This window comes from Brassica napus, chromosome C6 (genome assembly GCF_020379485.1).
Source record: "Brassica napus cultivar Da-Ae chromosome C6, Da-Ae, whole genome shotgun sequence".
NCBI lineage: Eukaryota > Viridiplantae > Streptophyta > Magnoliopsida > Brassicales > Brassicaceae > Brassica > Brassica napus.
In genome coordinates, this window is record NC_063449.1 from 21,627,294 (window position 1) to 21,698,611 (window position 71,318).

The 71,318-nt window shown below is 33.7% G+C and overlaps 5 protein-coding genes, 1 long non-coding RNA gene and 1 pseudogene across 26 annotated transcripts; 5 read left to right on the plus strand and 2 right to left on the minus strand.

Annotated features, from left to right (window-relative positions):
• The first annotated feature begins 16,582 nt into the window (after positions 1-16,582).
• LOC106430290 (dynamin-related protein 4C-like) lies at positions 16,583-20,119 on the plus strand. Of its 13 annotated transcripts, none has more exons than XM_048760616.1 (12): positions 16,657-17,366; positions 17,566-17,629; positions 17,704-17,845; positions 17,969-18,030; positions 18,116-18,189; positions 18,269-18,339; positions 18,525-18,575; positions 18,675-18,749; positions 18,862-18,910; positions 19,250-19,318; positions 19,422-19,486; positions 19,634-20,119. In XM_048760616.1, the coding sequence occupies exons 6-12, from the start codon at positions 18,315-18,317 to the stop codon at positions 19,717-19,719; spliced, it is 420 nt and encodes a 139-aa protein (XP_048616573.1). In that variant the 5' UTR covers positions 16,657-17,366; positions 17,566-17,629; positions 17,704-17,845; positions 17,969-18,030; positions 18,116-18,189; positions 18,269-18,314; the 3' UTR covers positions 19,720-20,119. The 13 variants fall into 13 exon arrangements, 8 of the variants coding, with proteins under 8 accessions (XP_048616573.1, XP_048616567.1, XP_048616568.1 ...); XM_048760610.1 differs by lacking the exon at positions 19,422-19,486 and adding an exon at positions 19,487-19,550 and having other exon boundaries at positions 16,669-17,366; positions 17,704-17,866; XM_048760611.1 differs by lacking the exon at positions 19,422-19,486 and adding an exon at positions 19,487-19,550 and having other exon boundaries at positions 16,669-17,366; positions 17,938-18,030.
• An 807-nt stretch (positions 20,120-20,926) lies between these two features.
• On the plus strand, positions 20,927-22,080 carry LOC125588794. The gene is made up of 2 exons (XR_007324947.1): positions 20,927-21,527; positions 21,606-22,080. It is a non-coding gene; the product is annotated as an uncharacterized LOC125588794 (long non-coding RNA).
• Positions 22,081-23,578: 1,498 nt separating this feature from the next.
• On the minus strand, positions 23,579-27,354 carry LOC106350331. 2 transcript variants are annotated; one of them, XR_007324946.1, is made up of 6 exons: positions 25,827-27,353; positions 25,521-25,594; positions 25,040-25,421; positions 24,439-24,708; positions 24,255-24,363; positions 23,579-24,042 (listed from the first exon to the last, which is right to left on the minus strand). XR_007324946.1 is itself a non-coding variant. In XM_048760617.1 (6 exons), the coding sequence occupies exons 4-6, from the start codon at positions 24,603-24,605 to the stop codon at positions 23,796-23,798; spliced, it is 477 nt and encodes a 158-aa protein (XP_048616574.1). In that variant the 5' UTR covers positions 24,606-24,708; positions 25,040-25,421; positions 25,521-25,594; positions 25,827-27,354; the 3' UTR covers positions 23,579-23,795. The 2 variants fall into 2 exon arrangements, 1 of the variants encoding a protein (XP_048616574.1); XM_048760617.1 differs by having other exon boundaries at positions 23,579-23,996; positions 25,827-27,354.
• A 13,441-nt stretch (positions 27,355-40,795) lies between these two features.
• LOC106351782 (AIG2-like protein A) lies at positions 40,796-42,156 on the plus strand. The gene is made up of 5 exons (XM_013791525.3): positions 40,796-41,188; positions 41,274-41,346; positions 41,459-41,551; positions 41,627-41,710; positions 41,788-42,156. Exons 1-5 carry the CDS (start codon positions 41,067-41,069, stop codon positions 41,926-41,928), a joined length of 513 nt encoding a protein of 170 aa, XP_013646979.1. The 5' UTR covers positions 40,796-41,066; the 3' UTR covers positions 41,929-42,156.
• Positions 42,157-50,985: 8,829 nt separating this feature from the next.
• On the plus strand, positions 50,986-53,518 carry LOC106347744. Of its 8 annotated transcripts, XR_007324949.1 has the most exons (5): positions 50,986-52,204; positions 52,291-52,398; positions 52,507-52,583; positions 52,715-52,840; positions 52,927-53,518. XR_007324949.1 is itself a non-coding variant. In XM_048760618.1 (4 exons), the coding sequence occupies exons 2-4, from the start codon at positions 52,444-52,446 to the stop codon at positions 53,057-53,059; spliced, it is 399 nt and encodes a 132-aa protein (XP_048616575.1). In that variant the 5' UTR covers positions 51,039-52,204; positions 52,291-52,443; the 3' UTR covers positions 53,060-53,518. The 8 variants fall into 8 exon arrangements, 5 of the variants coding, with proteins under 5 accessions (XP_013642790.1, XP_013642789.1, XP_048616575.1 ...); XR_007324948.1 differs by having other exon boundaries at positions 50,993-52,398; positions 52,933-53,518; XR_001270803.3 differs by having other exon boundaries at positions 51,031-52,398.
• A 9,954-nt stretch (positions 53,519-63,472) lies between these two features.
• LOC106350329 (putative NAC domain-containing protein 94) lies at positions 63,473-65,907 on the minus strand. The gene is made up of 3 exons (XM_048760619.1): positions 65,213-65,907; positions 64,783-65,120; positions 63,473-64,670 (listed from the first exon to the last, which is right to left on the minus strand). Exons 1-3 carry the CDS (start codon positions 65,397-65,399, stop codon positions 64,188-64,190), a joined length of 1,008 nt encoding a protein of 335 aa, XP_048616576.1. The 5' UTR covers positions 65,400-65,907; the 3' UTR covers positions 63,473-64,187.
• Positions 65,908-70,979: 5,072 nt separating this feature from the next.
• LOC125589389 lies at positions 70,980-71,075 on the plus strand (annotated as a pseudogene).
• The last annotated feature ends 243 nt before the right edge of the window (positions 71,076-71,318 follow it).

Here is a 71,318-nt window from a genome sequence, read left to right on the forward strand (position 1 = left end):
AACTCAACTCTAAACCCTAAACAATCAATCCTAAACCCAATATTTTTTTTTGAAATACGAGCTCTAAACTCTAAAGCATCAATCCTAAACACTAATTTTTTTTTGAAATACGAACCCTAAATCATGAAACCCTGAAACATCAACTCTAAATCATAAACCCTGAAACATCAACTCTAAACCCTAAACCCTAAACCTTCAACTCTAAACTCTAAAACATCAACTCTAAACCCTAAACCCTAAATTTCAACTCTAAACCCTAAACCATCAACACTAAACCCTAAACAATCAACACTGAACCCTAAACCCTAAAACCTAAAACCTAAAACCCTAGAGTTGATGTTTTAGGGTCTTGATTTGAAGGTTTAGGGTTTTAGGCTTTAGGCTTTACGTTTAGGGTTTAGAGTTGATGTTTTAGGGTTTAGATTTGAAGGTTTAGGGTTTTAGGCTTTAGGCTTTACGTTTAGGGTTTAGAGTTGATGTTTTAGGGTTTAGATTTGAAGGTTTAGGGTTTTAGGGTTTATGGTTCGAATTTCCAAAAATATAGGGTTTAGGGTTTACGGTTGGGGTTTAGAGTTGATGTTTTAGGGTTTATATTCGAAGGTTTAGTGTTTAGGGTTTAGAGTTGATGTTTCGGGGTTTAGGGTTTAAAGTTGATGTTTCATGGTTTAGGGTTTAGAGTTGATATTTTAAGTTTAGATTTGGGGTTTAGGGTTTAGATTTGATGTTTTAGGGTTTAGATTTGAAGGTTTAAGGTTTAGGATTTAGGGTTGATGTTTCGAGGTTTAAGGTTTAAGGTTTAGAATTGATGTTTCATAGTTTAGGGTTTAGAGTTGATGTTTTAAGTTTAGATTAGTTAACCATATATATTTTTTTGTCAAAGTTAATCAAAGGGTTATAAATGTCTTTTACCCTTCATTAGAGATGAGTGTAAAAATGGTTAGCGTAAACATGAAAAGTGGTACTTGAAAATGATATTTTTGGCAATTTACCTTTAGTTTATAATAAGTTACAAAGCTCTGTTAGAAATAAGTGATGGTAACAATAATTTACTTATGTAAGAAATATACTTTTAAACATGTCGTTTATCTATATTTTTTCAAATCATTTATCTATGTGTTCTCAAGCTGTTTTTATCAATAAATGAATAAACATATTTATTTAGTAATCAACAATTAAAATTTAATAAATTTTGACATATATGTTCTTAAGAAAATCATTATAAAAATATTCATTAAACTAATCAAATATGTTTTTAAGAAAAAAACTCTAAATATTCCATAATCAATAAGTTTTTTTAAATATGGTCATTAAAAATTATGCAAACTATATGGTGACTTTTTATAAGTCTTTAGTGTAATTCACCGATAAAATTTATAGGACATATGCTTATGAAACATTATTAAAGCAATTAACATAACATATAAAACTAAAAATGATCTCACACGAGTTCTATCAATGAAAGGTATTTGAAACAAAATATTATTAATATATATGACAACATAAAAAAATCAAAGAGGCTAAAAATTAAAATAAATTAGTTGAAAATTCAAATAAAATTTAAAAATAATATTGACTTTAGGGTATACTCTCAGGCTCTCGACAACAGAAAATAAAGATATGAAAAATATTCATTATACATTCGTCAGTTGGAAAATATGTTATCTAAGTTTATGAAATATGACGTGAACTAATAAAACATCGTAATCACACCATTAATTAATATTGTGACTAGATCAAGTAGAAGATGTATCTAATATTTTTTATTTAAATGTGTTTACTTTAATAAATAAAAAATTATTTAACATTATTTCAAAGTTGTATATATATTTATTTCTCTTTTTATTATATCTAAAATAAAACTACTATTTAAATTTCATAAAAATATTTATTATTATATAACTCTAAATAAATTACTAACACATATGCATTTAAGCGACTTCAGTATGAGTATTTCAAATACAGATATTCAGAAAAATATATAATACTTTTACTTTATTTGTAAAAAATTGGTAAATACAAGTAAAGCTAGATATTGTGCATATGCATTAATTTTCTTATGTTTTTTCAAATAGAAGTAAAGCTAGATATTGTTTATATGCATTAATTTTCTTATGTTTTTTAAAATAGAAAGATAGATAAAAATATAAAATTAAAAATAATTATAAAGTGTACTATTTTTTATTATGAATAGAATGATCAATCATTCTTTTAAAAAAATAAGATTAATAAATAATATAAACACGATTATAAATGCACTTACACATTTACATATACAAAAAAAATATCTAAATATTAGTTTTTTAAAGAGTATAATTGTATAAAAATCGAAATAGAAAAAATAATAAAGCATACTTTGAATAAAACTTCATATAAAAATGTATATAAACCAATTATACTTCATTATCTTTAAATTAATATAAAATTATACAAATTATAAAAATAAACTCGCGCATAGCGCGAGTTGAAAATCTAGTATATTATATAAAAGTTGAGACTATAAGCCATCGAATGCGTCCACATAGGATTTAAAACGACCAATTGTAATATAAAAAATAGGATTTTCAATTTATTATTTGTAAAAATGTCAATATTAACAAAAAAAACGTTTATTTCAAAATAAAACATAAATCAATATTCGAATAAGGTAAATTTACAAAAGTAAAGCATTATAAAAAAAGTTAACTTAATATATATAATATTTTTGAAATTTAATATAAAAAATGTAAATACAAAATAATAATTAATTTAAAAAAATGCAAGACTTTCAAAAAATTATAAGTAAATAAATTTAACTCATGATTTTCATATTTTAGGCTATATGCTAATAAAAATATTAAGAAATAACCTATACTATGTATAAGTTGAAAGTATAAATAATTGAGAATGTTCACATAATGTTTTTCAATACTATATAAAAGTTGATACTATAAGCTATCGAGGACGTCGACGTAGGTTTTAAAATGACCAATCGTGTTATGACAAATCAGATTTTTAATTTATTATTTATAAAAATGTCAATATTATCAAAAAATGTTTATTTCAAAATAAAACATAAATCAATATCAAATAAGGTAAATTTACAAATGCAAAGCATTATAAAAAAGTTAACTTAAAATATATAATACTTTTGAAATTTAACATAAAATGTAAATACACAATAATAATTAATTTAAAAAATACAAGACTTCCAAAAAATTATAAGTAAATAAATTTAACTCATGATTTTCATATTTTAGGCTATATGCTAATAAAAATATTCAGAAATAACCTATACTATGTATAAATTGAAAGTATAAATAATTGAGAATGTTCACATAATGATTTTCAAAACACCAAAAATATAATAAATCATCATTTTATTTCTATATAAATCTGAGGCTAAAAGCCATTGAAAATATACACATAATATTATAAGCAACCAATCAAAATATAAGAATCATAATTTTAGTTTACTATTTTTTAATGTTTTTTAAATTTCCAAAATTGATTATTTGAACACAAAATGGAATTCAATATCAAAAAGACAAACTAGTAAATAAAAAAATTAAAATGAAATTAACTCATATACATATATACTAAGTATTTGGAAATTTAACATAAATTTATAATATATAAAAGTTTAGGGGATATTATAAATTCTTTTTGAGGCTATGAGTACTGAAGGTCTCCACACAGTATTTAAAACAACCAGTTATACTACGACAAATCATTATTTTTAATTTTTATTCAAAAATGTTAATATCCCCAAAACAATTTTCATTTTAAAATAAAATAGAAACTAATATCAAACTAAGTATTTTAACAAAAGTAAAAAAAAATATAAATAAGTTCACTTAATATCTTATTATATAAAGTTTGGTTCTTCAAAGTTGCTAATTAACATGATTGCGACATGTGTCAATTAATTTATTAAGATTGTGACATGCGTCAAAAATATGTTACAATTCTCTTTTATAAGAATTTAAAAGGATTTAGAAAAAGAAAATTATTATTACATTTTTTTGACACTAGAAAAGGAAAACTATTACAAAAATATAGTTCATTATTCTTTTTAGGACTTAAGAAAATAAAAATTACTATTACATAGCTTTTTACAATTATATTTGTATGGCTCTTTTTATAATATTTTAAGAATATTTGATAGTAAATTTAATTTTTGAAAAATCTATAAACAAAGAATAATTGTAAAAAGCTATTTGAAAGTATTTTTTTTCTTTTTAAAATATTTTGTATATTTTCATCTTTAAAGATACTAAAGAAATATATTATAAGATAAAATATTAAGTTTTTAAAAAGACAAAAATAGCACTAAATCAAGTTTTTGTTCTCAAACTAGCACTCAAGGTCAAAAGTCACAAAAATAGCACTTAATGTTTTATCAAAAGTCACAAACTTAGGGTTTAGAGTTAAAGGGTGGAGTTTAGAATTTAGGGTTTAGGGTTTAGAGTTTAGGGTTTAGGGTTTAGAGTTTAGGGTTTAGGGTTTAGGGTTTAGGGTTTAGAGTTTAGGGTTTAGGGTTTAGGGTTTAGGGTTTAGAGTTTAGGGTTTAGGGTTTAGAGTTTAGGGTTTAGGGTTTAGAGTGGAGAAATGAGGTTTTGGGGATAAGATTTCAAATTTTGAAAAACAAAAAAATTAAAATTTTCAAAAGATAAAATGCTATTTTGGTCATTTTAGTTTTTGAGTGCTATTTTTGTGATATAAACTTAGAAAGGTGTTATTTTGGAGATTTGACCTTATAAATACCTACAAGAACAAGAAATTATATAATAAAAATCAAATAGAAAAACTAACTATAAAATAAGTGATATTCCTTTTTTTTAAACCTAAGTAAAAAAAATGTAAAAGTACTCTTATTATTTTTATATAAATAACTAACATTCCTTTTTAACCGATAAATGTATGCTACAAAAATATAAACCAAAATAAATATTATTTTCACATCTATATTTAGGTTTAAAGTTCCTCATATTATTTTCACAAAAAATAGTATTGACAATAAAAATATTATCTGAGTATTTTCTTTTAATTTCTCTAAACAACTCAATTTTTTTATCATCGTTTTTACATCTTATGACGCTAACACAAGTTTTTTTATTATTATGTTTTTATCGTACATAAGTATATGTAAATATGAGAAATATATGATTGTATCTATAAGACATAATATAATTAACTAAATTTTTTTTTTTTGTTGAAAATATATTAGTTGTATAAAATTTTTAAAAAACAAGAACAAATTATAGTTGGAATTTTCCTTTTTAAAAAAAAAATTAAAGTAACTCATTTCTTATAAATAACTAACTTTTCTTTTTAATAGATAATTATGTGTTAAAAATTATAAACCAAAAATAATTTCAAATATTTTACCCGATATGATTGTAACATTTGTACAAAAAAAACATTGTGTATGTATTAATAAAATTCTATCATTATGTGAAAATAATTTTTTTTCCTAAAATCCTAAATAAAAGAAATATGAAAAATAACTTTTTCCTCTTTTAATCTTAACCAAATAAGATTTTTTTCTTTTTAAATCCTGACCAAATAGAATTGTAAAAGTAATTTTTACTTTTTAAATTTAATGATAAATATGATACTGAAATACCTAATTAAAATATTAGTGATATTTAGAAAACGAATTTTGAAAATAATATGATACTGAAAATATTTAATTTAAAATATTAGTGATATTGAGAAAACGAATTTTGAAAATAGCAACTTTTAAAAATAGTTAATATTTGCTGGAAATAATTATTTGATAGTATTTTTATTTTCTAAATCCTAGAAAAAAATAATTATAAAATATTATGTAGTTTTAATTTTCTTTTCTAACACCCTAAAACTGTAAAAATATATTTGATAGTTCTTTTCCTTTAAAAAGAAAACTAGAATTTTCACCCGCACATCCGTGCGGGTAGATTTCATTTTATAAATATATAACGGATACCATCGCAAAACTTTAAAAGATATTTACATTTTAGAGTTATATATGTGTAAACCTATAATGTTATTGGTTATGTTTCTTATTCGATATTATTAATGTATAATGATTTGTTTTACATATTTTACTTTATTATTAATTGTTATTATATATTAATATATTTTCGAGTTTGGTAAAATAAATTCATAGTATGAAATAAAAAAAATTGAGAATCTTCTTCATTTTTTCTAATTTTTACAGACTGAATACAATACATTTTAAAATTTTATTTAGTTTTACTATAAAACTGATATTTTCTTAGCATAATTTATATTTCTATGTTATTTATTTTAGTATATTGTGGGATTTTTTAAGTAAATAAATTATAATAATACTATATTATTAATTATGAAATCAATCGCTGCATTAATTTAAAAATATTTTAAAATTTTATTAAGATTTTGTTAGGTTTTTTAACATATTTGTTATAAGTAAAAATAAAATTTAAATTTACAGTTAAAATTTATTTATTAATATCTATATAATTTATAAGATTTCTTAGAAATGTTATATATCAAATAGATTAACTTAAATAGTCAAATAGATGTAATTTATGAAATAGACCTAGTATGATTTTTTATGGTATTTCTTTTAATAAAGAAGATATAGAATATAATTATAAATTTTGAAAAATAGCATACACTTTTATTTTATTTTGTTTTATAATAAAATTTTATTTAATTTAATGTATAATAGTATATATTATTAATTACGAAATTAATCAATGGTATTAATTTAAATAAAATATTTTAAATTTTTAGAAAGATTTTGTTAGATTTTTCTCAACATTTTGTTATAACTAAAAATAAAATTTAAATTTACAGTTAAAATTGGTTTATTATTAATATCTTTATATATTGAATAAATTAATATAAATAATTTAATAAATGTAATTAATGAAATTGACCTAATAAGGCTAGTATGACTTTTTTATGGTAGATAAAAATGGTACTTCTCTTTTAATAGAGAAGATTCTAAACAAAAGAGATTTGTATCATATTTTTTAATTTCTAACCATAAGAGAATTGTAAGAAGTTATTTGATAGTATAGAAAATTTGATGATGAACATGATACTAAAAATTATTTAATTAAAAATGAAGTGTAAAAATAATATTAATATGAACCGTAAAAATAATAATTTAAAATTATTTAATAATAACTAGAAATAATTATTTGATAGCAATAACATTTTTCGGAAATTAAAAACATAAGATAATTGTAAAAGTTTATATAATAAAACTCTTCCTTTTCTATAATCCTAAACAAAAATATAAAAAAGTATTTGATAGTTTTTCTTTTTTTTTAATTTTAAATAAAAACAAGATTTAGAAAATATTTTTTTTCCTTTTTAAAAAATCCTAACAAAATTAAAAATACCTACTCAATAGTATTTTAAAAAAAAAGATTTTGATAACGAGTATGATGCTAAAGCTATTAAATTTTTAAAAAAATCAAAACTTAGGATGTTGTCGTGATTGGTATTTATGTGTTTGGTTATACGAAAATCAAACACATGTTTTTATATGCATTAGTTTATAATTCATTTAAATTAAAATGTTATTAAGAAAATATATCATTAATAAATAATGAATCAAGAAAATTATTTAACATCAGATAAGTTTAATAAAACATTAAATTAGTACATAAGAAAGTGTATAATGTTGTCATTGCTTCTTGGCCTTATTTAACTTCTAAATTCCTTTTTATTTCATTATAATTATTATTTTGGGTTGGATCCGGTTTAAATTTTTACGTTTGAATGTTTTTCTAGCTCTAACAAATATTAACTGAAATTTATGTGTGTAAACGAGTTCTTAATTATAAAATAAATTTCACATAACATATGAAAAAACAATTTAAAAAAAAATAATTCTTTTAATATTTTTTATTGAATTAAAATATCAAATAAAGCCCGTTGCAACGCACGTGTCCAAATCTAGTACTATATGAAAGTTGAAGCTATAAGCTATTGAGAGCGACGTAAGATTTAAAACCACAAATCAAAACATGAAAAATCAACATTTTAGTTTGCTATTTTTGAAAATGTCAACATTTCCAAAAATTGTTTATTTCAAAACAAAATAGAAACCAATATTAAATAAGGTAAGTTAAAAAAGTAAAACATTATTAATAAATTAACTTAATATATATAATATTTTACGAATTTTAGTATAAAAATAAAATACGAAATTAAATTAATTAAAAATGAAAGACTTTCAAAAAACTATAAGTAAATTAATTTTACTCATGATTTTCAAAGTTTAAGCTGTATGCTAATGAAAATATTCACAAATAACATGTACTATATATAAGTTGAAGGCATAAATCATATAACTTAAAACAACCAATCACAAAATGAAAAATTAGCATTTTAGTTTGCTAATTTTTAAAATGTCAATATTTCCAAAAATATTATTTTTTAAAACTAAATTAATATAACGTAAGCGAAAAAAATGAATTTAACATATGACACCTAACTTAAAAATGCTAATTATTAAATTAAAATGGAAAATCAAAAACAATTTAGTAATATTTACAAAAGAAATACGTAAAAACAGGAAATAAAGTAAAGTAACAAAAGAGAAAACCTATTATTAATTAACTTAATCTTTATAATTATAAAAAATGTCAATATCTCAAGTTTTTCGAAAGAAACATCCAGGAGAAGATGAAGGGCTACTCTACACTCTTAAACACCTACACGAGATGTTACCAAAACGTTAACAAAGCAGAGGCTATCTTCGAGAAGATGGGAGAGCTAGGTATCCTCTTCAAACTTTGCCTATTTAAGTCAATGGGTAATTGATGTCAAAACTGCTAACATAAAAACTTTGAAAAATAGATATAAAGTTAAAAATCATCTAAACTGATAATATATCACAAAAATTCCAAAACTAGCTAAACTAATACCTGGTTTTAATTCTTTTCTTTCTTAAACCACTTTATTATTTTCATTGAGTTTACAACTTTTTTTATCAAACAGTTACTGACAAGAGGAATCCATTTATATGAAATACATATTGTTAAAAGATAACTTCTTTATGAGTTTCAAACGGTTTCTTTTCAATCACAAGACAGCAAAAATTGTTTAATAATCAGCAGTTAAATTTTTTATCAACACTATATTTTATGTTTAGATACAAATTTTATAAGATAATACAAACATAACCCTTATAGAAGCTAATCAAAATATGCTTTTTAAAAATTATACATTAATAATAAAGCAAACTAAATGGTTTTTCATCTCATTAAAAATATTGAATCCAAGTTTATATTAAATTTCGTTAAAAATTCCAATAAAATTGCTACGGCATATCAATAATAAATTATAATCTGAACGATAAACTTAAAAAAATGATAAGAAAATTAGTCAATTTGCATTCATCAACACGGTAATGCAAAATATAAAAATACAAATCAACAAAACAAAAACAATGAAATATTACACAAGATTACAAGAAACATTCTATGTAAAAGGTAAACTATTTTTTTATTAGAAGTTACAAACTACAAAATCAATTGTCAAATTATGTAACAGGTTACAAAAGGTGTTACAAATCTTCATGTAGAACTACAAAACAAGCAAACGTTTATCTTACCATCAACACTAATATGTGATATACTTTCAGAGAGTAAAACCATATCTATTTAATTTCATCATACATTCATATAAAGTTCACTACTATATATCATAGTTATTTAAATCAAGTAGAAGATAAATCTAATATGGTAGATTCTTTATATTATATCTCAATATACAAAATATTACTTAAATTAGTCAAAATTAGTTATATTTGTATTCTTTTTTCTATTATCTAACAAAAACTATTAATATTATTTATGTTCAGAAAAATATTTATTGTGATTAAGTTTTATATTTAAATATTATACTATCACATATATACATTTTTAAAAAAATAAATAAAATTATTTCCAATACATTTTTGCTCATAATAGATTAATCTCTTATGCCATTCAAATAAAAAAGATAGGTAAAATGTATAATAAAAATATTTACAATAGTATATTTGTGATTTATATGTATTGAGAAACCTATCTAATAATTAAAAAGTAATAATTTGATTAAATAATATAATTATGTGTAAACACAAATTAAAATATAAATATAAATAGATATACTAAATGGTAAGAAAACTAAAGAAAATAATTTTATAGACAAACATAAGTAAAATAAAAATAAAAAAAACATCATAGTTTAAACATTTTCATAGAAATAAAGTTTATATAAATTATTATATTTTTTTTCATTTAAAATTTAAACTAAAATATTAAAATAGATTTGCGCATAGCACGAATATAAAATCTGTATATAATAATTTGGGGAATTGCCACTAATGCCACTTTTCTAACAGCACTTTTCGATTTTAAGCTGAACATAAACGCGATTCCTACTAGATTCGACGATTCCAGCAAGAAAATGAGAGAGATCCTCCACATCCAAGGCGGCCAATGTGGAAATCAGATCGGAGCCAAGTTCTGGGAAGTAATCTGCGACGAGCACGGCATTGACCACACCGGGCAATACGTCGGCGACGCTCCCCTCAAGCTCGAACGTATCGATGTCTGCTTCAACGAAGCGAGCGGCGGAAAGTACGTCCCTCGCACCGTCCTCATGGATCTGGAGCCTGGCACCATGGATTCCCTCAGATCTGGACCCTACGGTCAGATTTTCCGTCCCGATAACTTCGTCTTTGGCCAGTCCGGCGCTGGGAATAACTGGGCGAAAGGCCACTACACGGAGGGAGCCAAGTTGATCGATTCCGTGTTCTCGATGTTGTGAGGAAGGAAGCTGAGAACAGCGATTGCCTACAAGGTGAGAGGATAACTGATTTTGTTTTTGAATCTCGATCTGTTTTATCGTCGTGCGTGATTTGATTTGAGATCTCTGTGAGGTATTTGATATAGGTTTCGTTGATGCTGTTATCGCTGTGATACATTTGGTTTTGATCTCTGTGTAGGTTTCCAAGTTTGTCATTCGTTGGGAGGAGGAACTGGATCTGGGATGGGAACGCTTTTGATCTCTAAGATTAGGGAGGAGTATCCAGATCGTATGATGATGACCTTCTCTGTGTTTCCTTCTCCTAAGTGTTAGTTAGGATATGATAATATCCAACTGTTAGAGAATAAGTATATTCCTCTATAGATAAGTATATACGGTTACGGATACGTTGTATATAATCTCACCTATGTGATCAATGTAATCCATCAAGTATTATACACTTTCATGGTATCAGAAGCTTACACGATCCTAGCTTCCTAAATACTCGCTTCTGCGAATTCTTTCTCCGTCTTTCCTCTCCCACCTCTCTCCTCTTCATTCTCCTCTGATTCTTTTCTTTGTTTCATTACCATGGCTGCCACACCGTTTTTGAATTCCTCCGAGAAACCTTTCGGTATCAGTCAGATCAGAGCTTACATTCCCATTGTGCTCAATCTTGACAAAATGAATTACGATGTGTGGAGAGAGATCTTTGAAACCCATTGCCTTTCTTTTGGAGTTCTGGATCACCTTGATGGCTCCTCTGTCTCTACGCCTGAAACAGAGAAAACTTGGAAAGAGCGGGATGGTCTCGTTAAGATGTGGATCTACGGGACAATCACCGACTCTCTCGTTGAAACCATTCTCACTCCAAAAAGCACGGCACGCGATCTTTGGTGTGCTCTGGAAAATCTGTTCCGTGACAACAAAGAAAACCGCGCCCTGCAACTAGAGAACGAGCTCAGAACTATCACCATTGGAGATCTATCAGTGCAAGAATACTGTCGCAAATTGAAATCTCTATCCGATCTTCTAGCTAACGTCGACTCACCAGTCACTGACCGTCAACTGGTTATGCATTGCTTGAATGGACTAAATGACAAGTTCGATGGGATCCATAATGTTATCCGTCATCGTAGTCCCTTCCCAAGCTTTCATACTGCACGTTCGATGCTCCTTGCTGAAGAAGAGAGACTCACCAAACAACCCAAGCCGGCTGTGTCTCACACCGAGACAACCTCATCTCCAAACGCCCTATTTGCTGACAGCAACACCGCCGACTCCCAGTCACGCAACTACACCAGCAACAACAACAACAACAAGGGAAACAACAATCGCAACAATCGAAACAACAACCGTGGTGGAGGACGAGGCAATCGTGGTCGTGGACGGAATAATAATTCTGGCTTCCAGAACTATGGGTACCCACCGTGGTCTTTTGGTCAACCACAGTGGCCGTATTCCTACTTCCCAGGCGCGCCACAGATGATGCAGTTTCCAGCACCAGTCGCTCCTTTCACACCTCCTCAATCAACACAACGACAGAACAGCATCCTCGGGCCGTACTCACCACATCCAACACCTGAAGCCCATGCTGCTCAAACTGTTGCTACCCCTACCTATACGATGCTTCCACAGGCGCTCGCCTCAGCGTTCAACACAATGAGTCTGCAAGATCCTTCGGCATCAACTTGGTACATGGACAGCGGCGCGTCTAACCATATCACGGCGGATCACGGTACACTCTCGTCTGTGTTTAATAAGGGCATAACTCGTTCTGTTCTTGTAGGTGACGGTTCTCTTGCTCCTGTTACAAAAATGGGACACTCCACTCTTCCCTCTCTTACTAAAAATCTTCTCCTTAAAAATGTGCTTGTTTGTCCATCTATTATCAAAAACCTCATTTCAGTACGACAATTTGCCACTGAAAATAATTGACCCTGTTGGTTTTTCTGTTAAGGATCTTCTCAACAAGACAACTCTGCTCCGATGTGACAGTCCAGGTCCTCTCTACTCGGTGACACCATCAACCACCTCAACTCGTCCTCTTGCTCTCACCGCAGGTGTCCCTCCTTGGCATCAGCGTTTAGGTCACCCGGGTAGCTCTATCAATCGTTCTTTATTTTCTTTGGGTTTTTCTAATAATAATGCCGACTTGACAACTATGTGTCATGCGTGCAAAGTGGGTAAACACACTCGTCTCCCATTTATTTCTTCTTCTACAATTGTTTCCGCACCATTTCAAATTATTCATTCTGATATTTGGACATCTCCTGTGTCTAGTATCTCTGGCTTTAAATATTATCTTTTGTTTTTGGATCATTATACTCACTATATTTGGGTCTATCCTTTACACAGAAAAAATGAAACCTTTGCCAAATTTTTACACTTCTCAGCCTATGTGCGCACTCAATTTAATTGCTCAATCAAAGCGCTCCAGTGCGATAATGGTGGTGAATACACAAGCCGAGCCTTTCTTGATCACTTGGCATCCACCGGTACGAACATTCGATTCTCTTGCCCTCACACGTCTCAACAAAACGGACGGACAGAACGCATGCTTCGTACCATAAACAATCTTGTGCGCACACTTCTTATTCAAGCAAGCATGCCGATGTCTTTTTGGGTTGAGGCTCTTCACACGGCTGCCTACACGCTTAACCTTCTTCCTTCTTCTGCTATTCAAAACAATATACCTTTCACTCGCTTATTTAATCGCCCTGTGTCTTACTCTCACCTTCGTGTCTTTGGTTCTTTGTGCTATCCTAACACAGCCTCCACATCACCTCACAAGTTGGCACCGCGATCCATGGCGTGCGTATTCTTGGGATACCCATTGAATCATCGAGGCTACAGGTGCTTGGTGCTGTATACTCGAAAGATAGTCATCTCGCGCCATGTCACCTTTGTGGAGGATGTGTTCCCTTTCTCAACTCTTCCCTCTCATAAAAGTCTACCCTTCTCTCCTCCTCCTGTCCCTTCTTTAACACCCATTACGGTTCCACTGGCGGCTCCACCTTGCCCACCAGCTCCACCTTGTTCGCCAGCTCCACAACCCACACAGAACACCCACTCTATGGTCACTCGGAGCAAAACCGGGATCTCTAAACCTCGGATTCCTCTTTGCCTTCATACCGAAACGGTTTCCCCTCTTCCCTTGTCCCATGTACAGGCTGCAAAGGACCGTTACTGGAATGGAGCAATGCACGAGGAATATGATGCCCATATTAAACGCGGTACGTGGGTTCTAGTACCTCGACCCTCAAATGTTAACATAATACGTTCTATGTGGCTTTTTCGGCATAAGTTTAATGCAGATGGAACACATAAACGCCACAAGGCACGCTTGGTTGGTAATGGGAAATCGCAGCGACCGGGAATCGACTGCCTGGATACATTCAGTCCGGTGGTCAAACCTGCATCCATTCGATCAGTTCTACACGTGGCCCTAGCTCGAAATTGGCCTCTCCGTCAGCTTGACGTCAAGAACGCCTTCCTCCATGGCGACCTTGCAGAAACGGTCTACATGCACCAGCCACCAGGGTTCGTCGACAAGTCCAAACCTAACCACGTCTGCTTGCTCAAACGATCACTCTATGGGCTCAAGCAGGCTCCGCGAACATGGTACACAAAATTTGCCACAGTCGCTAAACAGATCGGATTTGTCCAAAGCAGGTGTGATTCCTCCCTGTTAATCATCAACAAAGGTTATGACACTGCGTATTTGCTACTTTATGTCGACGACATCATCCTTACAGCATCTACACCGGCACTGCTCAGTCGGATACTCTCAGGCCTCTCTGCTGCATTTGACATCACCGATCTTGGACAGCTTCATCACTTTTTGGGAATTGGTGTTACATATAATGACAAAGGGATGTTTCTGAGTCAACAAAATTACATTGCTGACATACTACACCGTGCGTCGATGACCAACTGCAACCCTTGCAACACTCCCGTTGATACCAAACCTAAACTTGCTGCTGACGAAGGTAAACCAGTTTCTGACCCTTCCCACTATCGCAGTCTAGCGGGTGCGTTGCAGTATCTGACACTCACACGACCCGAAATAGCCTTCGCCGTTCAACAAGTCCGTCTGTTCATGCACGACCCACGTGAAGCACATCTCGCAGCACTGAAACGCATTCTGTGGTACCTCAAGGGCACCATCTCCCACGGTCTTCAACTCAACAAGTCATCCATTACTGACCTTGTCGCATATTCCGATGCTGATTGGGCCGGTTGTCCATCTACTAGACGTTCCACCTCCGGCTACTGCGTGTTTCTTGGCGAAATTCTGATCTCCTGGTCATCCAAACGTCAAGACACGGTTTCCCGCTCTAGTGCAGAGGCGGAGTATCGCGGCGTTGCCAATGCAGTCGCAGAAACGATCTGGATTCGCAACCTACTTCTGGAACTCGGATGCCCCCTTAAGAAAGCTACCCTTGTCTACTGTGATAATATCTCAGCCGTGTATCTCTCGTCTAATCCTGTTCAGCACCAGCGAACAAAGCATATTGAGATCAATCTGCATTTTGTACGAGAGAGAGTCTCTATGGGACATGTCCGCGTCTTTCATGTTCCTACACATCTTCAGTACGCAGACATATTTACCAAGGGCCTCCCTTCACAGTTGTTCACTGATTTTCGCTCCAGTCTCAGCGTTCGACAAGCTCCGCTTCCACTGAGGGGGAGTGTTAGTTAGGATATGATAATATCCAACTGTTAGAGAATAAGTATATTCCTCTATAGATAAGTATATACGGTTACGGATACGTTGTATATAATCTCACCTATGTGATCAATGTAATCCATCAAGTATTATACACTTTCACTAAGGTCTCTGACACTGTTGTTGAGCCATACAATGCAACGCTCTCTGTGCATCAGCTCGTTGAAAACGCTGACGAGTGTATGGTTCTCGACAATGAGGCTCTCTACGACATCTGCTTCCGTACCCTCAAGCTTTCTAACCCCTCCTGTGAGTAAGACTCTGTATATATTAACCTTAGTGTAACGTTTGGGTCTTGACTTGTTTGTTTTGTGTGTTTTGTTACTTAACTGCATCCGCTGTGTTCCGTGGAAAGCTGAGCACTAAGGAGGTTGATGAGCAGTGGTTCGCGGGTCAACCCGCCCCGACCCGCCGCGGGTCGAATCATTTTTTCGATTCAAAAACTCGACCCGCATAACCCGCAAACAAAAACTTTTATATCCGCACCCGCCCCGCCAAAACCCGCGGGTAACCCGCCAAACCCGCGGGTAATATTAATTATATTAAAAATAGTTATTTTAATTAAAAATGATTATTTTCTAATTATATAATAATTATTTTATTTAAAAATAATTATTTTTTATTTATATAATAGTTATTTTTAAAAAATACTATTAAAAAATATATTTATAATTAATATTATACAAATATTTATTGTTTTTTATATATTTTACGAAAAATGTTTTTTTTCAAATTTTTTTTTTTTTAATTTGCGGTTTGGCGGGTACCCGCGATTCAAATTCGGCTGACCCGCACCCGCCCCGCTCAAAATAATCTCGACCCGCACCCGCACCCGCGATTTAAAAATTTCAAATGGTTCGACCCGCACCCGTCCCGCGACGGGTCAAACGGGGCGGGGCCCGCGGGCAATGATTAAAATTTCCAGCTCTATGAGCAGATGATGAACATCCAGAACAAGAACTCATCATACTTTGTGGAATCGAATAATTTCTAAACGTTTATAATAGAATTATAGACACTTATAATAGCTTTAGGAATATTAACTTCTAAATGTTTGTAAAGATTTATAAACTCTTATTAAAGATTTATAAACTCTTGAAAAAAATTATTAACTCTTATAATATTTTATAAACCTTTATATACAGATTTATAAGCCTCTATAAAATTTTATAAGACTTCATAAAAGAATTACCTTTTGAAATTCTACAAATCCTCATAAATGATTTTATAAACCCTTATAAATAATTTTAAACATTCTTATAAATGATTTATAGACCCTTATAAAAAGTTTCTATATATTCCTATAAATGACTTTAAGACTTTATAAATGAATTACCTTTCTAAATATTTAGAAATGATTCTATAAAACCTTATAAATATTTGGTATATTCTAATAAGTGATTTTATAAAGGATTTCTATATTTTCATAAATGATTTATAAACATTTATAAATTATTTGTAATCACAATACTAAAAGCGCAATATAAGCCTTGGAGAAGCATGCCGCATGGGATCAAAAAATCAACCAATAAAAAACATTTTCTTTGCCACGTCAGAACAGAGTTGTCTAGATAAACTGGGCTTCGGTGTGGTTTCCAAAAAATTTATCGTGGCAAGTCGAGCCCGACAATTCCAATTCCAATTCATCTTCAATTTCTCCATTCTCTGTAATCGCTCTATCTTCCATCTCTGTAACCCCCTATTAATCAATGATGCTTTTTATACCTTCTGGTTGGTTTCATTCCAACTTCCGTTTATCCTCCTCCAATATAAATGGCTTCGTCTAATCCTAAATCCTATCAAGATCGAAACCTAGCAGTAAGAGCGGCTGAAACCACTAATCGTCGTAGAACTCCTTCTGATCGATGAGCAGGTATGACATTGACTTCCTCTTTTTTTTTTTACGAATCAATTCCACTGACCCATCAACTTCCTAAAAATTGCTAGATTTCTGTTAGTTAAGATCCAGTTCCACTGTGGTAACGATTTAGTCCCTCTGATTAATTATTGGTGTGGTATTTTTTATTTTTTAATATGACGTTAGTAAAATCACATCTCACCCTTCACTTCAGCAGAGAGGTTTTAATGAAGTTCACGATATTGAAGAGTTTGTCAAAGTTGGGAAAAGTGTTAGAGGTGAGATTTGGTTTCATTTTTAGTTTTAGTTTGTTTACTTTTCTATTTCTTAATCTCAGATAATCTTTTTGTAGGCTGTCCATATTATGCTGCCTGGTCATTGGCGGAGAATGCAGAACTGATTTTTTTCCCTTATTCATACATAGTTAATCCTGTCATTCGAGCAGGAGTTGAAGTAGATCTGAAAGGAGCGATTATAATATTTGATGAAGCACAGTAAGCTTCATAACCTTTTGTGTAGGTTTAATATATTTGCACTTATATATGAAACATTAGTTGGCAACAAGTTTCTGATGTTGGTGGTTAAGTCCATGGACTAAACACTTCCTCTGTACATAGCAATATGGAAGACATTGCTCGTGAAGCAGGAAGCGTTAACTTGGACGAAGAGACTCTTTTCAGTATATAAAACTCAAACCATCTCTGCATTATTCATGGTTCTGTTCACTGACTTTTACTTTACTAATGTGGCTTTATGTTATACAGAATTGCAGAGTGAACTGGAACAGATGAGCGTGCCCCAACCAATGATATATCAACCTTTATATGAAGTAGTAGAGGTAATTCATTAGCGGCAAGATAATATTCAGAGGTACAATTAATGACTACTTTTTAATATTGAGTGTTCTATGGATTTAGGGATTGATAAGCTGGATTGGAAGAAAAAAGGATTCTCTAGAAAAACATGATTTTCAGCACTATTTCTCTAGGTAGGTTGAAAGTCTTCTTCCGATCATCTCTTTACTTTTTAATTTGAAAAGGTTCCAACTGTATCAATATCCTTGGTTTCTTATTTTCCTTGAGAGTTGTTTTGTTGCAAGTGTAATTTGTTAGAAGCAGACATATTTATATGCATTACTCTATATAAAACTTTTGGCTGTATATCATTTAACAGCTGGACTAGGCAGCGTGATTCTTGAGAAGTCCACCATGAAAACATTGACAAGTCTGTTGCTTTTGTTCTGTTTGTGATCTAGAAGCTGTTTCTTTTTTCACATGATGGCTTATTTGCGTAGCTAATGAGGGCTCTTTGATGGTGTTATAGTCTACGGGAAGTCTGGAAGCCCAGTTGATCATATGAGTTGCTTTGGAGATGTTGCAAGACGCTTTCAGGAAACCGGTAAGATTAAAAACAGCACTCTTATTAAGGCCTTAAAGCAATAGATTCAGTTTTCTGTTTATAAATGAACAATCAACTTGAACTGCTTTTCTTGTGTTGTATGAATTTGCAGATCTAGATGAAGCCACTAAAGGGAAACAATACATCCACTCTTGCCTTAGGTACTTCCATAATGATTTCGATGTTAGTTTTATCTGATCACTGAGGACGTTGCCTATATTTTTCTACCAATGACCAATTGTAGTGATCTATTATCAGCTTAAAGTATGTACTCTTTAAACTCTGCTTTGATTCCATTTCACTTTCCATATTTTGTTTGAGGAGGGAAAATATTGATGGTCAGTCTCGCCAGAGTTTGATTATATGAGATCGAGATCATTTAGGTTATCATTGTAATGAAGATCTATTACTTTTTGATTGTTATTGTGTGTAGAACCTGTCAGAACTGGTTTAGATTGAAATGTTCTGATGTGTGCTGCTCACTTTGCTATGTTCTTCAGGTTCTTTTTCCTAAATTCAGAAGTTTTCCTCCATTGTTTGAGAATACACTCGGGAGCTGACCCTTGCAAGTAAGTTTCTCTTATTGGCTCTATTTTATATATCGTGTGTTGTCAAGTTAATATTTTTTTGCTTTGCCTATCAATCACATGTAATTTTTCTCTTCTCATGAAGACATGGGATTACATACTTAATTTTGGTCTACTTCTCTGAAGCTCACAAGTCCAGAATTGTATCAGGTTTTTCTCTCCTTTGGTATCTATGACTAACTATCTGGATAGGTCTCTAGACGACTTGAAACTGGTAGTTTGCTTATTACTACTGTTTACTAGGTCAACTAGAATTATTAAATTGCTGCTTTGCTTGTTATGATGCATATACGCAAGTATCACGCTCATTTACTGCAAAAGGCGTTTGGAATGAAGATGAGGATTGCAGCCTACTGGCCTATCGTCTTGCAGAGAATTATTGACAGCATCTCAATGCATCTTCACCTCTCTGTGAATTATCTGGTCAACAGTCGCTTTCAGACAGAGATCATAGCTGAAATGGTGGATTTTGGAGGTGGTGGAAGAGTTGAGAGGATGCTGCGAGGTGATGAGCAAGAGAAGGAGATAATGAAGAGCCGTATCGGTCTCTTGAAGGATAGTGTTGAGGTCGTTTAGCCATTCCTCTTGGTTAAAACAAAATTGGCTTCGGTTTTCGTAAAGTTTGTGTTATGAGTGGCTTCGGTTTGATTGGTTTTCTGATGTCTTTTTTTTCCTTTATTTTGGGAAGTGATTGCGTTATCAATCTTTGTAAGGAGATAACAATGATTCAAACACGATGGTATAGTTTACGTGCAATAATTGAAGTTCTCATTATTGTAAGAATTATTTGTTTAGCAAAACAAAAAAAAAACAAATAGAACTTGCTCACCTCCTAGCGTTGTGAAGTTTAAATAAAAACCAAACCAACCGATCCCACAACAGACAAAAACTCAACAAAACCAAACCAAATTTGATTCAAACCTAAAGGAAACAGTTTATTTATTCCAAAGTTTTGTACTGAACCAAAAGGGAAATTCAGCGACTTATTTTAGTAGGTGATAATGTGGAAATGCAATTCCGGACATATATTTATCCATCTTATTAAAATTTGAAGTACAAAAGATATAACATTTTATAGTTGAAAAAAAAAGAAAGAAATAACATTAATATTTCCTTTAAAAACTATTGAACAATGCTTAAGATTATTTGATTCTCGTGTTTATTTTATTAAACCGGTGAAATTGCTAACAGTTATACATTTAGTAACCGGTCGTACCATATTTATTATCTAAACATGTTATGTTAATTTGAGTTATGGCATTTGTCATGTTTTTCGTAGATCATAATACCGGTTTAGTTCATTTTATTTTGAAGACTGGTTATTGGCAAGATTTGAAGCATTTGTCGTCAGCTCCCCCTCCAAGATCGTTATCCCCATCTCTGCAACACATGAACAAATCAACAATCATAAGAAACTGAACCGTTCAATAATCGTAATAAACTGAACCGAAATTTAAACAGTTAAATTTTTTGAATCAGAATACATAAATACCAGCTATCTGTAAACATTTAAGATAGTATTCTTTTTCTATTCTCAACAATATTTTCTAAAATGTATATCAACATTTAACGCATAAAAAGTTATGCTATAGAGAAATATTCGAGTGATATAAAACGAGATCTAAAAAATATTTGAAATCGTTTTCAAATTTGGATATATTCAAATCTGAATTTTAAAATAGAATAATATATGTTAAATGGTTATTTAAAATAATATATAAAAATGCAGAAATCGTGAAAAAATTCGTTACATAAACGGAATTAATTTTGGTTATTTTTTAAAACTTGCATATTATCTTTAAAGGAAAGAATATATTCAAACATGAAAAAAATATCTTAATATTTCTCAACATAGTGTTTACAAAATCCCCCAATATATCATTCTCAAATAGTAAACCAAAATAATTAATCCTATTAAAATCTAATTTATTACTGTACATGAATATTAGTGTTATTATTTGAAAAATAAAATGTCTACATAATTAATTAATAATGCTAATAATGTTTTTTATTTTTTTTTTAGCATGTTTCCAACTTTGAGATTTTACTTCCTTAGGTATTTACAGCAGAATATACCCTGATATGCGCAATTGCTGGTTACAAAAAGCCATATATCTCCCTAATGGATGGAATAACAATGGGATTTGGCCTTGGCCTTTCCGGACATGGTCGATACCGTGTGATAACAGAGGTAAGAACAGATCAAGACTTGGTGTACTTTTTTGTATACAATGTGAATTCTTTTTCATATTTTTGTTTTATATTTCAGAGGACGGTTCTAGCCATGCCGGAAAATGGAATTGGGTTGTTCCCAGATGTCGGGTTTTCATATATAGCAGCTCATAGCCCTGGGGGAGGAACTGTTGGTATGTTCATATGAAATTCTGTAACTGGCTGCTATTTACGTATTGATTTCCCAAATGAAACTTTTGTTGCCCAATAATATCTGCAGATGCTTATCGTGGTTTAACTGGAAAAAGAATCCTAAAGCATCCGCTACAATTCAACTTTCTAGATTCCCAACAGCATCATGCTAATATTTTTTTTTACCAACATCGTACTAATACTAGCACGTGAAAAATGATCCAAACAAACAAAAACACCAAAACAGCCAACACAAAAAAATATTAAAGGATTGAACTATTTCTTTTGGTTTAGTCTTTGAAGAAATTTTTGTTTTACAGAAAGTATTTGTATAAGGTTAGATTCATCTTAATTTTCAAATTATTAATGGTTACACTACATTTAAGTTATTTTGGTTAAATACGGTTTGGTTCATTCTAATTTTTTTGAAATAAATTATATGATATAATGTGATATGAAACTCAACTAAACTTCAATTTAAAATATTGTCAATTAGCAAGAGCAAAATTTCCAACAAATAATTTTGTTATAAGACAAAGTTCAACAAATTCTAAAATAATTTACAAAAGATAATTAGTAAAATCTTAAAAATAAATAAAACTTCATTTTTTTGTTAAATAAAATATACAAATTATTATCTATGGCTTTATTGAAACGATTTATATAGTACTTTAAAATATATATTTTTATAATTTTATTACATTACATTATATTTTCAATTTATTTATCTTGGAAAAGGATTAATTAATATCGTGTGAAATAATTAGTGTAAATATTAAAATTTGAAACTCTTAGAAAATGTATCAGTTGTTTTTATTTTAGATTTTCTTTAACTATATCAAAGTGAAATAAAAATCAAAAGAACAAATATAAATCATTACATTTTCCTTAATTTTTTTATTTAATAGTTTTATGTATACTAAAAATCCATTAGTGATTCTTTCAACTCAAACCAACAAATTTTAATAAAATTTACAATATAACTTTAAATTAAAAAAAACATATTTATTATTTTAAAATGTTTTATAAAATTAAAATATTAAATATTTTTATTGTAAATTCACCCGTCCGTAGGGCGGGCCAACCCCTAGTCTTTATAAAGCCTTATAGACTGATTTTATAAACTCTTATAAATGAATTATACTTTAATAATATATTTAGAAAGCCTTATAGACTGATTTTATAAACTCTTATAAAGTCTTATTAATTGTTTTATAAACCATTATAAATAATATTTTATTTCTCATAAATAATTTACAAACATTTTTAATAGAATTATAGACACTTATAATAGCTTTATGAATATTTTACTTCTAAATGTAAAGATTTATAAAATCTTATAAAAGATTTATAAACTCTTGAAAAAGATTTATTAACTCTTACAAATTGTGCTATGAAGATTATTAAACTCTTATAATATTTTTATAAACCCTTATATACAGATTTATAAGCCTCTATAAAATGTTATAAGACTTCATAAAATAATTACCTTTTGATATTCTACAAATTCTTATAAATGATTTATAGACCCTTATAAAAAGTTTCTAAATATTCATATAAAAAGTTTATATATTCATATAAAAAGTTTCTATATATTCATATAAATGATTTTTAAGACTTTACAAATGAAATTACCTTTCTAAATATTTATAAATGATTTTATAAAACCTTATAAATATTTGGTATATTCTTATAAGTGATTTTATAAAGGTTTATAAATAATTTATAGGAATATATAAAAACTATTGATAAAGGTTTATAAATGATTTCTAAATTTTAATAAATGATTTATAAACATTTATAAATTATTTATTATCTTTATAAAGCCTTATAAGGATTTTATTATGATGATATAATTTGATATGGTTTCTCTGCCTCTTTATAAAACAATTATATCATTTCTCAGATTTTCTTAGCAAACAGAGGTACATCATTAACATCATCCACAATCAACTAAAGGATATATATATAAACTCGGTAAGGTTCAATCATGATTCATGAGCAAATCTACACTCAAGAACAATTCAACATCCAGAAATATTCTATAATTCACCACAAAACAGTTAAGTCAGAGAGAAAGAGAAGCAGAAGATTCTCACTGCAGGAGGCAGGCCGAGCAGGACGATGGACGTAAAGCAAGCAAATCTTCTTGCTGGAGAAGTTTCTTGCCGCCCATAACACAGTCGTTTTGCTCCTCTCCACGTCTTCCGCCACAGCCACGAAGATCGTCTGATCCACATTTAAAGCCGCCTCCGGAGACTTCTCCAACACTCCCCATTCTTCTTTGAGACACTCGCTAAGAACGCAACGATATACAGCAAACTCAATATCCCCACGAACCTCTGGATGTTATTAATTGTGCTATGAAGATTATTAACTCTTATAATATTTTTTTAAACCCTTATATACAGATTCATAAACTTTTATAAATATATTTATAAAACCTTATAAATGATTTATAAGTTCTTATAAATAGTTTTATAAACCCTTATAAGAGGTTTCTGACATGCAAGATAATATAGATTAGCTAGAGACCAAGCTGCAGCAAGACTACCTTCCTTTCCCTTGTATCAGAACTTTGCAATTGATCAACCTTCTCGGTGGGAAGATAAGGGACAGTTTCATCCATCCTAGGACCAACAGAGCCTCTCCCACGTTTGTTCCTGTCATTTACAAAGAGACTCAGAAGATGAAGGAAGCTAAAGGTAACAGAAGCTATAGCAAATAGACATATATACCGTGATTGGAGAAAAGACTCAATCTCATCATCTCCTAAACCTTCATCATCATCATCCAAGTACAATCTTTTGTCCAATGATGATTGATGAGTGATCTTTCTCTCCTCATTAATGGAGCTACATCTCTTATCCAAACTCCTTTTCGAGAAACTACTACTCTGCTTCATTTGGCTACTGCTGCTGCTGCTGCTGCTTTCCTCTCTTGATTTTCTTTTGAGCCTTTCGTTTTCTTGCTCCTGAGCCTACCACATCTCATTGGTTTCTACCGCTCTGTTTGCGGTATTATGGTCAAGAAACATGCAAGAGATTAGAGTAAATAATTAACATGTTGAGCTACATTGAGTACTAGACAGACACGTAAGTCACAACATTGAACTGTTAAGAAACGCAGAACCCAAAACAAAACTTTCAGATGCTGCCAACTTTCTTATTGTGAATCAACCATTCACCAACAATTAAACTAATCCTCTTCCAAAAACATACAGCTATTGCTTCAACGAACAAAAGAATATCACACACTATAGCAATGCAAAGGCTTATCCTTTTCAATCTTAACTTTTGTAAAACGAAAATAAGTAAAGGGTGGAAAGAAAAGCATTACATTGTTGAACACCAAGGACAGTTGCTGTGAGAAACCTCGAGTTAGGTCGATGCCTTACATTAGGCTTCTCAATATAAGCTCGGGCACCATCTTTTTCAGCTTGTCTCCTCAACTCTGCTGCTTCTCTCAACAGAACCGAAGCTATTCGATTTTCAGTTTCCAGATCCATCAGCACAAGCAGGCTGTTAAAGTAACCAAACACTCAAAATCTGATATAGAAAGCCTGAAAATTTTCTGCCACAAAACTTGTGGAAAAGCTATGGTCTTTGTATGTGAGAGAGAGAGCAAGTAAAAAAGTAAATGGAACAAAATCAACAACTGAGAAATAGAGGTTTCGCAATCAAGGAATCATAGGAGATTAGTTCGCTAAAGGGAACAGATTCTGCAATTTAAGACACAAGAAGAAACAAAAAAAAATGTCAATGATTGTTCAATAAGATTTAAGAGAAAAACAAGAGTCAATGATGAAAATGGTGATTACCATTGTATATCGAAGCAAATGTGTGCTGGCAGGGTTGTGGCTCTCATATAAGCTTGAACACAGCTTCTCAGGAACTGAACATATAAATTACATTACTAAATAACTTAGATTTACAAAGGGTTATAAAGGGTCTTAAGTTGTCAAAAACTCAATGTTTTCACAATCAAAACTGTTTATCTTAGATCGACATGTACAGATTAGAAGTCTAAAGCAACCTTGTTTGATTTTTCGACTAGGGTAACCACAAAATCGAAATTTCGCAAAATTAATCGACACAAACAAAAAAAGGAGAAATTAGATGCATACCAGTTGGGAATCTTGTACAGAAGTAGGAGTCGACAGTGTGAACCGCAGAGAACCGGTGGAATGAGAGAGAGACGGTGGATCTCCGGTGAATCGGAGGCAGAGAGGAAGAAAAAAGATCGCGAGAGAGAGAGAGGAAGAAAAGAGGATCGCTAGAGAGATAAGGTTAGAGCTAGTATGGTCTTTTGGTCATTAATGAAAAGTGTATCTATGAAAATGTCTCCAATGGTATACTTGAAACGTGGTACCAAAGAAAGTGTAAAAGTAAAATTTTCCCTAATAATTTTCAAAATTTAACATTAAAAGAAAATACAAAATAAGAATTGCTTTTTAAAAAAAAAATACAAAGCTTTTAAACAATTATAAGTAAATAAATTTAAATTATGATTTTCAAAGTTTAGGATATATGTTATTGAAAATATTCACAAATAACATATATTATATATACGTTGAGGCGATAAATCATTGAGAATATTCATATATTATTTTAAAATATCAAAATAAGCTAAATTATCATTTTATTTACTATATAAAAGTTGAGGATATAAGTCATTGAGAATATACACATAGGATTATAAACAACCAATCAAAATATGAAAAATCATAATTATAGTTTACTCTTTTTAAAATGTTAGAATTTCCAAAACTGATTATTTCAATACAAAATAGAATTCGACATCAAATAAGGCAAACTAATAAATAAATCATTAAAATGGAATTGACTCATATATATAATAAATATTTGGAAATTTAACAAAACAAATAACTAAAATAGAATAAAATATAAAGAATACACGATTTTAACTTGCAAGAACACAAACTAAAATACACTCTTCAAAATAAATTTAAAAAATGTATTTTAAAAATAAATTAGAAATCAACATCAAATGTATTTTCTTTAATAATATTCAAATCAAAGAATCGCATAATCTTCATGAACAAGGAATCAATAAATAGAGGATTTCAATTGAATGAAGAATAACAGTGAACGAAAACGAAAAACATCTGGAATGAAAAGTAAATCATACAAGCGGAAGACAAAATCCGATAGACAAAAAATGTATCACACCAAAAAATACAGGATATACTGGAGAATAATTCTGATATAAAAACAAGATTGGAAATTTACACCTGCTCTCTCTAAAAGATGTTAAGTAAGAGAACAAAGTGATAGACCCAAGCCATAGTTTATTTATGAGTTTTAAATTATTTTAATCAATCAAAAGAAATTAACAAATTTATTTATCCATTACTTTTTTAAATATTAATCACCACTATTATCTTATGTTTAGACAAATATTATTTTTTTCCGTTACAGTTAAAATTTTCATAGGCTATTTAAAATAACATTAGTTAGATTCATTATACTTACTTCACTTAAGATTCTCAATATTATTAATTCAATAAATAAAATGTCACATAACATTACTTAAATTCATTATATTTACTTAACTTTTTATATTATCTTACAAATGTTATTTAATATTAAATAAAGTTCATCAAAATATTTATTGTGATTAAATTTTAAATCTAATTATTATACTATCACACACACACACACACACACACACACATATATATATATATATATATATATAACAATCACACATTAGTTGTAAATGTTTTCTGACTACAAAGCAAAATTATATATTATGCATATAGTTCAATTGTTTATGTATTCAAATAAATATATGTAAAATGGATGATAAAGTATTATAATTTATTAACAGTTTACATGTATTAAGTTTACATGTATTAAGGAATTTATATAATATTTTAAAACACAAATTAATATTTTTCAAAAACTATGAATATATTTATAAACATAATTATTACATTTATAAATACAAATAACTAAATAGCTAATAAGAGGGTATAATTATAAATAAACATAAATAATAAAATAAATATATCATACTTGAGATTATAAAATTATATAATTCAATTAAATATTTAGTTTAAAAGCTATTATAAAACTGAACTAAATTATTAATACAGACTCGAGTGTAGCGCGAGTATAAAATCTAGTAGAATCAAGGGTTTAGGATTTATGAATTTCGTTAAGCTTAGAGTAACACAAATCTTGCAGCAGTTTTTCCTCTGCCAATTGGTATATATCTTTAACGATGGAACCAATGTGCCATACTTTTTTTTTTCTGATCAAACGGAACCAATATGACATATACATTTATAGTTTTTTTTTTTTTAATAGTTTTAGAACAATCTTTAGTAATTGCACAAAGACCTCCTTTGCTTAGAAACTCTCTCAAAACTTAACACTCAAAAGCTTTTGTATTTTTAATATTTTACTTCTTATCAAAGTCATAACTCAACTCTGATATTTATAGGAATGTTAGACCTCCTTTGCTAATCATATTCCTAAAGTAAATCAGAATTTTCTTTTTCTATTTCTAGTGGTAAATAGAAAACTTCATTTTCCCTAATTCTAATGGTAAATAGAAAACTTCATTTTTTTCTATTTCTAATATAGGTAGAAAAATTATTTTTATCCTTAACCACCTTGTTAATAATAACTTAAATTGCAAGCTATTGCAAGCTTATCCAACAACATTCACCCTCTTAAGCTTCAAATCTTCTTTGGATATGTCTTGCATTCCGATCATCTTCCTCATTTCACCGAACTTGATTCTTGCTAACACTATCAATAACCCAATGGTTTCAGGTAGAGCAACTAGTGTGAAATATTCATCAAAGTCCACACCGGTTTCTTGTAGATATATATCCCTTAGCTACAAGCCATGACTTGTATTTGTTGATAGTCCCATCCGCATTCTTCTGATTTTGGAAACCCATTTGAGACCAGTGACCTTTATATGACTTGGTTTTCAAGTAGAACCCATGTCTTTTTCTTGTTGATTGAGACGATTTTTTTCCCTTGCAAGCATATCTCCACTCTTTCAAGTCTTTAGCTTCCTTAAAGCTCCTTGGCTCATTTTCCATTGATAGTAAAATTTTATCACATTCTACTTTGGCTTAGAAAACATAATCATTAATATAGCTAGGTTGAACACTTTGATGATTCAAACTCCTTAGAGGTTGAACAGGTTCTTTCGGTTGAACAAGTTGCATCGATTTTAACAGGTTATTCTTTCGAAAGAGGTTGTTCCGGTTGAACAAGTTGATGTTGCTCTTTTTGCTCATCTTCATCCGCTTCTGTGGTGTTATCTTCATGATCATGATCATTGACGAAATCATCTTCATTATTTCTTCCGGTTTCAACATGATCGTTATCATCATGTAATCTCGTGCTTAGGCACATGGGTTTGCGAATTTTTAAAATTATCTTGCAAAGTCTATTTGTAGATCGTATGAATTTTACTAAGCATCTCCCATTCGGATCATGAACCGTCAAGTAGTCTTGTCTCATCCTCACACCACATCCGAATTATGTAACTTGTCCCAAGCTTAGAATATTGCTCTTGAGTTCGAGTATGAACTAGATGTTGTTGATGATGTTTTGCTCTCCGGTTTTTCTTTGAAAAGGATTGATCCTTTTCCTTCTATCTTGACATAAGAGTTATCTCCAAATTTTAATTTGCCCTTTATTTTCTCATTAAGTTCTGAAAATACTTATTGTTCCAGTCATGTGGTTACTAGCTCCATTATCTAAATACTAAACTCCATTTTTCCTTTTGTTAGTTTCGTATTTCTTTGGTATTAGATTCTCTGTAAAGACGACTTCATGAATGCAAAGAGCTGGATAAGCTTCTTCTGTGTCAATTTTGTTTACTTCTTGTTGTCTCTGAGTTCTCTCTGGACATGTGGAGGCATAGTGTCCAGGTTTATCACATCAAAAACAAACTATATTCTATATATCCTTCTTCTCTTTGGAATTATTGGCTTGCTTTGTCCTATCTTGTGGATTAAACCTTCCTCTACCTTGACCTCTATATCCACGTCCACTTCTGCCATGTCCTTTTTGCCTTGTGATGTAGAGAAACATTGCTGGTGAGTGTTTGCGTATAGAAGTTCTCCTTGTGTTTCTGCATTGATATCTTCATTCTTGATTCTCTCTTCGTATTGTCTTCAAGTATAGGACTTGTTCAAGTGAAGGTATTATGTGAATGAATTTGTTTCTAGGAACGCTATTGAGAAACTTTCAAACAAGCTTGGATATATCTCATGTCCAAGCAAAGCCGATTTTGATGCTAGCTCCGAACTTTCCCGCAAAGCTATATTGTTTCTGAATCCTTTATCTTAATTATTTCGAATTTAGACATTAGGGTTTGTAATCTTGCTTCCTTGACATGATTAGCTGATAGGTTTCTTGATTTAATTTCGTACCATATCCCCTTAGGTCTGTCTTGTTCAAGGACTTGCATAATAAGACCCTCTGGAATGGCTTGAAACAATAATCATATTGTGATACTGTTTATATCGAAATCATCCGTACCTGGCTCAATCATATCCCACACCTTGTATATCTTCAGTAAGATCTTCATTTTCATAGATCACACCGTGTAGTTTTTCGTGCTGCATTGAATCATCGGTGGTGAGAACTCCTTTGAACATGTTGCAAGTTCGTCTCCCATGGCTCGAGATTAATGAACGTCGGTCTTCAAGATCTTTGGTCAAACCTTGAAGCTTTGATACCAAATATAGTTTTAGAACACTCTTTAGCAATTGTATAAAGATAACTTCTTTATTAATTTTTATACACTCTCCTAAAACTAAAACACTCAAAATCTCTTGTATTCTTTATTTTATACTTCTTATCAAAGTCGCAACTCAACTTTGATATTTATAGGAATGTTAGACCTTCTTTGCTAATAATATTCTTAAAGTAAAATAGAAAACTTCTTTAAAAAAAAAATATTTCTAATGGTAAATAGAGAACTTCAATTCCTCTTTTTCTATTTCTAATACAAGTAGATAATTTTCTTTTATCCTTAACCACCTTGTTAAGAATAACTTTAGCTGCAAGCTATTGAAGCTTATCCAACAACGTTGTCATGGGAATGTCTAGGTAAGAAAGCTTATGTCTTTGCATATTATGCTTTTTGGTTAGAATGTTACAGTTATTGGGAATGATGTGATTTTGATAATGTGACACTTTGTATCTTTATACAGGAAACGGACTGAGTTTCGGTTATTAAGCGGGAGAACTGTGATTGTTTAAGAACCTTATTTTACTTCAATGTGAACAACTGCTATTTGAAAAAATAATAAGAACAAAAATTACAATTATAGTACCGAAATAATCGAATAAAGAAGAATTGCAGAGTCGAGATGGTTAATCTTTTTCCTTAAATCTTTAAACGCCCCGTAGTGTGACGGTTTCATTGTGCTCAGATTCTCATGATAAAACTGCAGCATTGTTTTTGTTTACCATCACCGAAAAACATAATCTATTGAACATAATTTTGTGATGTACTCTCAGACTAAAAAAAGTAAAAAAAAATATTCAAGTGGAGGATCTTGTGGTTCAAGTGTTGGTTAATTAATAAGTCTCAGTTTTCTATAATGCCAAAGGCTTTATATAGAATAAATGAGAATCATATTCTCAAATTTACGTTGAGAATAAAACCAAACATAAACATTAGTAATGGACTTTATGGAGACTTTTAATTCATGTTTGAAAATAGTAAAGGGTGAGTCAAACACAATCTTATATATTAAAACATAAGTCACAACTTTTATTCATGTGTGTTTTTTTAAAAATGAACCTAATGGACATATTCCTAGAAAGTCATGTTACATTTAATATCTAATCTTATCATTTAAATTTTGGACCTACCAGAAATTTTCATTGGACTATCAATAATTGGATTTAAACAATAGATGATCCATTGGATTTACAGATAGTATAAATTAAATAGATATAATTTAATGTTGTAATACTATACCTCTATATGCTAAATATTTAAATATTTGTCGATGTTAACTTTTAAAATTATAAAGATTTTTTTTTTTAAAAACAAAAATCATATTATCTAACAATGATTAATCTTTATTACCTTAAACCAATGAAAACAAATTTTAAACTATATAGTTTATTTTAAAAATTAAACAAAACCTAAATGTTTAATTATTTACTCGATAATATAAATCTATGAAGCGAAAAGTTTAATTTTTTAAAAACTTTATAAATTTGTGAAATGTTACAATATCTTTGAATATGACAATAAAACAATATTTTACTGATCTTTATATATATAGTAACGATTTTAATAATAAAATAATAATCCGAAAATATATATATATATATAGAAGAAGATACAAATACATGTGAAAATTTGAAATAATCTATTCAATGAAAAAAATATACAGTAAACTTATTATGTTTTAAAAATTGATAGACACATATATATTATAATATATACTAATTTAGAATTGAAAAAAAATATTTATATAAAAATAAATGAAAACAAAAACTCTCGCGGTTGCGCGGATCGAGATCTAGTTATTACTTAAACGTCCAATACATAATTAATATGAAGATATTATTTTGACTAATTTCAAAACTAATATTACTTCATAATGGATTTGCTTTTTTTTGTGTAAATAAAACCATACACAACAGATTAACATATATGTTTGGTGCATGTTAAAGAAAAAAAGTCCAATTAACAAATTAAAATCCAAACCAAATATAATCTCTAAAGTAGTTATTTGCTAACTTTTATACTTAGCCATTATTTGAAGTTTTACAAGCTTTTCAAGTAACCTACTTTAAACATCAATTTCTCTTTCAAACCAACTGAGATTTTGACATGTGGTTACACTACTTCATAGTGTCAAACATTCGGTTATTCCAACTAACGTGTTCGCCCATAAACTTATCGAAAAAATGGTCTAAACCATTTCGTTAAAAACGAATTCCAATAGATTGCTGAGAAGAACACTCTTTTTGTTAGTTGGATTTGCAATAGAAATGATGTTTAGCCTTATCCAACATAGCATGGACTGAGTGGTTCATTGTATGGTGAAATGTTTAATGGGATTGGCGATTTTCAGCTACGAGAGAACAGTTTGTTTGCAGGAAGCTGATGATGGCCCTTTTGTTTTTCTGTTTATTCATTGTAGGTTTTGGGATTTCAGATTATGTTTTTGGTGATCGTAAGTCTGGTGGAAATTCTCAGTCAATAACCAGGAATAGATGGATTCATCATACATCCAGTTGACCCATCAATCATATTTATCTGTGTCAAAATATATTTTTTTTAAATCGAAAAACATAAGCGTATATGGAGCACCGAACTTGAGTTTAAGGGTGTCAGACCTTTAAAAATACCATTTGGACTGATGATTCTATAGAACTTTCAATTAAAAAAATATTTTTATCTTTTCACCTGTGTCAACTAACACCCTGACAGAGCAGAAATAAAACATAGGTAATGTTAAGATTTGAGAGAAGATTTTTTCAGAATGTGTTGTATATTTCTTATTGCTTACATCACTATATATAGTGGTTCTTACAAGGTGGAGTTAAAGGGAGAATTGATTATAAAGATACTCTACATAATGACATGATCAAACTCATAAAGACTAAGGTTTAATGGGTCTTCCATGTGGCTGGATGTAAACCCACAATGGACTCTAGTCTTGAACTTGTATGGTCTAGGTTATGGACCATCCACTTCATGATTCATAACTCTCCCCCTTGGATGCCATAACCATATAGGGTTTGTGACATGCTAATGTTGCCTCATTAAAACCTCTCTCGGAAAACCCAAAACCCAATGTGGTAAAAAGGTAAAAAGGGAAACCACATTACTCCCCCTGATTTGGACATCACTGAAGGTCCCTGAGTCTATGCGTGCCAATCTTGTTGCGTGAACTTCCTGAATGTGCAAGAGGACAATGATTTGGTGAAGAGGTCGGCTGAGTTTTCACTAGACCGGATCTGAAGGACGTTTACCTCTCCAGCTATCTGCAACTCATGGGTAAAGAAGAACTTGGGTAGAATATGTTTGGTTCGGTCACCTTTGATATACCCGTCTTTGAGTTGAGCAATGCAAGCTGCATTATCTTCATATATGATGGTCGGACCCGTTGGGTCGCATATGGACGCATAATGTGGTCCTATACCTTTTGTTCAAAGATGAACTTCGATCTTATAGCTTATCTTTATGATAGCTTATTCATTCATACCACAGCTTGGTTGGTTCATGCTGAGAATTCGACCAACCATAAGTATTACCAAAATTTGGCTAATGGTGATGGTCTATAACCTTTTCTAAAGTTTAATGAATAACCATTTAACCTATCTTAGGCTGGTTAGTATAAAACACAAGGAATTTAAAATTCCTCTATGGAGTGATTTGAATTGTTCTTATAGAACTCTCCACTTGCTTACATGTAGTAATTTAATTCAGTCCATGAACAACTTTAGGAAAATGCTGTTCAAGAGAACTTCTTTTCTCATCTTTTGATTCTGAGCTCAATACCGTTTGGTAAACCTTTTGGTACCAATAATATTATCATCATCATCCAGTGAGTCATATATAGCATACTACATCTTTTGAATTTCTTCCAGACATCATATGTAGTGAAATATGTAGTAGTATCCACCACATTGGATTATATAGATTTTTCCTGGTTTGTCTCAAGATTTATCCTTCTTTCAGGATTTATATATTCACTGGGCATCATATGGCGTTTACATATTTATGGTCAATACAATACGCCTTTTATATATCACTTTAAACCCCACGTTTCTTTCATTATTCATTATGAGTACTCTTGTGTGGGTTTATGATCCTCGATACATATCTTTGTATTCATGTGCTACATACTTGCGCATTTTCTATGAATCTATGTGTCGACACACTTATATATATATATAGTTCCTTTTAGTTCCAGACATGGTATAAATCAATTTTAGATTTCATTATCTAGGACCTTAATAACCTTATAACTTGGCGTCCCAAGCTATATGGTATGGTACCTAGTTGTTCAGCTGGCCAGCCTTATATCTCAATGTCTGGAATGATTTCCTTTAATAAAACTCAGATTTTATCTCATGCACTTTTCTTTCTTTCCGAGGTTCCTTAGAATTTATGGAACTTTATTTGGAACATTTATTTGGTCTATCTTATATAGACTTTGTAGCAACTTGGTTGTGTCTTTAAGACATCAAAACCGTGTGGTGCTAAGCTGGGATGACATAGTCATTCTTTCTCTCGGGTCAATGTGTCTGGCATTTTATTTTGCTATCATTGTAGCATATGGACGTCTATATATTATTTTATAGTCCGAGGATCTTTGCCAAGACATTGATGGTTGATACCAGATGGTAGGTACCATTCTTTATCATTCTTTATACCAGCTTATTACTTTTCCCCTTTCATTGTTGGATATTCGGATTCATAAACCTTATGTAATCCTTGTTCCTTGGCCTATAATTAGATCACCCATTTTGGCTCAAGGTTTCTTTTAAACTTATGGAGAAAGTATATTCATAATATATATCCAACATATATTCTCAATCCTCTTTATGAGATTCTAAGATCACATGATCTTAGATGGAACATATATTTGTGGTGGATTCTTTCATAATATCTTAAGATGATATATGTCTGGACTCATGACCCGTATCAGTCTGAGGTGGGAATATCTATGATCACTTATATGGCCTGATATAATTACTATGGCCTGATGCAGGTTCATTCTTTTATAACTCATGGTGTCCCCAAGCATATGGACTTTTAGAATTTGAACCTTATAGGTAATGGTCTTTATATCAAATTCAACCAATATGTAATATGGTTGTGGACCATGTTTCACGGATTTTAGTATGGTCATGTATCATGGGATTTGTCCTCACTCCCCCCTCATGAACATACTCTAATTCGTGGTGCTTGGGACAATAAATTCCTTTGTGCATAGATATATTGCACACACGTGAGATCTTATGGGATAACATTTGTGCCCTTTTAAATATTTGCATCATAATCCGAATGGCTAAGTATGGTAATGCCATCTAAGTGATAAATTTCGTGGGTTAATCAAACATGATTGTCCTGGCTATTTGCCTAATATCATATTGATCACTAGATCAATAGAGAATGTAGTCTCGACCACTTAGGCGATTTTAATTTAGGTACTCTTATTCCCTTTTGTCCATTGTTGGAAACCATTTTTTCTTCTTAATTCAATGGACCTTATAGGGTGAATATAATGCCATTTAGGCAAAGCCTTGGTCGAGCTTCTTTTCCTTTCTTTCAAGGAATGTCCAGTTGAGTTCAATAGTATTTTATAACTGAGCCTGGATGGCAGAGCATGTCGTGCCATTTGTCAAGGGCTTCTTTGAACTCTTTGGAAAAGTGAGTTGGGGTATTAATCCTCAATCATATTTATCTTGGCACAATAAAGACATATATATATAGTTTCTTATCAAACAACAGTTTGAATAAGATAATGATCATGAACTCAAAGCAATTCATTTTATTAATGAAGTCGTGTATAAAGCAAAGTATCAAAGCAATTCATGAAGCATAAACTCAGAAAACATGAAAATGAGAATGTCAAAAGACAATTATCTAATATGGCCTTCACAATGCATGTGTTGCCATATGACGCTCAACTTCAGCTTCATCAGCTATAGGAGGCCTCATCTCATTATTCTTTAGCTCAATGTATCTTTTCTGAAGCTTGTCAAATCTGTTGATGGTATCTTTGATTTTCTGCTTTCTTTATTCAGAAGCCAAAAGATATGACAAAAGGTCATTATAAGTGGTGAACTTCTTAGCCGTGTGTAACAACAGCACATCCTTTGGATGGAATGTGGAGTAGGTCTTGTATAGTAAAGAATAATGTGTTATCCTTTCACCACATAGTTCAAGACTATAAGCAATATCCATCAGAGCTGAATTATATTTGTCCACAGATTCAAAATCCTGGAATCTGAGGATCTCCCATTCATGGTTGGCCTTTTGCCACGATACCGGTTTGAACCTTTTCCTTAACTGTAACCAAAGGTCACAAGGATCCTCAACATGGAGATACATGTCTCTTAGTTCCTCAGTGAGATGATAACGAATAATCGTTATAGCTCTATGCCTTTCACTGTCAATGATATCATTGTACTCATTGATGCATTGTCCGAGTCCTCTGGATCTCAGGGCAACAAGAGTATTCTTTACCCATTCTAGGTAATTATCTCCAGAGAGATTTAGGGCAGAGTAATCTGAGGGTTCAAATCTCGACATCTGAATATTTAACGAGTAATTCAAGCACTCAGAATTCTATGTAAGCAATAGAATAAATCAATGTATATGATTTCAATAAGGCTTTCCTTCAAATCATATAATCTATTTGCTTAAGCAATCTTAGTATGAGAATGATCAATTGATCATTTCATCTAGTAATCCTTTTAATTATAATTCAAATTGGATTGATTATATATATAGGGTATTAAGGCCCTTTAGAATTTGAATAAGGATCAATCATCATTTTATTAAATGAGATCAAGCAAGATGGATGAAATCAAGCAAATGCATGGATCAAGAAATAGCTGAATGCATGTTCAGAACTAAGCATTGGACTTAAACAATCTATATGTGATTCCTAATGCATGAGGATATTTGGTTTTCAAAGATCATAAAGCAAAAACCGATTCCTTCCCCCTTTTACAGGGTAAACCAAGACAAGAAAATTTTATAATTTTCAGGATATGTCTAGAACAAATTCAATTAGATTTTCAATCAATCGGTTTCAAAGCTGGTTTATGTTTTCAATTAAACAAACATGCTTAACTTTAAAAATAACCGATTTAATCTAATTAGATGCAAGCAATATGAACCAATTTAGATTTTATTTTAAATGCCCCATGATTAGAATGATCTATTATATGTATGCATGCTCAGTTTTAATAAAACTATATGACAAGCGGATGCATGGAAATGATCAGTTCATGATATGTGTATGATCTAACAATTTACTAATCCATGTTTGATCTAATAGATGCTATCAGGTATGTATATATGATCAGTATATAATTCAATCATCACAAAATCAGTTTTCAAGGTTGGTTTTTAAATCAAGATAAATTTATATCATTTGTTCAAACTATAATGAACCGATTTCAAGGCCGGTTTAGATTTAAATAAATTTTGACAAACAACTATGTGATCAAATGATTTCAACTTAGTATTTATTTTAGCCTATGTCATAACTATTTAAATCAAGACTATAGGTTATAATATTTTGATAAATACTACCTAGTCAAAGATATACATTTAAATTTTGATAAGTTACAATATAAAACATCAACGGTCAAAGATATACATTGATTAGGATTTAAGTTTTGATATCTTTGGGTTTGACTGAAAGATTATGGATGAAAAGATTGTGGCCGGAAAAGGTCATGGCCGGAAAAAATCATGGCCGGATTTGGATTTAGGGGTTCAACCAAGTGTTGGTAGCCTAGTGGCAATTTCTTGGGGTTTGGTAAAAATCAAGCAAAAAGGATTTAGGGAATTGATATGTATAATGGCCATCAAGATACATATCCGGTTATAAAACAAACAAGGGGATTTGAGATTTTGATGTGGATAAGGGCCGATTTGGATCGGTAAGCACATCGAATGGGATTAAGATTTTGATGGCCAGCTTATTCATCCGGCTATACAGCCGGTAATACGGCCAAACAAATATTATGGGTTTCAGTCCTTTAGTCAATCTGGATTTAAGGCCGGATCAAAATAGGAGAAAGGAGAACCGATTTTAAGGCCTGCTAGCTAAAAGGGGTTTATGATTTTCTCTAATATTTTTTATAATTTCAAATAGTTCTTAGAAACAAGATTCATATAGATCTTAGATTATTAATAAGTTTTATAAGTTTTTAGAGATTCTTAGATCTTTAGAGATTCAAATAATTTTAGAATCAAGATTCATATAGATCTTAGATTCAAGATTAATATTTGTGATAATTTTAGATCTATAGATTTTTATAAGTTTTATGATTCAAATAGATCTAATAATCAAGATTCAGATATGTGGTGTTCTTAGATTTTATGGATAGATTAGTTTACCTTTTAGAAAACACCAAATTGATCTGAATGGACCACCGTGAGAGAGAGCTGATCCGCGGATGAGCTGGTTGAGAGAGAGGTGGAGGAGCTGGCCGGAAAACCGTGAGAGGGATAGACTTGGCCGGCGGAGCAAGGCTGAGGGCCGGAAGAGATGGCCGGAAAAGAGATGATCGCCGGCGGATGGGATTGCTCAGGTGGAGAGAGTCTCGTGTTGATAACGTGTTAAGATTTGAGAGAAGATTTGTGAGAATGTGTTGTATATTTCTTATTGCTTACACCACTATATATAGTGGTTTATACAAAGTGGAGTCAAAGAGAGAATTGATTACAAAGATACTCTACATAATGACATGGTCAAACTCATAAAGACTAAGGTTGAATGGGTCTTCCATGTGGCTGGATGCAAACCCCCAATGGACTGTAGTCTTGAACTTGTATGGTCTAGGTTATGGACCATCCACTTCATGATTCATAACAGGTAACTATAAATTTTCAGAATACCCGTTATCTAAGTCTTTTTTTATCTGGTAAATCCTTATAGAATGCCAGATAAAAGAAATCAAGAGTTTTTTAACATAAAGCTCTAAATTTTATAATTATCAAATAAAAGTGTCTTTGACAAGTCAAGAATTTCACTATATATAACACAATGAAAAATCCTAAGTTGCTAGGGATAAGTTAATCTTTTATCCTTAAGTCTTACTCCTAACTAATCCTTAAAAAAATAACATATTAATGTTTATTTAAAACAATAAAGGAAATTAGAAAGCCAAAGCTTAATGAGATAATGATGTATGCTACTACATCAGGTTCCCTCTCCTACGAAAAGTCATCCACGAATCCTGAAAGTAAGTCTTTATTCGGTTCATGCTTGAAGAGGTGCTTGACGTTCAAGACGTCTGTGGTGTGTACGTGAGATGGCAACGGTAATCGGTACGCATTTGGATTGATCTTCTCGAGTACTTCGACGGGTCCAATCTTACGCAGCTTTAACTTATTGTACTGTTCTGTTTGAAACCTCTCCTTACTATGCATGGCCCAAACGTAATCTCCCACCTGAAAATGTATTTCGGGCCTAAGTTTATCTGCTAACTCTTTGTACTTAAACGAAGAAGCCTCCAGATTACCACGAGCCAAAGCATGGATGTGCTCGAGCTCAGTAACGAGGTCTACTGCTCACCCATGAAACTCACCCGACTGAGGTCCATGAGGAACAAACCCATACACGACCTTGAAAGGACTGAAGCCTAGACTCCGATTATGAGTGTGATTATGGGCAAACTCTGCTTGACAAAAGATAGAATTCCACGACCTGAGGTTATTGCCAACCAAACATTGTGGAACTCATGTTCACAGTGATCTTGAAAGCTTCCACAAAGACTTACAAAAGTGGTTTATGAAGCGAGAGTCCCCGTCGGATACAATCGATATGGGAATACTGTGTAACCTATAAACTTTGCGAAAGAAAAGTTGAGAAACTTAAACAGCATATATTGTCTTTTTGCAAAAAGTAAAGTGAGTCATCTTGTAAAAACTATCAACAAAAATATGGAATGGTTACCACGTTGGGTTCGCTGTAGACTAAGAACAAAATCCATACTGATACCGCTCCAAAACAGCGTAGGGATCGGCAACGGTAGAAAAATGCCGGCTTTGGAAGCATAATTATACTAATTTATATCTAGACAATGATATAACTTGGTAAAACTATAATTCTAGTTATGCCAAGTTATACTATTATCAAAGTAAAATTTGGTATAACTAAATTTATACTAAGTTATATCTGATATAATTTAGTATACTAAGCTTTGTCTCGATGACTAAAGTCTAAATTTTGAAAATTTTAGTTGGAAGAAAAGGAGGAAGAAAACCATAAGGATAATATTAGAATATTATTATTTTACTAAGAATAAATGTGGTTAAATTTTTCTTATTAAGAGCATTTGCGATTGTTATCCTCATTTCAGTCAATGTGTTTTTTTTTGTATGAGAGGTTGTTATTAGATAGCTATTGCCATTAGAATAACAGTTAAATTAAACTATATGTATCATAATTGCCGACAAAAGAAAAAGAAAAAAATCAAAAAAGACTATTAATAACTAAGGTTGTCGTAAGAGAATCCGTACCACGTGTTTCACCGGCTTCGTGTTCCTTTTTAAGATTTTCTGTCTTCCTGTTATAAAGTCTGATCTCTGATAGAGAGAGAACCAACAGAAGCAAATAAGAAAAGAAAACAGAGGAAAAATGAGTAGCTCCGGTGCGCAGCTTCACAATGTTTTTGTCTATGGTAGCTTTCAGGAGCCTGACGTCACTTATGTCATGCTTGAACGTACTCCTGAAAGTATCTCTGCCACACTCCCTGGCTTGTACTTTTCTCTCTCTCAGTTTCTCTCTTAATACTCTCGATGATTATACTCTGTGTATAGATATGGTATTTTGGATTTTTGTCAGTACGAGGATGAGGCTTAAAGGATGTTTGTATCCATGTATTGTGCCGTCTGAGGAAGGAGAAGTCCATGGAAAGGTTTGAATTTTTGATCATTTTTGTGACATCCAGCTGCTCTTTTTTCGTGGGTTTTACTTTTTGTGTGTTGTTTAGATTATTAGGGTTTAGATTTTGAGAATTTTTGGTGCAGGTAATAATGGGGTTAACGGATGAAGAACTTAGGAACTTAGATGCAGTTGAGAGTAATGAATTTGAGAGAGTGACAGTTGGTGTTGTACGAGAGGTGAGTCTTAAGAATCTCATCTTAACAAAAACAACGTTTAGATGAGATTGATTCTATTCTTTTTTGCATGTACAGGACAACTCGGAGAAGATGCCAGTCAAAACATATATATGGATCAATAAGAATGATCCTGATCTTGATGGAGAATGGGATTTCGAGGTTTAACTCATTTTCGTTAACTCAGTGTAAAGTAATGTGGTTTGATCGGGGTGTGTTTTGGATTTTGGTTTTGATAGGAATGGAAAAGACTACACAAGAAGAAATTCATAGAGACGTTCAAAGAAATCATGGAATGGAAGAAGGATCCTCAGGGAAAGGGACGGGATACGTTCAGCCATGCCCTCCGCGAAGATCAAGTGAATGCTCAATCGTCTTGAATGTATTGTGTATGTTGAGTATGTCCTATACACCACCTTTGTTTCCAAATTCCGAATAAAACAAATAGGTGTTGTGAAGATCAGTGAAAATATAGTAATGACATGGGGTAGTGTAAGATTTATCATGGGGGTGTGGTATTATTCTGTTACACGTCTTTTAAAGATTTTGGCATATATCAATATCATGTATGGCCTCGTTGATGCTAATGCTTATGGCTTCTATAATTCTATTTGATACGGATTAAGTAACTAAAGAAAGTAGTAGATCACTGAACTAATCAGACAGATAAAATAGTCCACAAAAGATTCGTAGCATTGTCCACAACTGATAGATTTGAGAAGTCACGTGTATTGATTCCTTGGCAATATAATCTTGACAATCATAATTCCTAATGACTATCATAAATCCTACCAACTGATATTAGTATATTAAGTTTGATAAGCATTCAATTAAACCGTATTATTTAAGATCGATGACTTATCTCTAACTCTTACGATAATATTTGGACAATGATAGATGAACAAAGATTGGATTAGTTTTTAAATGGACTGGGTTGGACTGTGTGTTAGGATAAATTTGTCCAACATTCTTTTTATGGCATTACAGAAATAAAAAATTGAGCAATAACAAACAGGAACAAGAATCAAAAGTAGTTTGTTACTTTACTAGTCAAGAGAGCAGACGTATTGGATAATAAACTTTAATTCTAGCTGTGTAATTCTATAGTCAAAGTTTTGAATAGTTAGATCTCTTGTTCTAGGATTTGGGTCCCTTTTTACGGTTGTTTTTTAGGGGTGGACACTTTACCCGATATCCGAAGCCGCATCCGAACCCGATCCGAAAAACCCGAACAGAAATCCAAACCGAACTAGTAAAATATCCGAACGCGTATTGAATTAGAAGAGATTGGATATCCGAATCCGAACGGGTAATATCCGAACCCGAATGGATATCCGAAGATAACCGAACATATATATAATTAACCATATATTTCTAATTTACATCTCTCATTTTATATAAAATATTTATCTTGATACTACACATACTTTAAGTTCATATGATATACATGTTTGACCTAAATTATTAAGCCCAATTGGCTAAAATAATAAAAAGGTAAGAGTGAAGAGAAATGGGTAACATCCCACATCCCCTATGAGGAACATAACAGAGAAGTATAAATAAGTCTTAAGCACATGAGTGTGTAAACGGCTTCAGAAGAGAGGATGGCTCCCCACGCGCGTGCCGCCGCCGCCGTCCGGCCGGTTCAGCTCGGCGTGGGCGTGGGCTTCGGCTTCGGCTTGGGTCTTGGGTCTTGGGTCTTGGTGGAGGGCCTCCGGCCCAATAAGAATATTCTTTTTGGACCAAGTTAAGCTCAACGTTTTGCCATTTAATTAAAAAAAAAACGACATGCATTTTTATTTAAAATGACAAGTTGTTTGTTTAGAAAATAGAAACGTCATGCATTTTATCCTCTCGAAAGTTTTAAACGAGATAGAGAGAGTCTTGAGGAAGAAGTTTCGGAACTCAACTTTTCTCGATCTCCGCAAGATTCTCGCCCATGTGCAGCAGCTGTTGCGGGAAGTGGATCTTCTTCGTCTCTTTAAATATCGTCTCTCCTCTTCCTTCATTGTTTAACTTTTTTTCGCATCAAAACCAACAGCAAAAATCCCTTAGCGTAAGTCGTAAATACGAGAGTGTTTCGTAGAGTTTATAGTTCGATAGGGCGATCACGAGTAAGCCGTGATTCGTCTGCCATGGTTGTATCCAGAGACTCTATATTCGTACAGTCCCGTCTCACTAACGGAGCGAATATTTTGAGTTAAGGAAAGAGATCATATCTCGACTCCATGTCTCTTTGTGAATACGATTTCTTATCGTTCTTGTATTCGTTTTTTACCTTCGTCCATTTCCATAACATCGCTTTTATTTTATCGTTTATGTCAGTCCGGTTTTCCGGCGTTTACAATCTTAACTCAAAATAGCTTTACGTTTAAAGCTCTAATCGGGTTGAAATAACGATTAATAAAAACGGGTTTTGGAACCGTGTTTGCGATTTGCTTTCTAGCACTTCCGCGAAACGTTTGTTCTTATCTTATAACCGGGTTTGCGATTTGCTTTCTAACACTTCCGCGAAACGTTTCTATGTTGTTTTGAAAACGAGTTTGCGATTTGCTTTATAGCCCTTCCGCGAAACGTTTCTTATTTGTTTCGTAACGCTTTGCGGATTGCTTTCTAGCATTATCGCGAAACGTTTTTGATACATTATCAAAATGTTATTTACATGAATCGTTTCAATAACCGCTTTCTTAAGCGAGTTTGTGAAACATTCTAAGTCTATACAAAACGATTTCTGCAAACGCTTTTAAGCGAGTTTGCAAAACGTTTTTCTCGAGACTTATATCGATATGATTTGGTTCAAACACCAAAAATGAAAATCGATTTTAGACTATTATTTTTTGCTTAAAAATAATATGTTATTTGTTGATTGGAGTACTAATCCGTCTTCATGTTTTCTCTACAGAAAAATGACGAACGATAACAACACCCCCATTGACACCACTGATGTCACAACAACTCCACTCAACGTTGCAGCCACTGATGCAACTGTTACAACCGCTGGAAACACTGCTGATGAAACCACTCGCCGGAGACTGTTCGGTGCTGGTCTCTATCAGACGGGTTCAGTTTCAGCAACTGTAAGTGGTCCGGTGGCAGTTCAAACTCCTCCGGCTGTCCCTAGTGTGTTCACTCAAGGACTGATGCCAGACAAGTTTGATGGCAAAGGCTTCAAAACGTGGCAGAAGAAGATGATGTTCTTCCTGACAACGATGAAGCTGACAAGTTCATCCAGGAGGACAAGCCCCTTATTCCTTACGGGATTGATGATGTTCACAGTCTCGCAACTGTTGACATATGGGTGCATTCCGACTTCATCTGCAAAGGTTACATTTTGGGTCGTCTCATTGACCCATTGTACCGTGTCTACTGTGAGATCCCCACAACGAAAGAACTATAGAGATCACTGGACAAGAAGTACAGAGGTGAGGACGCTGGCTGCCAGAAGTATGTGGTCTCAAAATTCCACGACTTAAAAATGGTGGACTCAAAACCCATCATGGATCAGGTGGAAGCACTTCAGCTTATTTGCCATGAAATCGCTGCTGAAGGAATGTCCATCTGCGAGACATTCACAACTCTCAGCTTCATTGAAAAGCTTCCTCCAAGCTATGCGGATTTCAAGAACTACTTGAAGCACAAGAAGAAGAAGATGGGGCTCGAGGAGCTCATCATGAGGCTTCAGATGGAATCCAGAAACTGAACTGCTGACAAGGTCACTGCTAAGGAGCACAGTATCAACATGGCTGAGCACAAAGGCAAAGGAAAGGCACACGCTAATTCTCCTGCCAAGCCTTCCAAAACTGCTGCAGCCTTGAAGGCTTCTGGAAAAAACTTCAAGAACAAAGGTATTGAGATCAATGCGAATGTGGATAAGTTCAAGGAGAAATGTCACTACTGCCACAAAGTGGGGCACAAGACTGTTGAGTGTCGCAAAAAGATCAAAGATGGAAGGCTCAGGCAAATCTCACTGAGGAGGATCTCGTTGCTGTGGTGACTGAGGCCAACATGGTTGAAAGCAACAACCCCAAAGAATGGTGGTATGACACTGGTGCAACCACCCACATTTGCACCGATAGGGCGATGTTCAGCACCTATCAGAAAAGCGAGACTCATGAGAAGCTCAGGATGGGAAACACTGCAGTCTCCAAGATTGAAGGACGTGGCAATGTGATTTTGAAGATGACGTGTGGATGTGAGGTCACTCTGACGAATGTGAAGCATGTGCCTGACATGAGGAAGAACCTGGTCTCGGGAACCTTGCTCAGCAAGAATGGATTCGCCATAAGTATTAAGGCGGACAAGCTCGTGATTAGGAAGAATGAGATGTATTTGGGAAAGGGGTATGTTAAGGGTGGACTTGTCAAGTTGAATGTAATGACAGTCCTTCCGAAAGTTGTAGCTCCAAAAGTTTCAATGAATAAGAAAGAGCCAGTTACTTATTTGATTGAGTCTTTTAATATATGGCATGAAAGATTAGGCCATGTAAACTACAAATCTATACAAAGATTAATAAATTTAAATCTAATTCCTAAATGCAAAAACAAGTAAACAAAAATGTGAAGTATGCGTACAGACTAAGCTCACAAAAACGCCATCACCTCGTGTTGAAAGAACTAATAAACCTCTAGATTTAATTCACACCAATTTATGTGATTTAAAATACATACAAACTAGAGGTGGGAAAAAGTACTTTGTGACCTTCATAGATGACTGCACAAAATATTGTTATGTATATTTATTACATAACAAAGACGAAACCTTAGAAAATTTTAAAGAATTTAAACTTGAGGTCGAAAATCAGCTTAAAATAACTATTAAAGTAGTTAGAAGCGACAGAGGAGGCGAGTATGATGGTCCATTCAATGCATTATGTAAAGAACATGGAATAATCCATCAAACTACAGCTCCTTACTTACCAGAATCTAATGGAGTTGCTGAACGCAAGAATCAAACTCTAAAATAGATGATGAATGCAATGTTGCAGGAATCTGGGTTACCCCAGAACATGTGGGGAGAAGCGTTGCTTACCACTAATTATATCCTCAACAAAATTCCACACAAAGTAACTGGCAAAACTCCATATGAATTATGGAAAAGTAATTTACCTTCGTATAAATACCTCAAAGTGTGGGGGTGCTTGGCAAAAGTTGTGGTACCGCCACCAAAAAAGGTCACTATTGGATCTAAAACAGTGGATTGCATCTTCATCGGATATGCACATAATAGTAATGCTTATCGATTTCTGGTACATAAATCTGCAGTATCAGACATTCATGAAAATACAGTCATGGAATAAAGAAATGCATTTTTTTCGAAAATATTTTTCCAAATAAGGAAAAATAAGGTTCAAAACGAACTCGAGAAGAAAGAGACAATGAGAAAAGCTCAGAAACTGAGACAAACGTCGAGATTTCTATAAATGATATTTCAGAAAATGAAGAAAAAGATGAACCTCGAAGAATCAAAAGAGCTTGAAAGGAAAAATCTTTTGGTGAAGATTTCCTAATGGCATTTTTAGTAGAAAATGTTCCAAAAATTTGGCAGAAGTCATGGCTTCACCTGAAGCTCCATTTTGGAACGAAGCTGTCAGGAGTGAATTTGATTCTATCATGCAAAATTATACATGGTACATAACAGATTTACCACTTGGCTGCAAAGCATTAGGAAATAAATGGATAATGACATGAAAACCTGGTGGAAAAAACAAATTTAGGCTTGTAGTTCAAGGATTTCGACAAAAGGAAGGTTTGGACTATTTTGATACATATTCTCCAGTAACGAGAATAACATCAATAAGACTGACGATAAAAATCGCAGCCTTAAGAGACCTAGAAATCCATCAAATGGATGTAAAAACTGCTTTTCTAAATGGTGATGTAGAAGAGAAAATTTACATGAAACAACCTGAAGGTTTTGTCGTTCCCGGACAGGAAGACAAAGTATGCCGACTTGTAAAGTCACTTTATGGACTTAAGCAAGCTCCTAAACAATGACACCAAAAATTTGACAATACAATGATGTCAAATGGTTTCAAAATAAATGAATGTGACAAATGCATATACTACAAAACTACCAAAAATGCGTATGTTTTGCTATGTATATATGTAGATGATATGCTCATTATTGGAAGCAATAGAGACATTATCAATCAAACAAAAAACATGCTCAAAGGGACATTTGAGATGAAAGACTTGGGATTAGCAGATGTAATTCTCGGGGTTAAAGTCACAAGAAATTCAAACGGAATTATCTTAACCCAATCTCATTATGCTCAAACAATATTAGAGAGATTTAAAAATTACTCTAAGAGTACAGCAAAAACTCCGTTAGATCCCCAAATGCACTTGACAAAGAATTCAGGTGAAGCGGTTTCACAAAACGAGTATGCACGTGTGATTGGAAGTCTCATGTACTTGACCAATTGTACTAGACCATATCTAGCGCATGCAGTAAACATACTTAGTCGATATACAAGTAATCCAGGTCATACACACTGGAAAGCTATAACGAGGGTACTCAATTACTTGCGCTACATCAAAGATTTCGGGCTTCACTATAGTAAAGAACCAGCAGTTTTAGAAGGATACAGTGATGCTAACTAGATATCAGATTCTAAAAACTCAAAATCCACGAGTGGATATGTCTTTACACTAGGAGGAGCAGCAATATCATGGAAATCTACCAAACAAACAGTGTTAGCCAGATCAACCATGGAATCTGAGTTCATAGCCTAAGACAAAATAGCAGAAGAAGCTGAATGGCTTAGAAATTTTTTGGAAGATATTCCTATGTGGGAGAAACCTGTGCCAGCTATACGCATACATTGTGATAGTCAATCAGCTATAGCTCGGGCACAGAGTAATCTCTACAATGGTAAATCTCGTCACATCAGAAGACGACATAAAACCATTAGACAAACTGGTGTAGTCACAATAGACTACATCAAATCGGCTGACAACCTAGCGGATCCATTTACAAAAGGTTTGTCACGAGATGTTGTTGCTAAATCATCAAAAGGAATGGGTTTAAAGCCTATAACGAATGAGGATGCTTGACTGCAACCCTACCTATCATGACTGGAGATCCCAAGACGTAGGTTCAAAGGTAAAACAAAATCAAACAGAATCTAACCAAAGCACTTGAGACAAAGTAGTCTCTTCCCAGCTCCTAAGATGATAAAAGTGCTAAAGAATGTGAGAAGGATAAGCATAAGCTTAAGCTTTTAATGATTTCATAGCTTCTAAAGCGGAGTATTACTCAATACTTTTCATGGTCAATCACCTAATGAGTGTGAAATGGGGCCGTTTCTAGGAGAATGAATGCAAGGCTATATTCTGTAAGCTCACTCATGAAAACAAGGAATAGGTCAGGGCCACAATGAACACAATAGAAAACTAAGTTCTACGAGAAAATGAAGCTGCGTTATGCCTGTTGTCTCGGTCTACATAAAACACCGGTTGGTTCAAGACATCATGTTCACCTTCTGGTAAAGTAAACCCGACAGATATTAACTATGAGTGGTTCAAGGCTTAAAAATGCCACCAACTCAAACACAGTGAATTTTTCGCAAACACTCTCGATAAGTCTGTCAAATCTAGTCATGATTAGAATAAGTATAGTTTTTTAGAGTCTATTGAGTCTGCATTTAGTCTGCATATGTTTAGAGTCATTTCTATTCATGTGGAGGATTGTTGGACCTAAATTATCAAGCCCAATTGGCTAAAATAATAAAAGGTAAGAGTGAAGAGAAATGAGAAACATCCACATCGCCTATGAGGAACATAACAGAGAAGAATAAAAAAGTCTAAAGCACATAGTGTGTAAACGGCTTCAGAAGAGAGGATGGCTCCCCACGTGCGCGCCACCGCCGCCGTCCGGCCGGCTCGGCTCGGCGTGGGCGTGAGCTTGGGCTTGGGCTTGGGTCTTGGGTCTTGGTGGAGGGCCTCCGGCCCAATAAGAATATTCTTTTTGGACTAAGTTAAGCTCAACGTTTTGCCATTTAATTTGGAAAAAAACGACATTCATTTTAATTTAAAACGACAAGTAGTTTGTTTAGAAAATAAAAACGTCATGCATTTTATCCTCTCGAAAGTTTTAAACAAGATAGAGAGAGTCTTGAGGAAGAAGTTTCGGAACTCAAGTTTCCTCGATCTCCGCGAGATTCTCGCCCATGTGCAGCAGCTGTTGCGGGAAGTGGGTCTTCTCCGTCTCCTTAAATATCGTCTCTCCTCTTCCTTCATTGTTTAACTTTTTTTCCCATCAAAACCAACAGCAAAATCCCTTACCGTAAGTCGTAAATACGAGAGTGTTTCGTAGAGTTTATAGTTCGATAGGGCGATCACGAGTGAGCCGTGATTCGTCTGCCATGGTTGTATCCTGGGACTCTATATTCGTACAATCCCGTCTCACTAACGGAGCGAATATTTTGAGTTAAGGAAAGAGATCATATCTCGACTCCATGTCTCTTTGCGAATACGATTTCTTTTCGTTCTTGTATTCGTCTTTTACATTCGTCTATTTTCTTAACATCGCTTTTATTTTATCTTTTATGTCAGTCTGGTTTTCCGGCGTTTACAATACATAGAATTACGGAGAAAATGATTTGCTACTCACTTAAAACGCATGTCAAACTTTTTATTTCAAGAATTAACAAAAAGTTACATCCAAAAGTTTTTAAAAATAACCAAATTAATGTGTTTTTAGTTTCAAAATGTTACGTCCAAATCTATTAACCATTCAATCTATTAAAAATAAAAAATTAGTTAAGTGAAAGTTATATTTTTTAAATACAAAAAATTTGAGAAATGAAAAATTTAATTTTTTTTTCAAAATCTAAATATCCGAACCCGATCCAAAATAACCGAACCCGAACTAAAAATACCCGAACCTGACGCGAAATACAGAAATACCCGAACGGGTTCTATACCTCTATACCGAAAAACCCGAAAATCTGAAATACCCAATCCGAACCCGAACAGGTACCCGAACGCCCACCCCTATTTTGTACTCATCCTTTTCTCTATGAGGGTAGATAGTTGTTTTATCTCCATTATCTTAATGTCTTTAGTCGAAAATAAGGTTAAACTTTTCCGTATCTTGAAATATGAAAAAAATCAATTTATTAAAAGTTTTCTATGTTACCCAGAAGCATGAATGAATCCGGCTCTGAAGGCATAATTTGTTTAGGCAGAAATTAAAAATTGGCGTCATGCTCGGAACAAGGAGTAATGGCTCCTTAAATTAGTTACTTCCAACAGTTTTCTCTTTATCTTTCGATTTCATGGGTGACATTGAGAGATAACATGTGCACTTTGGTTGACCACAGTCGTACCTTCTCAGCATGTCTATAAATATTAGGAGCAAGACGTCGTTTTTTTAGGTTTTTCGGGATTATTTTGGCCTAGACTATGTAGGAACCCAATAGTAGATATCTAGCCATGAGTAGTCATGAGTAGTCAAAGGATATATGTTATTCCTTAGGTGATTTAAGCTCTGAGCCAAATAAGATCACATGGTCCTGAGGGATTCATAATCATAATCCTGAATTCGCATTTCAATGATGAATGATTGACAACCAAGTGGTCTTGGCCTAGTGGTAAAGGGGTTCCAGTTGGAGCTTCCGTCCTGGGTTCGATTCTCTTTTTCCATTCATAGACGCCTTAAGTGACAAGAAAATCCGGATTTCTATGGGTCTCTTGGTGATTAGTCTTTGGGCCTAGAAAAAAGAAAAAAAAAATGATTGACAAGATCTGTTTTTTGGCGCGGGCCTTGGGGGCTTGTGGTCTGAGAGGCACATATCCTTCTAGGTACATAACCTAACGATATCCTGACACGAATGGCACATGGTCGAATCCGGTAAAGGAATTCTCGATGTACTTCAGTGGGTACTTTGTTTTTCCAAATCTTGTAGATGGATCCTGGCCTGAACCCGGAATCAATTAGTAGGATGCTACAATTAATGCACATACATTTTTATCTAACTGATAATGATCGTGTAGATCTGCCAATGTCCTCCAAAGATCCAAGCAGGGGATTCTCAAGAAGTACACACACACGAGGAAGACCAGAGAAGGTTAGTTTAGTGCTGAGGAAAGTTCATCGTCTTACTCGGAAGCAGGGATTTCTAGTTTGAAGGTCGGAGCATGGAACTTGTAGGAGGGAGATTTCTTGTTTGTGAAATCCACTCTGGTTGATTATTTGAATCCCCTTAGGGGATTTCATTTCCCTGTTGATGAGATCTAGTCATTATGACCATTGAAATCCGATTTCCTCAATGGGAGAAAACTTGACTTATTTATGTTATTAGAAAAGGGCTATCTTTCTTTCTTTTTTTTTGCTGGCAGCGTATCTTGGATGAATTTTTTGTTCTTCCTAGCTTCAAAAGGATGGAGGAGTATCCAAATCATTCTTCTTTTCCTACTTCTTTTCTGAGCGGTCGTATGAAGCCCATGCAACTTTTTGGTAGTCCATTTTCCTCTCCTAGTCCTACATGGGATGATGCTCCTGAAGTTGATAAGGAGGCTTGATCAGGAAGCTGTTCCAGTGGCTCCCTTGAGACGCTATCACCCCCAAGGTTTTGAGGGAGCCGGTCCCTGTTTAGAGATTGTAGAAGAATAGGTTTCTGAAATTCAGGGCAAATCCTCCTTACCTTTTGAGGTGGAACTCTGGAGTCTATCTATGTTTGAGCGGGTTTTTGATGGAAGAGCAGATGAAATTGTTCTATGAGACTTTCTTTGAGGCAGGTTTCAGAGGGGGAAGTACCAACTTTGGTAGCAGAAGTTTTGTTATATATTGATATTTCTCCTTCACAAATCGATCCTCTGGCTTGTTGAACTTTAATTGCGATCCAGGTGCTAAGATAGCTTCATGGCATATACTTTGGCGTGCATGAAATCATGTGTGCACATTATTTTACTCCTCTAACTAATTGGAATGGATTCTATCAAATTCGTTTCCAGGATGGCCAACTGATCGATGAAGAACCGTTGAAGGGTACCAAATACAGAATGCCCTTTGGGAATCGATGGAATAGGAGGTATATGTTCATGAAGGTCAATAGAGATTCCAGCTAGCTTCCCCTTGTTTTGGTGTCGTGTAGGCGAGATTTTTGATGCCAAGTTATTTATTGTTTATGTAACTCATGATTTATGTGTATCCTTGCATCAGCTATCTCCCAACCAGTATCATTCGATTGGGAAGCATCGGTGAAGGACGCATTGACCATTGTGAGGAGGTTGAGACATGTTTCTTTCTTGGTGAGTCGGGAGGTTTTGTTTCACTGTCGTATTTGGGGTAAGTTTTTTTTTCTGGTGGCTACCATTATCTTGCTGGAAGTCGTTCACCTCTTCTTCTTTTTTTTTTACCTTTCTTTTTACAAGGAATAGGGTGGAAGTTCCTGTGGTGGATGTGTTCGAGGAATATCAGAAGATGATGGTCTTGAGGAGACGTTCTCATCCATGTTATACCATTGTGGATGCTCCTGTCTTTCCAATTTCTGATCCGAAGGAATAAAATCATTGGGAGGTTATGAGATCCTGCCGCTGTGAGTTATGAGGTGTTGGTAAAGGTTCTGAGCGGGGTAAGTTGCAGAGCGAAAGCCTCTTTCTTCAGCTGAAGGTTCAATCTTTGATTAGGCACCAAATGTTAACGTTCCAGAGGGTGAGGGTGATGGCTCTCTGGGAACTTATACATGTGTGGCTGGACAAACGAGTTGAGCATTGGAAGCCCAAGGAAGAATTTCACCAGTACCAACTGATTATGGGGGTTGATGATGACTGAGGAGGGCTTTCTCCTATGTGGATTCCTGACAGAAGATCGGTGCCCATTGAAGACCTGTCTCGCTGATCACCTTATCTTGTTATTCTGTTTTAATTTCTGGTGTTTGGATTATTTTGTCCTCTGATGACCCTTTTTTTATTTCTGAGAACCGTCCATGCTTACACTTTATGTATAGAATTTTACTTTCGTTTACTCCTGGCTTATTTGGCAGTTGTTCGCAATCCTATTTCTATGTGTATTTTATCTCTTCCTGCTTCCAGTGGGCTTTCTTATTTGACTTGATTCTGTTCTTTCTTTGTAATATTTCCAAAGAAGGAAATGACCTTTTTTATGATAAAAAACCAGTGGAGATTAGACATTCTTTCCTTTGCAAAAAATATCGGATCTTCAATGAGTAGCCCGATCTTTCGAAGCTAGTCGACTTTATCAGGTAGTTTGTGATCTGGCTAGGTTCACAAAGAAAAGAATTCAAGCCATATTTTGGTCACACGATCTGGAGCCATCGGGAATGTAAAATCTGGATGATCATGTCAAATATTCTTCGAAACCCAGAGGCTTTGAAGACTTTGTGCCCTGATCCATGGGGATTTAGGTATTCTATTCTTAGGAGCTCGGAGGATCTGTGGGTTTTACTTTAAAAAAACCGAAGGTTCAGTGGCGGATCTAGGATTAGTTTTCACCCGGAGCAAAACTTTAAAACACTAGTAATATAGTTACAAATTCAAATTTTCATCAGAGGCATTACTGAAAATTATATACAAAATTAGCGGAAAAATAATAATAATGGGGCAGGGACTCCTCACCTAGCTCCGCCAGTGCGAAGGTTAGCAGGAGTGAAGACTTCGATCACTAATAATCTGTAGATATTATTCATGGGTCCTTGTAAGCCGAAAGGAAATGTAGATTAGATCCCTGAGGATTTGAAGTTTCTATCCTTGAGAACCTCTAAATTCTAAGGAGTTGATGCTCAGTTCTTGGAGGTAAGTCGTATTCGCTATTTTAAACCTGGGGTTATACAAGCTTTGTAGAATACTAACCTGAAGGTCGTTCGTTGTCTTAAAGCCCGAGGTTGTTTGACGTTTTATCAAATTTGAACCATGGGGTTCTCTTATTTTTTTTAATCTTTAACCCGAAGATAGTTTTAGTAATGTAAAAAAGCACAATTTTACTCGGCTGATTGGTGAGACGTATTTTGGCGGAATGATCACAAATTAGTCATGATTTGCAATCGTGACAAACATTTTTAAAATATTTATCACTAATTTCTTCAGCCACAAAAAAAATTGTGGCAAATTGAGGCTAATTTGTCATGTTTGGGTATTTAATGTCTAGGCTATGCCATTTTCTATGACCCAGCTAGTAGACAATTCTAAGTTAGAACTTGCTCTATGATGAAATGGTTCTATGACCACATCATCTTCGGGCATGTATGTTTGGAGTTGAGACGTAAAATCAAGTGTTTGTGATTGGATGGAAAAACGGCCATAACCTACCCAAAATATATTCAATCTATACGTAGAGTATATAGCGCTTCAAAAACATACCTCATTTATTATAAGATTTAAATTTCATACCCAATCTGTTTTTTTTTTTTTGACACACAACTTCTATTAATTCAAACGTACTTAAACAGAGTTTTTTGCTGCCATAATGGTCAGCTCCGATGATAAAAACATTCTTTGCCAATCCATCCGCAACACTGTTTCTCTCACGCGAGATTCAGGTAAACGAAATGGATTCAAAGGAGGATGCAATAGAGTAAATGTCAGCTAAAATCCCATACAAACCAACCAGTGGGGAGCGCAAATTTATGGCTTTGATCAAGATAGCAGAATCCGATTCACATCTGAGCTTTGACAGGCCAATTTCTCTGCATTTCAGGAGAGCTTCCCTCATATCCAATCCTTCTGCTGCAAGTGGAGACTCTACGTGATGTATTGTGGTCGCGAATGGAAAGTCTCTCTCTTGGCGTCTAGTTGTCCAACCTAGCCCTGCAATTTTTAAGGTTTCGCTCCAAGCCGCGTCGGTTCTCACCAAGGCGCATTCCGGTTGCAAGGGAGGTCTAGTTGGTATCGCTTGCTTTGCATTTTTCACCTGATTTTGGCACGAGATCCATTCTTTGGCGCATGCAGATGCTATGGAAATAGTTTCTTCCACAGTGATGATTTTCCCTTCAAATACGAGCTTATTCCGAGCTAACCATAGCTGCCATGTGATCCAAGGAGCCAAAGCTCCTGTAGAAACTCCAGTTGGTGGCAAACTCTTTCTTGAGCAGAAGCTACTCCAGTTGCTCCTTAAATCTATGGATCCACTGTACTCAATGCTTGGGGAGACAGGGGCTGATTCCCAAACCTGTCTAGCATAGGAGCAGTGAAAGAGCAGATGATCAATAGATTCAGGCATATTACATCATTTGCATTGTCCATCAGTGTTGATTCCCCTGGCTTTGAGAGCTTCGCTAACGGGTAATGCTCCATGAAGAGCTTTCCAGATGAACAACTTGATCATCGGTGTTGTTTGAAGCTTCCAAACACTCTTCTTCCAATCGAAAGATCCATCCTCTATACTCCCTGCATCCTCTACACTTCGAGAGAAAAGGACTGCTTTGTATCCGGTTTTTGTCGAGTAATCTCCTGTATCCGTGCTCAGCCAAGAGAGTTTATCCGGAGCCCCGGTTAAACTTGGCTTAATGGCTAGGATTCTCTGTTCCTCGAAAGGAAGCACTCGCTGGATCATATCAGTATCCCACTCATTTCGGTCCGGGAGCATGAGATCCGACACTGTGAGCTGGGAGAATTCTCTCGGTGGTGGCCCCATAGGTCTCAGCTGTGTGGAGCAACTGAGCCATGGTTTTTCCCAGATGTTGATGCTGGAGCCATTGCCTACTTCCCAGCCTGCAGAGTTGATGATGATATCGCGACCAATTAGAATCCCCCTCCATCCATGGGAGATTGCCGTTTTCTCTGAGCACTCTAAGAAGCTTTCGGAGTTGCAATACTTCCCAAACAGGACTCAGCCAAGTAGGGAGTCGGGACGATTGATGAGCCTCCAACTTAATTTTGCAAGGAACGCTTCATTAAAGCTCTGAATGTCTCTGAAGTTTAAACCTCCACTTTCCTTGGGTTGCACCAGCTTAGACCAAGCAATCCATGCCATCTTCTTGTCTCCCATGTTCGTGTCCCACCAGAAGCGTGTTAACGCTGATTGAATTCTCTTACACAGAGATATCAGAAGTTGGAAACAAAACATAGCGTGTGACGGAATGGGGGATAACACACTTGTGAGCATAGTCATCTTCCCGGCTGTCGATAAGAAACGGTTTGACCACCCGCAGGCCTTTTGCTTTATGCGGTCCACTAATGATGAGAATAAGTCTCTCTTTTTCCTTCCGAACAGCTCTGGAAGCCCGAGATATTTTCCGATACCTCCCTCTTTCTGGATCGAGAGAGCGTCTTTGACAGCCGTTTTTAGAGCTCCCGGGGCGTGTCTAGAGAAATTGATCGAGGATTTTTCAGTGTTAATTGACTGTCCGGAAGCCTCTTCATAGCGCTTCAATAACCGGCATAGAGCCTCTCCACTTTCCTTGCTTGCTCGAAGGAAGAACATTGTGTCATCGGCGAAGAGGAGATGGTGGAGACGAGGACACCCTCGTGCTACACGGACTCCTTTAAGGGTTCCGTCCTCTTGCGCTTTGTTACATAGACCCGAGAGAACCTCACTACACAAAATAAAGATGTATGGTGAGAGAGGGTCTCCTTGACGGATACCTCTACTCGGTGTGACTCTTCCTCTAGGCGAGCCGTTAATGAGGAAGGAGTAAGTAACTGTAGAGACACACTGCATGATCCAGTTGATCCACTTCGGATGAAAACCGAAGCGCTGAAATACCAATTTGATGAAGTCCCATTCGAGCCTATCATAGGCTTTACTCATATCGGTTTTAACCGCCATAGCCACTCTCTTCTCTGCCTTAGATGTCTTTAGGTAGTGAAGGACTTCATCGGTGATGAGGACATTGTCCGATATTGCTCGGCCCGGGACAAAGGCGGACTGATTCTATGAGATGATACCTGATAACAGTGGCTGCAGCCTCTTGGTCAAGATCTTGGAGATGATCTTGTAGTAGACATTGCATAAGGCGATGGGCCTGTACTCAGCAACCGTCTTCGGGCTTTGTATCTTCGGAATAAGTCGGATATGGGTTTCATTGATCTTGTCTGGCAGTTTGTCCGTCACGAAAAACTCCTGGATTTCCTTCACTATTTCCGCTCCTATGTTTTCCCAATTCGTATGAAAGAAGCTGGCCGAGAAGCCATCCGGGCCCGGGGCTTTGTCTGCGTGAACAGAGAAAACTGCCTCCTTAATTTCCAGTGCAGACGGTATGCGGATTAAACCTTCGTTTGTCTCTGCCGTGATCATAGGGGATAGGGCGTAGTTCACAGTTTCCTCTCTGTCTCCTCCCATTGATGTGAACAGCCGCTGGAAGTAGTCTACAATAACTCTCCCAATTTGATCTTCCTGATAAACCGGTTCTCCTTCTGAGTTCTCAATAACCGAAAAGGCATTGACTCGTTTCCGGTTCTTGGACACAGCGTGAAAGTAGCCGGTGTTTCTATCTCCTAGGCTTAGCCATAGCTGCCTGCTCCTTTGTTGCCAATAGCTCTCCTCAGCTGCATATGCCTCATCAAGTTCCTTAGTCACTTTTGTTATCAGCTCTGTATCATTTACAGGATCCGTTAGTGCTTGATCCAGTTGATACTTTTTCTCTTCGATACGGGCTCTACTGTTCAGGGCATGTTGCCTGCTCCATCCAATTAGGACTGATCTCATTGCTGAGATTCTGTCATTGACAGTTCTAAAAGACCCACTCTTCCATGTCTTGGCTACCAAGTCTTTTACTTCCGGGTTGTTCTTTAGCCGTCGGTCATAACGGAACAATCCTCGTCGCTTCCTCTTCTCTGGCTCAAAGCAGGATAGTAATGGTTTGTGATCCGATCCTTCAAAGGCCAGATATAGTGATCTTGCCGTCGGAAACAGCTCAGCCCAATCACTGTTCGCTACTGCGCGATCTAGTCTACAGCGGACCAAATCATCACCACGTTTCCCTCTCCATGACAGGAAATCTCCCGAGTATTGTAAATCAAATAGGTCACCTTCGGAGAAAAAAGTTTTCAGGTCTGTAAAGGAAGCTTCAGAGCGAGTCACCCCTCCATCTTTTTATGCATTGTTGAGTAGGTCATTGAAGTCACCGGTTAGAAACCAGGGTGCTTCTCGAGCCGCATTTACGTCGATCAATTGATCCCACAATTCTTTTCTTCGGTTTCTGTCAGTATCACCGTACACAAAGGAGGCGAAATTTTTTTTTCCTTCAAAGATAATACAGGTATCAATACAGTTTGCAGAAGTAGAGATAATTTGAAGGTTGATTTCCTGCTTCCAAAGTAGCGCCAATCCCCCAGCCCCGTGGCCCACCGGCGTTACCAACACTCTGTTTTCATACTTCAGCTTGTCCGTCTTCTTTGCGACAAAGCTGTCGGGGTTTTTAGTTTCCATAAGGAATAGAATGTCTGGAGAGATGTCCCTCTTCATCTCTTTTAGACGTCGAACTGTCCGGAGATTCCCCAACCCCTGACAGTTCCAGCTCGCCACTTTTAAGGAATGGGAGTAGATGGATTTTGAAAATCCATCCTACGCCGTCTTGATGACGCCGGTATCAGGTTGCATATGGGCTGATCCTCCGAGTTGGATTGAGACTCTGTTCTTCCTACCACCCCTCGGGAACCCCGTGATGAGGAAGGTTTTGACTTTGATTTTTGCGGGCTTCCTTGAGCACTGTCCTGGTTAAGTTTTCTTCTGGTGGCAGTTGGCTTATCTTGGTGAGTTTTCTTCTTTTTTGAAGTGGATCCTCTGATCAGCTTTGAACTTCCTTGCACTGTACGTTTGCCCGGTGGTCTTCCAGGCTTCCTCTTGCTCGCTTCTTTGATTACCTTTGGAGCTGTCATACCCAATCTGTTTATTTTGCGCAATAATATGTTATTGTCGTTATTAATTATCCTCTGTTACTTTGATTTATCATTTTCTTTATTTTTAATCGATCATATTCAAATGACGTTGTTTTGGTGTTTAGTTAAAAAAAAATATTTTGCATTTATAGAGAATTGAACCTAAGACTTATCAAAATCACAATGCATCTCAACAACATAACTTCTATCTGATTTAACAATTTTATTACAAAATAATAGAATTTAAAGTGAAATTCTTAGGATGACCCTAACAAAAAATTTCCAATAAATATAACTCAAAAGGGTAAAAATAACCAAAATCTATACTACTAAAACTGAAGTACATTTGGAGAATAACCCTTAATTCATCTTAAATATTACAAGTTTTGCCATTGGATTTCAACCGTCTTTGCTTTCTTCATTAAATGTTTTTGTAATTTAAGTATAAGTGACTACTTAGCTTAAAAACATGTTCGTTTTGCTCCAATGTAGTAGTTTATTTTTTTTCTGATCAAAGCAGTAATTGATTTTTTTTTTCAAATATAATCGGCAAATATAGAAGATTACCATACCAATACATAAATCAATTTATTGGTAATCACTTGAAAAAATGATCATTATCTTAACAAATATTACTAAAAGTAGACGATCACTTAATAAGATAGATATTATTAATGTAATTAATTTGGTAGGCTTTATTTTAAAACAGAATATTACATTTACCTATTCGCAAAGCTTCCATCCCAGATAAAGCAAACTTTTTTTCTATCTATTTTCAAAAGAGTGGGCATCTTTCTTACCTATGGCTAACTCAAAAAAATCTGAGAGGGGAGGTTACTCTGCTCTGGATTAGGCAAAAAACCTACATCTTTTTTATATGCTATAAAATCTGTAAAATGAAAAAAATAATCGATCATATCAAAAAAATTAGAAAATCATAATAAAACATCTATAAATATTTTAATTTAATTTTGGGTGTTTTAAAAACTATTGAAATAGTTACATATCACATTATGAATAACAACAAACTTTGATAATTTATAAGAAATAAAAATATAAATTATTTTAATTAATAAAATATAATTATTCTATATATACATCACATTTTCTGATATTTTATTTTAAAATATCTTCAGTCTATAGTTTACAACTATAACAAACTTAACAACATCAAAAGTCTCTGCAAAAAACGAACTCTACAATTACAATTTTACAGCTACAACTTGGGATTTTATATAGGGTTACCCAGCGTAGCCCAGACCTATTAAAACTTATGCTCAACCCTAAATGAACCCTAGCAACTTTTTTTTTGATGAAATTTCAAATTTATTGATCTATCAAAAATAATGTTATGTACATATCAGTCACCTACTATGTAGGAGATCTCTATTGTGTAGTACGAAAAAAACAGATTCTAAGCCGTAAGCTGAAACCATCGCTGGAGTAACTTACCCAGCTTGTGATCTGATCGATACTTTAGAGAACATATCCTATTCCTCATGGCCTTATCAATGAGACTGTGCATTTGTTTTGTTGATGTCCTGCCTCTTTTGATGTCTCCTTCCATTCCGCTCCCTCCATATGTGGTATACTACCGTCTGAAACAATAGCCTCACTAGACAAGAATCAACCCTAGCCCTTTTAGAACCTATAAAAATTTAAAATAGGGTTGACCCCTTTTCAACCCTTCAACCCTATTTAAACCCTTTCTCTTTTTTTAAAAAATGTGAATACATGTTAAATAATCTTTTACAAAATATATTAATTCATATATTAACATAAATAGAAAAAGGATTTTTGATTAAAATATTTCTTGTTTTATAATCTGAAAGTTTGTGTTTACGGCAGAAAAAAACTATTTTGTTATTTTGTGTGAAAACTCAGTTTTACGGTTTTGGTGGAAAACTCGATTTTTTTGGAAAAACTTTTTTTTGCGGTTTTGGCAAAAAAACACACTCAATTTTATGTATTTAGTGAAACAACTTATTTTGCGGTTTTGGTGGGAAAACTCGTTTTGCGATTTTGATGAAACAACTCTTTTGATGAAAAAAATTGTTCGCGGCTTTAGAATAATTATTTTAAGGAATCGAACCCACTCTCGCGGTTGTCGATTATCATGTGTTAAAATTTCTAGTTAGCTACTCTAGCATACAAGCAAAAAGACCAATTCTGTAAAGGATCCAATCAAATCACACTAGCAGTTCTATGTTTTATAAATTCATCAAATCCAATAATCCTAAATCTAACAAGGCAACTACTCTGACATAATAAAACAAACACACAAAGATAAACTGAATGTATTGCATTAAATAGATAGAGTAAAAAAGCCCGACAAAAAAAGATAAGAGTAAAAAATATTGGAGTTCTAGTCAAATCTCTGGAGTTTTCTTATATTCTCTCCAAAACTCTAGGAACAATACAACTTCTATATGAAAGTAATGGTCTCTCTAAAAGTGTCTTAGCGTAAACAATGGCTTAAAAACTATATGTACTATGTATAAAGTCGGCAAGAGGCAATTTGATATCACTCAAATTATCCTAAGGAGTGATTTTACTCTCTCAAATAAGAGGTTCAATTGTAGTGCATGGAGCGTGAACACACAATAAACTCAATCAATCGCGATTAAGATAGGTAAACAAGTATGAAAGCAGTAAATAAAGTAAACAGAGTGAACAAGGTGGTTGTTCAGTTGATTGATTAGTTGTTTGATGGAAAGAAGGTTACTAGACTTAGGGTTTCAGGTAATCATGATTATAATGATATAGATGATAAGGTTATGAATCCTAGAACAAGAATTCTAATTGCAAAGTATTCCAGGTTCCGCGTGCGAATAAATCCTATTGACCAAGTCCATATCTCAGCCGTCGCTTGTTGATATAGTTTGAACGTCGATTGACTCTATGTGACTAGCGTCACTCAATGTTTACCTAGGCAAGTGTTATCGAGCTGTTCAATAGGTTCACTAGTTTGACTAAATAAGTTGTCGCTTATTTCTAACAATCCTAGCTCAAGGGGATCAATTCAAGTAAAAGACCATACTTTCGCTTGCGCCTAATTATCCTAAGTTCATGGTTCTAGTTAGCTAGTCTAGAACACAAGCATTAATAGCAATTCCTTGAAGAAAATCTTTATCACCTTAGCGTATCTATATTTTGGGCTAATCCCTCGTAACCTTATTTCTAACTCTAAACCTAGCAGGTGGATTTATTCAGATATGAAATTTGTTACATAAATCACAGATGAATAAATGAATAGAATAAATATAAATAAAACCAAAACCAATGCTTTTGTTACTATTATAACTGCACCGCAATTGTTCTGCATGTTTCCATTTAAACGGTATAACCTGACCAATTTTTTTATCGTGTGTTGAAACCTTGATTTTGGTTTGCTACTTGTAACGGAAAAAAATAATATTTTTCTTCACCAAAAAATTATCCTCTTTCTCAAATATCTTTTTTCTTGACGTATAGAATTGTAGGTTTTTACATTTATAGTGGATTTGAAGACATTAATCAGATAAAAAAATAGAGACACGTCTATTTAGATAATTTCGAGACTTTACATTCATTTGAGAAAAATCGGTGATCATCTTCATATATGCAATGATTGCAGTTTCTAATCAAAAGCTAATCAACGCATTCATCTCGAAGCTACACCCTGTGGAGATCTACGGACTCAATCTGGATATCAATCATCTTGTTTTTCATTTCTTCATTTCTTCGTTATTCCTCGTAGTCTGAACTCTAGAGCTGATTCCATTGCAAAATCAGTGGTTTGTAATCCTCACTTTGCAATGCCGTTTAAAGGCCTTAATTAAGTATTTGGTTGTTCAAACAAAAATATATATTTGCGGTTTTCTAAACTGGCATTTTAACCATCTCCAATGATACATGAAAATGACCAAAAAATCAAAACAAATAAAATTTCTTTGATTGGTATATCATTTAAAAATAAAGTAATAATAAAAAAATAAAAACTGTACTGGATCAACTATAAACACTATTCAAAAACTCATTTACACTACACCAATCCCTAAAATTTTGGACATTTTTATGTTATATATAAAGATTAAAAAATTTGTTAATACTTTAACCAAAAATTTTAGTACTTCCATTTACAACTTAATATTGACACAAGTTGTTCCGCTAAATCCGTAAAATTGAGTTTTTTTCTTTCCAAAACCGCAAATATGAGTTTTTCGCAAAATCGTGGTTTCCTTCAAAACCGCAAAAGTGAGTTTTCCAGCAAAATCGCAAAAATAAGTTTTTCTACCGTAATCACGAATTTTCAGATTATAAACAAGAAATATTTTAATCAAAAACCATTTTTCTTTGATTTATGTTAATATATGAATTGCAAGAGATTATATAACACGTATTCACATTAAGAAAAAAAAAGATAAAGGTTTTAAAGAAGGTTGAAAAGAGTTGAACCCTATTTTACATTTTTTATGGGTTCTAAAAGGGTTAGGGTTCATTTAAGGTTGAGCTTAATTTTAAATAGAGCTTAGCTTGGCTGGATAACCCTATATAACATCCCTAGACACAACCATTGGAGATGTCCATAGAGCAATTCTGCCATCCTGAGTTCTCGACTTTTGTGTAATATTGAAATCATAGTAGACATAATCTTAAGCAAAAGTTTTTAACAAATAAAGAAAGTAAACAAAAGTTACATTGTCCAAGATTAGGTTACTTCTAAAGGCCGAAGGCTACAAAAAGCAAAGCAAGTCTTAGTTTTTTTTTCTTTCTTTTTGGTCTCCAAGAAACCAAAACCAAAGTAACATTAATAAGATAATAAAAAAACTAACACATATTAGCGATGTCCTACACTAGCTAAGTGGTAATAGTACAACTCAAGTGTTAGGGGAATACGACGTCGCCGACATCTCACTAGCGGTCGTCTCAAAACCAGTCTCGACCATTGATCTTACATTCGGAAGCTCGTGAGTCAATCCTCCGGCCAAGTTATGGAAGTAGTTATCCTCATTGTTGCTAGGAAACAGAGCATTCTCTGTTTCACTGTTTCTGAGAAACATAGCATCCCCTGTTCCGTTGTTTCTAGCTAGGTTGTACGGAACTCCGAGCATCTGAGAAGCAAAATAAGCAGCAGCGGACTCTGTGAAGCTTGCGGGTTCGTCTACTGGAGAAGAGATAAGGTTTTGTCTTGTTGGTATGTTGCTGAAAGCGTCTGTTGAAGCAAAAAGAGTTGTGGTTTGTGACACTAAGTTGTATTGGCTGGTTTCAGGAATTGCCGGATAAAGCCATGATTGTGGGACTGCTCTTTGTGATGATACTGAGTTCGTCTTCTTAAATATTCTGCAAATAGCCCAAGCATCCTACCCAAAAAAAATAACACAAACACAAACCATGATTTGAAGTTTGAACACCCATAACGAAAGGTTATTTCTCCCGCGTGTAAAGCAAGTTAGGGTAAGTGTGGTTACTTACGCTTGAAGGAATCTCTTTATTGTTGATGTTATGGTGTTGCTTCTTGTTATTGTAACTGGGATACGACGATGAGCGATGAGAGTCAGAGAGAGAAGGGAGGCGAAATTCATGCATCATCCAATCGGTTTTGATTCCTTTAGCAGCTCGACCACGGTAGAACACAAGCGACTTCTTCAAACCGATGCATTGAGTGGAGTCCAATGAGTATATAGGCCGGTCAGTTCCGGTTGCTTTCCAGAATCCACCTCCAGTTACTCGGTTAGGCCTAGTGCTGTTTCGATATTTCCTGTCTCTTGGACAGTAAAAGTACCACTCTTTCTCCCCCATCGCTGCAAGCTCTTTTTAAACATTGATTCAAGAAAATGTATTCAAGGCTTTAGTCTCCATAAGTTTGGAGAAAAATTAGAAATCAGAGTTCACTGTGGCTTACTTGGGAGGTCCCACGGATCGTATTTGTAGATATCGACTTTCTTGATGAGTTCAAAGGGAAGAGATCTGTGTAGAACCTTCCGTTTCAGATAGAAACTTACGAGTTCTTCATCTGTGGGATGAAACCTAAACCCTGGCAAAACGACATCATCGAATCTTTCTACGTTGTTGCTTTCTTCATTATCCATAATTTAGTACTATTGTGATTATTAAATAAATCTACCAAAAGAGAATGAAGAGAGTAGTAGAGATTTATAGAAATTGTGTGTGAGAGAGCCTTAGAGCATGAAGAGAAGAAGAAAGAAGTTGCTTAGATAACAAGAAATGTGTTCATGGGGAAATGATAATTGGACCAGAAAGTTATGCATAGGAGAAGTGGAGAGTTTTGCAAGAAAGATATGTATGTGTTTCTTGATATTTGTTTTTTTCTTCATTTTATATATTCTGCTTAAAATTTCGGGCGTGATACAAATTTTAAAGTTATGACTGTGTGCTTCTTGAAAATGAGAGCATGAGTCAAAATGAAAAGTGTACATCTTATATATTAAAACAAAAAACAGAAGTAACAACTTTGATTCATGTGTGATTTTTTTAAAAATGAACCTAATATACCTATTCCTATAAAGTCATGTTACATTTAATATCTAATCTTATCATTTAAATTTTGGGTCTACCAGAAATTTTTTTGGGCTATCAATAATTAGATTTAAACAATAGATGATCCATTGGATTTATAGATAGTATAAATTAAATAGATATAATTTAATGTTGTAATACTATACCTCTATATGCTAAATATTTAAATATTTATCGATGTTAACTTTTAAAATTATAAAGATTTTATTTAAATAAAAAAATCATATTATCTAACAATGGTTAATCTTTACTACCTTAAACCAATGAAAGCAAATTTTAAACTATATAGTTTATTTTAAAAATTAAACAAAAACTAAAATGATATTTTTCTGTCAAAAAAAAAAACTGTCAAAAAAAAACAAAAACTAAATGTTTAATTATTTACTCGATAATATAAATCTATGAAGCGAAAAGTTTAATTTTTTAAAAGCTTTCTAAATTTGTGAAATATTACAATATCTTTGAATATGACAATAAAACAATATTTTACTAATCTTTATATATATATATATATATAATAACAATTTTAATAATGAAATAATAATCCAAAATATATATATATAGAAGAAGCAGTGCCGTCTTAAAAAATTTAATGACCTAAGGTGAAATATAAAATAAAGACCTTTTTATAAGTTTTTTTCTCAACTTTTATTTATTCCATTTCCATGAACTAAATAAAAAATTGTGGTATTCATAGAAAAAAAATTAAAAACGTGTTTTTGTGTATAAATTAGATTTTGTTAATAGAAAAATTGAAAATGGTGTAAGTTAATTTTTTGTTCTTATTGTATTTAAATTATATTTAGTTAATCATACACCTTTTTTATTATAATTTCACCAACTAATTGATATTTTAATTAGTAAAATAACATAAAAACTTTTTTGGACCTATGGACCCATGGCAATTGCCCATGTTGCCATGGGTTAGAGCCGGCTCTGAGAAGAAGATACAAATACATGTGAAAGTTTGAAACAATCTATTCAATGAAAAAAAATATACAGTAAACTTATTATGTTTTAAAAATTGATAGACACATATATATTATAATATATACCAATTTAGAATTGAAAACAAAATATTAATATAAAAATAAATGAAAACAAAAATCCGTGTGGTTGCGTGAGTCTAGATCTAGTTAATATTAAATTATAAAAGGTTATGGAAAAACATTTTCTTTACGACAATTTTTATGTACGCATATTCTACCGACTTTTTGTAACTACTCATTGGCCTCGTTATCGTTTCTTGCTGAGGTGTATTGCTGCTCTGTGTTCGGAATTTCATATAGTCATTTGCCAAACAATCAACAAATCCAATATCGTTGCTCGAAAGTTTGGTATATTCTGCGATGGAAGGTTCTAGTTTTATCTTGCGTTAGGAAGATTTGCTTCATGACAGGATTCGCAATGAAGCATCAATGGTTGACTCATTGATCTTTTCTTTAGGATTGAATCAGGGCTGAGGCATTGCTGTTTTGGTGTTGTGCTTTGTGTCATGTTTTGTAGCCATCTTAATGGCTTAATTCCGACGTTAAGAAAACTAATGACTTAATGATGATGGTACAAGTGTAAATCAATATGACATAAATTTTGACACAAATAATTTTTGCAGTGACTATTTTATTAAAAATAGAAATCCTACAAGAAAACAGGATAGTTCCTGATGGAATTCTTGACGAAAGTCCGTCGGAAATGCAAATGAGGAAAGTCATAGGGAATTTCCGACAGATTCCCGAGAGAATATCTCCGTTGGAAATTCCTGACAAAATTTTGAGAAAACTATCCATTAGATAAGTGTTATAAATCCTGACGGGTTCCCGATGAAAGAGGACATCCTTTGGTAATTTCTGATGAATTTCAGACAGATTTTGGAGAAGTTATTGTGCCGTTTGAAAAGTTCAAAATTCCCGAAGAATATCCGATGATTTTTTTTCTGTCAGGAATCCGTGGAGAATTTTCTCAGATTTATCTATAAATACCATCTACTCTTCTTTCATTCACAAGTAACAGTAAAGTAAAAAAATCATGTCTTCTCGTAATTAATTATTTTGGATGGATAAACCTCATATGGATTTGAATACAAATTTGCTTTCAGATCAATATGCCCAAGATATTAGAAAATTTATGGTGTTATTTCAACGACAACCGATAAGTTGAAATGTCATTGCTCTACTTTTAAGAATAATATGAATATTAAGAATAGGGATGGCTGGAAACATTGATATTTGAAAGAGTTTATGTTGGGTTACAAGGTCTGATATTTCATGGAGAACGATTGAATTATAGTACTACTAGCGAACTTCATACTGCAGAATAGTTAGATGAACGTAGCATGAATGTAGATTTTGGTGTAGGTACTGTTCAAATGGTAAATGATGAATATAGAGAAAATTTTCCGTCGGTTGTATAGAGGGAGGAGATAGACGAGAAGAACCCAATTTAGAATCTAGGAGAGTTTTTGATATGTCAGAAGCACCTAAGCAGCCATTGTAGACTGATGGAGATAAAGATGGACTATAATTTAGATGAGAAATATGTGGATCTGATTTCTGATTTTGTGAGAGATATTCTACCTGATGATAATCTTGCACCTTCTTCATAGACTGAAGTTCAGAAATTGGTTGTTGGTGTTTACCGTATCAGATTATTGATGAAGTATCGATAATTGCATGATTTACTGGAGAGTGGTTGAAAACCGCAAGTGGAGTAAATTTTGTCAAAAAAATCTCGATATCAGGAGACAAACAAAGAGCTCTGGTCCCATAAAATGGATGTCGGTATTTCCATTGACAAAAAAGAAGCTATATCAGTTTGAAGGCACTTTATGACCAATGAGATGGCATTCATAACACTCAATATTTGGTGAGATTACACATCTTTCACATGCATAAGCGTGGAAGCATTTCCAATCAAAATACCTACACTTTGCGTATGAGAGAAGAAATGTCTACCTAGGATTACGTACATATAGTTTCAACCCATTCAGAAAGCATGGAAGACAATATTCATTGTGGTTAGTAATTGTGACACTTTGCAACTTACTGTCAGATTTGTGCATGCGACGTGAGTTTTTGTTCTTCTCCATTCTCTTATCGGGCCAGAGCATCCTAAGAGATCATTTGATGTGTTTCTCCATACATTGATATATGAGTTGCAATTTCTATGAGAACATAGTGTTCTTACATATGATGTTTTGCCTAAAGAATTTTTTTTTATGCGAGTAGGATTATATAGACAATAAGTGATTTTCTATCACAGGATATGTTATCTGGATGCATAACTAATGGGGGGGGGGTGTATAATGATATTATTGCCAGTATAGCAAAAATGATTTCCAACTAAACACCGACGGAAAACATGTTAGTTTAACAATATCATGAGCTTTCTATCATACGATCATCCATATTATAAGAGTATGAGATTGTTTAGGAAGAACAATAAGATGTTTGACTGTCCACCTCCTGAATTAAGTGGCAGTTCTTTGTGGAACAGTGAAGAGATTTTGATACTGAGAGGACGCTAAATGTAGGTGAAAACATACAATCAAGTTGACAGTGTTGGAGAACAGAAAACTTGGCATAAAAAATATTTTATGGGATTTGCCATATTGGCAAGATCATTTGTTGCTGTATAATTTAAATGCCATGCATGTTGAGAAGAACTTTGCGACAATCTGATGAACATTATACTTAATGTTCAAAGAAAAACAAAAGATAATTTGAAGTCAACCCTGGATTTTGTTGATATTTGTTCTTGAAATAAACTTCATGTTGATGCACATTGAAAATGTCATGTTCCAATTATCAATTGGATGTAGCTTTTAGTGAAGAGTTCTTTGATTGGATTATACATATCTCCAATTTTTCAGACAGGTATGCATTTAACCTGTGTAACTGTGTAGACAAAAGTGAGTGAAACTTTATTGGTATGAAGAGCCACAATTGTCATGTAATGAGAGCTTATCAAAAGGTGATTGCTCAACCTCAAAAATTTTCTTAAGTTCAACTTCTTTCCTGGGTTGTCCCTTTTCAAAAGTGCTCATCTTCGCCTCTTCAACATTTTGTACAACTTTTCAATTAACATGTTTCTCAAACCTGTGTTTAGCCTTCTCCACAACCTTTGCCTCAATCTTCTCCACAACTTGTGTCTCAACCTATTAAATCTGAGTTCCATAAAAGAGTCATGCGATGTCATCTACTATTTTCCCATGATCATTCAATTCATCTAGAAGCATTACTAGAGAGGATGACATTAAAATACTCTTTGGGGGTTCTGCTTTGGTTTCCCTGGAAAAGACCCATTTGACGCTTATGAATTAGAGTACGTAAACGCAAACTGATTCTCCAATGCTTTGATGTTAGATGAGAGTTTGGAGAATTTGTTGTTGAGGTCAGGGTAACTTCCATCAACCTTGGCATGTAGTTCTTTGAGTTCAGACTCAATGCTCTTCTCCAAGTTGGCTTGGATTTTTCAAAGTTGGCATGGTTCTTCTCTTGTCTTGTTTGAGATTCCAATGTCGGTGTAAGAACAAGATCCGAGCTACTTTCTGTGTGAGAGAGTTAGAAAACCCGGGTGGGTAGTTGAGTTTGGGTTGGAAGCCACCTTGTGGGTTAAAGTGGAATGGATTTTTTTTAATTGTTGTTATGGCATTGGGGCTTACTCTGAAAGTTTCATTGAAGAGTGTTCTGGTCCTTCTGCCAAAACAAATAATCTTAATCGTTCTGTGGAAACTGATATCTCTGCTCCTTCTTGTACCATCTACCATTTTCACAAACAAAAAAAATCTCTTCCTGACCCTTTAACCACTGTAGACTCAATGGCTTATTGCTGCTCATGCTCACCAATGAAGTTGACCAGACCCTGTTGCATTATGACTGAAAGGAGCGTGTCTAGCTTATATTGTAAGGACTTCAGTTCTTTCATGGTGTGCATATCATCACTTTGACCTCCTTGGTTGTTTCTGTCATACTCATAGTTATAGAGAGTCACCCTTAGCCAATTTTCCACAAGTTTTACCCCCTCATTCTCAGACCTTCGCTAAAAGTTCCCATTGCTTGTAGTGTCAAGCATGTTTCTATATTTGATTGAGCAAGACTCCTCGTTACAGTGTACTCAATAAGCTCTTTTTTCTGAAACCATGATGAGGGTATTGCATGGTGTAACCCTTAAGCCTCTCCCATGCTTCAACAAAGAATCTTCTACTGAAAGCAAGAGATCTCATTGTGATTCGTGCAGTCCGGGAAGTAGAGAAGAAATTTGAAAGGAAAGAACTCTTGCAATCATTCCAAGTAATGATTGACTTGGGGTATCTTCAGAAATGCCATTAATCTTCATTGTCCCACATAGCATGTCATAGTTGTCCAAGTGGGCTTGTCGATCTTTCATTGCAAGAACATGATACTTGTTACCTTTTTCCATGGTTACAATCTTAATTTGATCTCAAAGTTATTGTTTTCAATAGCCGGTGTATG

Bases quoted from the DNA above. Each gene is read 5' to 3' on its own strand.
- LOC106350329 (XM_048760619.1), bottom strand. From the start codon at position 65,399: ATGGATAATGAAGAAAGCAACAACGTAGAAAGATTCGATGATGTCGTT. The intron at 65,121-65,212 runs GTAAGCCACAGT...ATGTTTAAAAAG, and splicing joins CGATCCGTGGGACCTCCCAA to AGCTTGCAGCGATGGGGGAG. The intron at 64,671-64,782 runs GTAAGTAACCAC...TTTTTTGGGTAG, and splicing joins ATAAAGAGATTCCTTCAAGC to GATGCTTGGGCTATTTGCAG.
- LOC106351782 (XM_013791525.3), top strand. From the start codon at position 41,067: ATGAGTAGCTCCGGTGCGCAGCTTCACAATGTTTTTGTCTATGGTAGC. The intron at 41,189-41,273 runs GTACTTTTCTCT...GATTTTTGTCAG, and splicing joins TCTGCCACACTCCCTGGCTT to TACGAGGATGAGGCTTAAAG. The intron at 41,552-41,626 runs GTGAGTCTTAAG...TTGCATGTACAG, and splicing joins CAGTTGGTGTTGTACGAGAG to GACAACTCGGAGAAGATGCC.
- LOC106430290 (XM_048760610.1), top strand. From the start codon at position 18,315: ATGATTTTCAGCACTATTTCTCTAG. The intron at 18,576-18,674 runs GTCTGTTGCTTT...ATGGTGTTATAG, and splicing joins CACCATGAAAACATTGACAA to TCTACGGGAAGTCTGGAAGC. The intron at 18,911-19,249 runs GTACTTCCATAA...TATGTTCTTCAG, and splicing joins TACATCCACTCTTGCCTTAG to GTTCTTTTTCCTAAATTCAG.
- LOC106347744 (XM_013787335.3), top strand. From the start codon at position 52,444: ATGTGTGCACATTATTTTACTCCTCTAACTAATTGGAATGGATTCTAT. The intron at 52,584-52,714 runs GTATATGTTCAT...TCCTTGCATCAG, and splicing joins GGGAATCGATGGAATAGGAG to CTATCTCCCAACCAGTATCA. The intron at 52,841-52,926 runs GTAAGTTTTTTT...TCTTTTTACAAG, and splicing joins GTTTCACTGTCGTATTTGGG to GAATAGGGTGGAAGTTCCTG.
- LOC106350331 (XM_048760617.1), bottom strand. From the start codon at position 24,605: ATGAAGCAGAGTAGTAGTTTCTCGAAAAGGAGTTTGGATAAGAGATGT. The intron at 24,364-24,438 runs GTATATATGTCT...TGTAAATGACAG, and splicing joins GAGTCTTTTCTCCAATCACG to GAACAAACGTGGGAGAGGCT. The intron at 23,997-24,254 runs GTAGTCTTGCTG...TTGCGTTCTTAG, and splicing joins CTGATACAAGGGAAAGGAAG to CGAGTGTCTCAAAGAAGAAT.